General features: G+C 41.3%; 1 protein-coding gene across 1 annotated transcript; it reads right to left on the minus strand.

Annotated features, from left to right (window-relative positions):
* Positions 1-13047: 13047 nt before the first annotated feature.
* LOC147627228 (uncharacterized) lies at positions 13048-22928 on the minus strand. The gene is made up of 2 exons (XM_086815897.1): positions 22569-22928; positions 13048-13622 (listed from the first exon to the last, which is right to left on the minus strand). Exon 2 carries the CDS (start codon positions 13567-13569, stop codon positions 13195-13197), a length of 375 nt encoding a protein of 124 aa, XP_086672023.1. The 5' UTR covers positions 13570-13622; positions 22569-22928; the 3' UTR covers positions 13048-13194.
* Positions 22929-72089: the final 49161 nt, after the last annotated feature.

Genomic DNA, 72089 nt, shown 5'->3' on the forward strand with positions numbered 1-72089 from the left:
GGCGAGCGAATTTTGGAATTAGGAAAGAAGATTCCAAAAAGATTCTCTTAGAGAGAACATTCTTGTTAGAGAGAGTGTCCCGTTAACTTACTCCCTCTCTCTACCTCTCCTTCTTTTCCAAACTCCTCTCTCTTCACTCTCTTATCTTTGCCTTTGTCCTATGCCTTCTATCTCTCCCCTTTCTCCCACTCCCACTCCCTCTCCTTTTCCTAACCCCCCCCCTCTCTCTCTCTCTCTCTCTCTCTCTCTCTCTCTCTCTCTCTCTCTCTCTCTCTCTCTCTCTCTCTCTCTCTCTCAAAAAGTTGCGACCATTCAACTCTACTTCCAACGTGTGCATCGAGCTCATGGGGCCATGACTCTCTCTCACATCTTTCTTATTATAGAGAGAGCTGAATCCTCACATTTCCCCTAGTAGAGTACCTATACAACGTCAATTTTACCCTCGCTTCCTAGCCATGTCTCTACTTGTGTGAATGGTGTCAAAAAGCGAGCCAAATTACTCAATTTTCCACCCAAACTTTGCAGGTTTGGCTGGGTAGGTAGACAAAACATTAGAATTTTATTTGTCTTGCTAGGATAATTGGAAACATCCTGCAATTTGAGTTTCTATAAATGGTTTGAAACCATAATTAGTATGGTTGAGTTTCCTTTTAAAAGTGTTGGGGAAGGGAGTTGTGCATGAAAGAATTACTACCATGTGCAAGTGTGAAAGCCCATCGCACAGAGAGAGAGAGAGAGAGAGAGAGAGAGAGAGAGAGAGAGAGAGAGAGAGAGAGAGAGAGAGAGAGAGAGAGAGAGAGAGAGAGAGAGAGAGAGAGAGGAAAGGCGGGGTGACTACCTATAGAGTGCCATGTGTATGTGTGAAAGCCCATTTTTTGAGACAAAGTGAGGTGGGGGCGACTACCTAGAGAGAGAACTATCTATCGATAGTTTTTTTGGGCACTCAACATCTCTTAAAAAACATTTTGGGGTGTCATTTACATCAAAATTTAAAAAAATAAAAAATTAAATATTTTGGACATTGGAGTCTCACAATTTCTGTTAGGGCATTTTTGGTTTTTAATCTTGTCTCATATTTTAATTCCTTGACTTTTCTTAAAACAATTTTGTGAGTTTTTGAAGGTTTTTACCAAAAATGCAAGCACATTCGAAAAAGAAAAGAAGTGAGGCACTAGGAAAAATAAATCAAAATACATGTTTGAAAATTTGACTCGTGCAGAGGATAGTGTTCAGGTGGTGGGGCGAATTCTCCTTCTCAAAAGTCCTCAAAAGAAATAGCGGTGACATCTACTAGTCCACAACACACCATTTTAGGTGGCATTGAGTACGGGGAACATGAGTTTAATGAAGCTGTCAAAAACGGATTTCCATGCGTGCTAATGTTGATGCCACACGATGTACTTTTACTTTCCCGCGATTTTCGGGATGTACGTCTTCTCCTCACGGTGAATTCTCTTACTTAACTTCTTTTCCCCTTTGCATCTCCTCTGCTCCCATGCTCCTTTGTTGTCCTCTACATCACTTCCTACTCTTTTTTTCTTCCCTTTTAAATCAATCTATGCAAGTCGAAATTTTCTCGTCGTCTCGAAAATTTTCTGTGGTCTATCCTGCACTCCTTCTTAGCTCGACTCGCCTCGAAATCACAAAGCGAACTAAATCATTTTTATGAACTTTCCTTGATTTAGTCGCATTGTAAGCCACTTCTTTATTTACTTCACAAGAGAATAGTCAACTATGGTGCTATTCTCTAGCGTTTCTATGTAGTTAGTTTCCCACAATGCAAATACACATATCAAAATGTTAATCTTTTGTCTTATCATAGTGTATTGCATTAGACCATTGTCACCATGGTGTATGCATTAGATGGCACTTCTTTATTTACCTTAAAAGAGTGTTGTCAACTATGGCGCTGTTGTGTAGTGGTTAGTCGTGTATTTAGTAAAGAATAGTAAAAACGTGTTTCTAAGTAGTAAGTTCCTTTGCAATTGGAAAACTCATATTGTTATACTAAGCTCACTTCTTATCGCATTGTATTGCATTAGCTGTTGTTACGGTGTTCCTTAATAATTAGTTCAACACAACACAAAAATACATATTGTTATGGTCATATTTCGTCTTATCATGGTGTATTGGATTAGACCATTCACCACAACTTGATAGTTCACCATAATGCGAGTACATGTACTTGGTTTTTGGTCTATTGTTATTCGCGTTATATTTAATTTTAGTTTATTTGTTTTGCACTACCTTGTTGTATGCATCATATGGCACACACAAAGAATAAGGCAGAATACACTCAAGTTTGATAGAGGATGGTGCAATAATTAGGTTCAGGAAAAGGGGAAAGTCCACTGCGTTTGTGAAGGAGGGAAGGAAGTCAAGGTTCAAGCAATATGTTTATGCATTGAGGAAAATTAGAAGAGCCTAGAAGTGCATGAGCATGGTAGTGAGAAAGTTCCATTCCAGCATGTTGTCAGAGAGACATGCGAGGAGTTTGAACTTGGCATGAGGTGGTAGCCTTTAGCCTTATTATGCTTGCAGGATGCGATTGGCTTGTTGAATTTTTTGTCCATGCCCACAGAATAACCCTGGGACATTTATTCTTTATGCTATATCATATGCCACTCATATGCCACTCGGAACGATGGCTTGAGCATTTCTGCATAAGAGACACAAATGTGTGGAACATTTTAAAAGTTCCCCTAGCTAGAAAATAAATAAAAAAAGACTCTATTAAGATAGAAGAAGTTACACCTAGAAGAGAGTCTACACCACCACCATAAAAGGGAAAAAATTGAAGATAGTTTAAAACACTAAAAGGCAAGAGGATCAATCCACCACCATAGACAAGAGGAGAGCCCTTATTGATGAAGTAGCCTCAGTGAACAATGAGGCTTTGCAACAATGAGTGAGGCCTTTCATGTCAGGGTGGTTTGGTTGATGGGCCTTAATGGTTTACAGTGCAGAACAATAAAATATATATATTTCAAAATGAACAATAAAATATATATATTTCAAAATTTATGAGAGGACTTTCAAATGGCTATGACCAAATCAGTAGATGCTGCTATTATGTAGAACACAAAGTTTTGGTCACATGACCATATCTATGTGCTCTACAAGATTTGGTCATGTGACCAAAACATATATGGACATATACATGAGCTCTCCTATTAGAGTACACTGAGAAGAAGATTTGGTCATGTGACCTAAAAAAATTTGGACATATACATGAGCTCTCCTAATAGAGAGCACCGAGAAGAAGATTTGGTCATGTGACCTAAACAAATTTGGACATATATATGAGCTCTCCTATTAGAGAGCATCGAGAAGAAGATTTGGTCATGTGACCTAAACAAATTTGGGCATATATATGAGCTCTCCTATTAGAGAGCAATGAGAAGAAGATTTGGTTATGTGACCTAAACAAATTTGGACATATACATGAGCTCTCCTAGATTTGGTCAAATGACCAAATGTTTGAGAGCACTTATAATAAGCCCAAAATTTATGAGAGGACTTTCAAATGGCTATGACCAAATTTGTAGATGATGCTATTATGTAGAACACAAAGTTTTGGTCACATGACCATATCTATGTGCTCTATAAGATTTGGTCATGTGACCTAAACATATACATGGACATATACATAAGCTTTCCTATTAGAGTACATTATTGAGAAAAAGATTTGGTCATGTGACCTACACAAATTTGGACATATACATGAGCTCTCCTAATAGAGAGCACCGAGAAGAAGATTTGGTCATGTGACCTAAACAAATTTGGACATATACATGCACTCTCCTATTAGTAAGCATTGAGAAGAAGATTTGGTCATGTGATCTAAACAAATTTGGACATATACATGAGCCCTCCTAGTTTTGGTCAAATGACCAAATGTTTGATAGCACTTATAATAAGCCAAAAATTTATGAGAGGACTTTCAAATGGCTGTGACCAAATTAGTAGATGATGCTATTATGTAGAACACAAAGTTTTGGTCACATGATCATGTCTATGTGCTCTACAAGATTTGGTCATGTGACCTAAACATATATGGATATTAATATTAGCTCTCCTAGTTTTGGTCTGGTTGTCAAAACAATGAACTCCTAATTTTAGAGCACTTAGAATAGGTTTTAGTACAGACCCTCATAGCCTCCATAGCTATTTAATTTCAATAAGATTTTGTCACATGACCAAAATATGGAGAGCATTTTGTCCTTATAAATCCTATTTGATCACAAGACTGATTATTATTAGATATCACTCCAAATTGTTATCACATGATAGCACGACCATATGTTGAAGAGAACTGATAAGAAGAGTGTGTCACATGACCAGAAGATGGGAGATCGAGTTGAAATGGTTGTGACCCGATTAGTAAATCAGGCTATTATGCGGAACACCAAGTTTTGGTCACATGACCATATCTATGAGTTTTATAAGATTTGGTCACGTAACCTAAACATATATAGACATATACATAAGCTCTCACAATTTATGTCCGATGAACAAAACAAAAGACTATCCAATAAATATAAAATTTGGTAACATAACCAAATCTTTAGAGAATGCTGTAATGAAGATAATCAAACAAGGGAGATGTAATTAGGGTCACATGACCAAATCTAAAGTTGAGGCCAAAATGAGGATGACCAAGTTTACGTCACATGACCATATCATTGTGCACTCCATCATATTGTCATGTGACCTAAGCATATGCGGTCATATACATAATCTTTCCATGTTTTGGTCTTGTGACCAAAGCATTGTGGTCATATACATAATCTTTCCATGTTTTGGTCTTGTGACCAAAATAATGGGCTCTCTAGAAAATACCTCATTGATATCATGAAATGACTGTTACCAAATATGTAGATGAGGATATTATGTGGAACATCAAGTTTTAGTCACATGATCATATCTATGTGCTCTACAAGATTTGGTTATGAGACCTAGATAAATACATCATCATTCCATGTTTTGGTCTTGTGACCAAAACTAATGGGCTCTCTAGAAAATACCTCATAGAGATCTTGCTGATAAGTTCAATAATATGAGGTCACAAGACAAAAGCTTGGAGAACAGATAGATAGGTCTCATTATCAAACTGATGAGTAACCAAAGCCTTGATAATTCAAATAGAATAGCTCACAAGACAAGATATTGGAGATTGATTAGAATTATTGGTCTTATGAGTATTGAATATAAATATGGATGATGTGCATTGTTTTTAAGTACAATCAATTCATGGTTTTAGACTAAATATCTAAAAAGTAGACTTTAATCCACATTTTTTATTTTTACTTGGTTTGCAAAAATAAAATGTCAAAAAGAAAGAGTTCAAACATCAGAAGGCAGTTCAAGAATTGAGTTCATTGATGGAGTCAATGATGACATGGCTTAGACATGGTATATTGACTACCACAATATGGATGGAAAAAGTACAAAACACCTGTACTCAAGCCCAAAATAGATAAATATAAGAAATTTGGTGTGGTTGAAGGGATGTGGTTGCAGGGATTTCAGAGACTATTGTAGGAGAACAAGGTATCGCTTGTGTGTGCATAGATATGAAGGATTCAACCAAGTCATATCTACTAGATACGCTCTCTTATGAAGAGGCCAAGATAAAAAATGATGGTGATGATATCATGTTTGTTAGAGGCTAGAATATAGATGAAGATGATGAGCCATTAACACAGCAAATCATTAATGCTTTTGGGAAAGCACATGAAAATCTCTCAGGGGTAGCAGGGAAGAAGCCAAAGAAGAAACAGACATGAAGAGAACAAGATCAAGATAATCCAACAATCTCGAATACATTGGTGAAGTCAACATGAGAGACATCAGTTGGCAGCATTTGGTGCGACAACTATCACTGTGGACTATACACAAACAAAAAAGAAATTGATAAAGAAGAGCAGTGAAGGGCGATCTAGTTTGGTGGCATATGAGCATTTCTATCCATTTGGCTTACAGAAAACATTTTTTATACCAGTGAAGAACTGTGTTGCAACTCCAGCAAAATATGTTTACAGAAGACTAAACATTGAACATGTAAAGAAGTTGGCACTTGACTTTGGTCTAAATTCTAGACCACCTGCTGCGTGTGCTGATTTGATGCCATTTGATGAGAAGTCTATGGAGCCATTGCAATTAGTGGACATGGAACAGCTTTGAAGTTACAAGTACTAGATCCTCTCTGGGACAACACTCTATATATGCTGCAAGGATATTCAAAGAGGGTACCACTGATAAATCATTGAATCAACGTAAGAGCTACTATGTGGAAAGAGCTACTAGGATAGTGGTAGATTTCCCTCCACAGGAGAGTGTGGAGATATCGAGGATGGCCAATCTAGGGTCACAGAACATAATGAGACAATCTCCATATCAAGATAATCTTAATCAAGTTCGTGATCAATGGATTACTTTTAATAGACCACCAAAGCCTCACCAAGGTCAAGCGAAGGGGAGTCAAGTACGATCTGAGTGGGATGTAAGTATATTAAATTTCCTTGATGTAATCGGTAGCTAGATATTAAAAATCTATTATGGTGATCATATGTATGCTATAATGCTTTCATATCTTAACCAATAATTGGTTATTATTTGAACTTTTTAATCAAATATATGAAATTATAACAAAACTAAAAGATTTGGTCATGTGACCCAATATAAGGCTTTACAAGATTTAGTGATATGACTGGCATGATGGTAGACATTTGGCTAACAATGATAATATTTTTTTGTAACAGCAATTCATTCAATTGGCAAGAGTGGCCTTTGGTGACGCTATGGCTGCAAAGGATGCACATATGATAATATGTGCTGATGATATGTTTCAAAAATGGATAAAAATCATGGATGGTTACAGTGCAAGCAGTCTACCACATCGTCCAGAATCAAGCACCACTCCCACAAAAGGTGTCCGTCAACCCACGGCTCAAATGTGCAAGTGCTTGCAAGGACTAGATGAGGATAGTGTTAGAATCATTCAAGATGAGATTTTAGAGTCAAAATTTGTATTATCAAAGAGCAAATATGACACACATCAAATGGACATGGCAAGCATGGCCATACAAATGAAAGAAGATAAGGTGTTGCAAGAAGATCTTGTTAAGGTATTCGAAGAGCAATCTATTGACAAATAAAGGACATGGAGAGAATGCCAAGAATACTACAACATCACGATAGAGCTCTATCACAAGATTGCAGGGTGTTGTGTGAAATATGGTTGAAGAACAGAATTGCATGTCGAGATCAAAAGGAGGAATTGCCAAAGTCAGTTAAAGGCTATACCCAATGGATAATAGGTCAAAAGGAAGGAACAAACGTCAACAATGACAAATATCCATGGAGTGTGTATCAAGTTGGGCCAAACATGGAAGGGATATAATTCTTAAGTAATATTAACAAGGAACCAATGGCTATTGGTATAGTGGTAGTGGATGCAGCATATGGGCTAGGCAACAAGCTTTGGAGGATGGACAGGTTTGAAAAAATGGTAATTGGATTGATGTGCAATGCTTGTGAACCAATTCAATTCATCCTTGTGGCATTTGTTAATTTGGATCAATTGTGGGCTCTAAGAAATGCATTGGAGAAGGTGGTAGGGAAATACCACATGGAAATTGGTAGCGTTGACTTCAAACATGCCAATGATGAAATCAGATGTGTCAGGTTCAATGGATTCATTCATGGCACATGTAGTTTTGAAAAAAGAGAAGGAATTCACAGACTATAGACGCTATCAAAGGACCTAGTCTAGGCCTCATATTTTGGATAGTGCAGAGGTTGTGTTGAGTAGCAGTGATGAGGAGGATGCTGATGATAGAAGTGACCAATCTACCAAAGAACGTGTGCTATTCCCACTTTGCTTTTAATGCTTATTGGATTAGTTATTTCGAGTAATCATGAGTCTTTGGGCATTATTTGCAATATCACAAACTTTGTATTACTTTGATAAGTAGGTACAATAATTGTTATTGTTAGTGAAGTACATGTTGTATGAGCTAGAGAGTGATCCAATTGAGTCCACGGACACTTGAGACATCTACATTTGAGTACAATTATGAAGTGGTTATGATAGAAAATATATGTTGAGTATGATTATGTTGCATTAGTATGTTTTATTGTGACTAATTTTGCCTAAATCTAGATGATTTTCACAATTCATTCTAGTATATTTTTGCAAATATAGTCCAAAACTTATCCACTTTTTTAAAAGCGGGAATTGGGATTTTTCCAAATTTCCTAATATGGTGTTATGGGTGTATTTCTAAAGTAGGTGGTTTATCTACGTGTTTAATAATAGTTGTTATTGAACATCTATATTGTATTATAACTTCTTTATTTGGTTGTAGTATGATTGTAGGTGCATATCCTAAAAGATATGCAATGTAGGGTATTTATTCTTGATTCTAACATCTCATAAATCCTCAAAATGACTCAAGAAGCTTCCTTGATATCTTTAATTGGTTTTCAAGGAGAGGTAGAAATGTTAGTCATGTGTGATTTTCAAGCCATGCATGGATGTCTATATGTATAAGAGTTTTTTGAGTGTGAATGCCATGAACCCTTCATAGAGATTGGGTGATATCAAACGAATGCTCTTTGGGTAAAAGGAAGTCATACCACCAATAAAAACATTGTTGTAAGATAAAATTTGAAATTAAATAGGATGTTTTACCTCGCCATGATGTGATATTGACAAATGTCACGATCACGATGTACTTGCACAATCCTTTTTTAAAGCTTTACTTAGTTTCTTACTTTCAAAAGGAGATTGCTCAGTTTTGAGTCGTGCTCGATTTTTTGATTGCTTAGTTTGTAGCCATCCCAAGCTTTTTGAGACTGAAGACACATGCTTCTAAAGCTTTTTGAGACTGAAGACACATGCTTTTTGAGACTGAAGACACATGCTTCTAAAGCCTTTCTTGCTTGATGCTTTTAGTGTTCACTCTAGTAGTATGTATCATATCACTTTATATCTACCTAGGTCCTTGTAAATGATTTCATTGGACTAGCGACGAAAAATAGTGTGCTCTAATGACAATCCATGACTTGTGTCTCATGATCCATCCTTGTGATGGTGTGCTCACAAAAGTATCCATCCCTATGATGACGTGCTTACAAACCGAGACTTGATTTAGTGTTTTTGACATCACCATGGATAATTCTAGATGTCAATGACATCAATAGCAACTAATCTCATTGTCCAACTCTCATCATTCATTTTTTGCAAGAATTCTCTCTAAAGGACAAATTTTATTATGAATGTTTGGGAATTACTTTTACCAAGCATTACATCAATCCTTTTGACCCTAAATCGAAGAGGAATTTGTCATTTTGAACATCCACTTTCTTCACGCTTTAATCTTATCAGAACCAAATCTTGATTTTTTTCTAGGAGGAAAATTTGGCTCTCCCATCAATTTGAGAAGGCTTTGTTAAAAAGATTGAACAAATTCTAGACTAAGTTGAACCTATCTTTTCTTGAACAATGGATCTTGCCCCCATGAAGAGGCATTGGACAAGAAGAGAGTTCAAATCATGGTGGTAGGCAAACTCAAGAATCAAGAGTAACGTGTATAAGCCTCATAAAATATGTGGCTAAGAGCGATGAGGACCACATTTATACAGAATTTCAAATGCTTCATAAAAGCATCTTGCGTAAATTGCAGTGCAAAAGCTCAATTAAAACACATTTGGAATGCCATTGTTTTGTACAAAATGCTCTACGATATTCATCAAAGTGACAAGAATTAATAGTACAAGAACAAAGGGTTATTCAAATTTTCCTCTTAGGCATAAGTGAGATTATCCAGTGTCTAATTAACACGGGTTTAATCAATTAATTAGCGTTCAGTCCATGGTACCAAGAGGGGGTAAATAACGAGAAGACCAAGCAGGTCCCATCCAAAGCATGCAGGCTCGGAAGGGTAGGAAGCTGCAGGATGGGTGTGATTATAACCATGACTGAGGGTAATTGTTGCCGATGATGATGATGATGTCGATGGCGGTGGCGATGATGGGCGGTTATACAAGAAACGTAGAGCAAGAAGGATAGCAATGGGTATGATGATGGGTGCTAGGCCTGCATACTCTGCTATCTCATACACAGTCTCTTCTTTGCTGAACCACCATGGTATCAGCACCAAAGCTCCCACCACAGTGAGGAGGAAGAGCGGGATGAGGGGCGATGGCTGTGCATACAGCTGCTGTGGCACGGATAGGTCCATGATGTCACAAGAAAGGAGAACGGCGACTGAACTTGGACGAGCAAAACATGCAGGTAAATGATCGATGAAGCTGTGCTTAGAGCGTGTTGTTGCTGTTGCAGATACTGGGAAGATAATTGAGGAGGCAAGAAGCAATGTCGGCGCAGTCTGTATGAAGCAAAGAGAATGAGAGAGAGAGAGAGAGAGAGAGAGAGAGAGAGAGAGAGAGAGAGAGAGAGAGAGAGACGATGATGAGGCTCTTTATAACCACAGATTGGGACAAAGGGAAGAGTCCAAGAGAGAGAGCCAACCACTTGGCTTGACACTTGCTTGCTGCTTGGAAGGATCCAATTAGGGAGTAAAGGAGGCGGCAAGAAAAGGACCTAATACTAGCTCATATTGCTGTCCATCGGCTGTAGGTAGATTTCGGGGTGCCAATATACATGGCACTCCCTTTGACCGGGCCCGCAGCCGGTAGTCGACACCCCTGCTCGCAAGTGTATAAATACCAGGCTATAAACATGTGCAGACATGGGTTGGTCACGGTTGTGCCGGTAAGGCACATGCTTGGGATGATGGAGGTCCAGGTTTGAATCCGACCTCCCACATATCTATACGCGTGATGTCTAGACATGTGTCTGTACATATGTTCATAACATTTTGCACGGACCAATGTTTGGACATGGCTTTGGGACTTAGAAAAATTTCTAAGTCCCAAAGCTAGAGGACCAGCTACTGGGGTCAATGGGGTGCCACGTATACTGGTTGGCACCCCGAAATCTACCTAGGGCCCTGTCGATCACGAGCCCCTATAATCGACAAGAAAGAGGAGATGGCGGGCCTACTTATAACACTTAATAATAAAACCCATAAAATGGACATGTGTGATTTTCAAGCCATGCATGGATGCCTAGATGTATAAGTGTTGTTTGAGTGTGAATGCCATGAACCCTTCATAGAGATTGGGTGGTATCAAATGAATGCTCTTTGGGTAAAAGGAAGTCATCCTGTCAATAAAAACAATGTAAGATAAAATTTGAAATTAAATAGGACGTTTTGCATCGCATGATGTGATATTGACAAATGTCACAATCACGTTGCACAATCCTTTTTGAAAGCTTTACTCGGTTTCTTAGATTGGCTTTTTTTTAATGAGGACTTATTCTATTCCTAGTCGCACACGGGAATTTCATCCGGTTTCTTAGATTGGCTTTCAAAAGGAGATTTGCTCAGTTTTGCGTCCTGCTTGATTTTTTGATTGCCTATTTTGTATCCATCCCAAGCTTTTTGAGTGTGAATGCCATGAATCCTTCATAGAGATTGGGTGATATCAAATGAATGCTCTTTGGGTAAAAGGAAGTAATACTACCAATAAAAACAATGTAAGATAAAATTTGAAATTAAATAGGATGTTTTGCATCGCATGATGTGATATTGACAAATGTCACGATCACGATTTACTTGTGCAATCCTTTTTAAAGCTTTACTCAGTTTCTTAGATTGGCTTTCTTTAAATTAAAAAAAGAGGTCTTATTCCATTCCTAGTCGCACACGGGAATTTCACCCGGTTTCTTAGATTGTCTTTCAAAAGAAGATTTGCTCAGTTTTGCTCAGATTTGCTCAGATTGGCTTTCAAAAGGAGATTTGCTCAGTTTTGAGTCCTGCTCGATTTTTTGATTGCCTATTTTGTAGCCATCCCAAGCTTTTTTGAGACCGAAGACACATGCTTTTGTAGCCATCCCAAGCTTTTTGAGACCGAAGACACATGCTTTTAGTGTTTACTAGTAGTATGTATCCTAAGAATGCAAAAGGTGCACCACTTTATATCTACCTAGGTCCTTGTTCATGATTTCATTGCACTGGTGAAAGACTATCAAAAGAGCCTCGTGGTGAAAAATAGTGTGCTATAATGACAATCCATGACTTGTGTCTCATGATCCATCCTTGTGATGGTGTGCTCACAAAAGTATCCATACCTGTGATAGCGTGCTTACAAATTGAGACTTGATTTGGTGTTTTTGACATCACCATGAATAGTTCTAGATGTCAACGACATTAATAGCAGCTAATCTCCAACTCTCATGATTCCTCTTTTGCAATAATTCTCTATAAGGGGCAAAATTTATTATGAAAGTTTGGGAATTACTTTTACCAAGAATTACTTCAATCCTTTTGACCATAAACCGTAGAAGAATTTGTCATGTTGAACATACATTTTCTCTTCACGCTTTAATCTTATCAAAACCAAATCTTGAATTTTTTTTAAAGGGGGAAAGTTTGCCTCCTCTCAATTTGAGAAAGTTTTTTTAAAAAGATAGAACAAGTTCTAAGCTAAGTTGAACCTATCTTTTCTTGAACAATGGATCTTGCCCCTATAAGGAGGCATGATTGGACAAGAAGAGCAAGTTCAAATCATGGTGTTCACCAAACTCAAGAGTGAAGAGTAACATCTATAAGCCTCATAAAATATGTGGCTAAGAATATGGATAAATACAACGAGGACATAGGACCTAATTTCTCAATCTTAAACAAAGACTGAATTTATGAAACAGAATAAAACATAGACAAATACAATTTTTTTTAAAAAAGTGATTTTGTGTCATGCTTGTTAAGGTTTTCTTCGTTTCCCCCCTCAATGAAAAGGAGAAGCTTTAAAAAAAAAAGAATACTCTCCCCTTTAATTTTTCTTTAGAAAGTTGAATGATTTATACAGAATTTCAAAATTCTTGTCACAAGAAGGATTTATACAGAATTTCAAATGCTTCATAAAAGCATCTTGCGTAAATTGCAGTGCGAAAGCTCAATCAAAACACATTTGGAATGCCATTGTTTGGTACAAAATACTCTACTATATTCATTAAAGTGACAAGAATTAACAGTAAAAAAAGGGTTATTCAAATTTTCCTCTGATTAAGGCATAAGTGCGATTATCCAGTGTCTAATTAACACGGGTTTAATCAATTAATTAGCAGTCAGTCCATGGTACCAAGAGGAGGTAAATAACGAGAAGACCAAGGAGGCCCCATCCAAAGCATGCAGGCTCGGAAGGGTAGGAAGCTGCAGGATGCGCGTTATGATAACCATGACTGAATGCCGATGATGATGGCGATGGCGATGGCGGTGGCGATGATGGGCGGTTATACAAGAAGCGTAGAGCAAGAAGGATAGCAATGGGTATGACGATGGGAGCGAGGCCTGCATACTCTGCTATCTCATACACAGCCTCCTCGTTGCTGAACCACCATGGTATCAGCACCAAAGCTCCCACCACAGTGAGGAGAAAGAGCGGGATGATGGGCGATGGCTGTGCATACAGCTGCTTTGGCATGGATAGGTCCATGATGTCACAAGAAAGCAGAACGGCGACTGAACTTGGACGAGCAATACATGCAGGTAAATGATCGATGAAGCTGTGGTGTTGCAGATACTAATTGGCAGTGTGGGATACTGAGAGGTTATTGGGAAGATAACTGAGAGGCCAAGAAGCGATGTCGGCGCAGTCTGTATGAAGCAAAGAGAATGAGAGAGAGAGAGAGAGAGAGAGAGAGAGAGAGACGATGATGAGGTTCGTTATAAGCACAGGTTGGGACAAAGGGAAGAGTCCGAGAGAGAGAGCCAGGCACTCGGCTGCTTGAGATTAGGGTTATGATGAGAAATGCGCAGATTAATTCACTAATACACTCGCTTGTTGCTGGCTGGCTGGCTGCTTGGAAGGATCCAATTAGGGAGTCAAGGAGGAGGCAAGAAAAGGGCCTAATACTCAAGCTCATATGGCTGTCGATCACGAGCCCCCGTAGTCGACAAGAAAGCGGAGATCATGGTTACACTAAAATAATGAGAGGAGGAGAATCTTGGGGTGGCGGCCCAGTAGCGTATATATATATATATATATATATATCCAAATAATAAATTGAATATGGATACAGAAGCTCCCCCCACCCCACCATCACTACAGAACATGAGAGACGGTGGTGTGGGTGGTGTGATGTTTTTTTTTTCCTTTTTTTCAATCTTGCTTGCTCCACAAGCAACGGTACCTTTTCCTTTTTTTCTTTTTTTTCTTTTTTTTCCTTTTAGTTTTTTCTACATCTTTTTCTCCCTTGACTCACCTCCGTCTCTTTCTTTCCATGTAGCTTCCTCTCCTTTTGGTATCTCCTTGTAAAGAACACCTTTCCCTGCTGCTACCCACCCCTAGGCCCCTTCCTCGGTACTCCTAGATACCACCTTTATTGCTCACACAAGAAATTCCTTACGACTTTTATTTATTATTTGCAAACTCTCGTGAAAGAGTTTGTGGGAGTTCTCCCCTTCCTCGGTACTCCTAGATACCACCTTTATTGCTCACACAAGAAATTCCTTAAGACTTCTATTTATTATTTGCAAACTCTCGTGAAAGAGTTTATGGGAGTTCTTGGCCATCCACAAATACATGCCCACATTATGGCCATCATATAGTACACACACATTCTCAATCCCCCATTTATAAAGTGCATGCAAATATTTGTAATTAAGGCTAGGTAGATACAATACAACCTTGGTTACACTTTCCCTCCCACACGTAGAGGGTGTCAAAGAATCTAACAATGTTCAAGGACTTGTAAAACACTTACTAGCAATTTTTTTTCAAAAAAAGGGGCACGTATATTAGAGAATAAAGAGAGAATCCAAGAAACAGATGCCATTTGTCCAACATGCAGTGGACAAGTGGCTGGCTACACGTGTCATCACATGCTAGATGACCAACCACTGGCTATCTGTCGCTTCCACTCGAATGAGGCAGCTCCACATGCATGCACTATTTCTCGTTCGCTTCTGCGCTGCCTGGGGGTGGCTTGTTGAGGCTCATCTCTTCGCCCTTTCTGGCGTGCAGCTTCCTCAGATCACAGGGATCTGTCACGAGTTTCCTCCCGGCGCGATCATGGTATGCTTTGAGAGGGTGCTCCTGGTAATGTGTCGGAGGCAAGCTCTCAGGTGATTTTCTGGTTGTTCTGTTTTAATCGTTTTGCTGCCGCTTCGAGGGAAGGGAGGCGTCCAAAGACCGTCTCCTTTGAAAGGCGATCTCCTCGGGCAGTCTGTAGCCTCTGATTCTTCTTCAGCGAGATGCTGGTGGGGTGTTGAGATGTCCGCTGATCTGGAATGCTTTTCCTCCTCCTTCCTAGTGCCGATCGATCTTCTCTTTCTTCTTCCCCTTGCAAAGGAATTGCAGGGTCCTTCTTGCTCACCATTCTGTGCGCCGGATGAGGCTTGTTGGGGAGCATCTTCTTGTTTTGTAATGGCTTCCTCTCCCTTTTAATCTATTTCAATTTCAATCCATGTGCAGGAGCCCTTAAAGGGGTCGAAGGGGGATCGTCCTTGGTATGGCTGTCTTCTTTCCACTTGGCTCGCTTCACGACGAGAGGCGGGCAGGCATCTTCTCTCAGGTATCAGATGAGCAGGTTCAGGGTACCTCTGCTCTGATTCTTTCTTTTTTCCTCTTGCAGGTGCATCAAAGGACTGAGGGGCTTTACCTGGTATACGAGTTCCTCGCTTTTGCAGGCTCTCCCAAGGGGTCGTTGGCGGATTTTCTGATTGAGTATTTCCTTCTTCTTCCTTGATCCACGAGTTCGACTTGCGGAGGAGTAGACCGCCGACTGGAGGAGAAGCACATGACCTGCAGGTCACTTGCCGAGGCTTATCCCTTGTTGTCTCTGCCTCCTTGCAGGGATCTGGTTGACAATTGTATTGAACTTTGATAGCATCCTGACTCAGATGTCTATTGATTTTTGCTGTGTGGGTTCGCATTGATTATTCTGATTAGAGACATGATAGCTGCATGTAGATCGACTTTACAGGCTACAGATTAATTCAATTAGTGCTCTGTCTTTGGTCATGACTAGATTGATTTTTTCTCTGATTGAGTCCAGTTTGGACTTGGTGTAGTCTGAGGCTTTCTTGTTGAGTTTGATTCTAGCTTTTTCTCAGAGTTGATTAAAAAAGGCAATCTTTTAGACCAGTATCTGCTGCATGATGAGTTTAGACTAACTGAAAGCGGAGGTCCTTTGATTTTTGGATTGTTGAACGTTGCTGCTATTCTCAGCATCCATACATGCCATAGATATTCGCTTCTAATGACGTTCCACAGAGTATCTGAACATCCTAAGGCTTCTCCCAGTAAAATCTGTTTCCAACTTAAAGCTTTGCCCCATTTAGATACTATGCTTTGCAGTAGATTGAAAGAATGAGAGATGTGCTGGCACTGAAGGAAAATGTGAATATCATCTTCTGGGAGTCCACACCTTGCACATTGATTAGATGTCACATTGAATTTAGCTGCCTTGGCTTGGGTCCATAGGGCTCTATAAGCAATAAGCCATGCTAGGCATGACTTCTTAGGATCAGTGTGGGGGTTCCAGAGGTTCTTGAGGATATTGTACCATTTTTTCCGGTCCCACTGAGTGTTCCATCTACGGTTGAGGGTTAGGTGGATGGGTGGAGCTTTAGACATCTTAGGGATGGGGAGAAGAGGTTTATTGCCTGTCCATTTGTAAGCACAGATGTTGAAGGCAGAGGGGTTGTTTAGCTTCCAGGTCTCCTGCTGATCCCATTCCGAGGTTCTGCTTTGCACAAGGTCCAACTCAGGGGTCCTGCAGTCGAATCTAGTCACAAGTTCAGCTCTTGAAAGCTAGGTTCCTAGATGTTGATTCCTGAGATCTGCCCAGGTTACAATGCCTCTCTTGTGTAGGTTTAGCGCTATTTGAGCTTCCTCTGGCTGGAGGGGGGGGAAAGGGAGACTGGACCACCAACAGGAGTCCCAGGCCAGAGCGCCTTTTGAAATGCGGGGGTTTGGGGCTGGGTTTAGGTAAGATTTGATGTTATTCCAAGCTTTCCATATTGAGGATACTAGTTGACTGCCTTTGGGAGAGATGGGGAACTTGGAAACAACTATGGTTGAGAGGGGTAGGTTGTTCCATTTATTGAAGCTAGTGATGACAAACCTGGGGGTGTCCTTGAGGAGAAGTTGGGCCCAGTCTTCAGAAGGGTTAGCACATGCTCTTATGATCCACTTGGCTGCCATTCTATTGGCAGTGATCCTGATATCCTGAATACCTAGTCCTCCCTTTGCTTTAGGGGTGGTGTAGATATCCCACTTGACTTTGGGTATGCTCTTGTTCCAAGGGTCGCCGCCCCAAAGAAAGTTCCTGCACAGCTTGGTAAAGTTGTTCAGATCAGAATCTAGTGGCCTCAGCTGATAAAATAGATGGTATAGGGCAGAATGAAGTGGTTGAGGACCATGATCCTCCATGCCAAAGTAAGCTGTCTTCTTTTCCATCTCAGGAGCTTGTTGTCTATTTTTTCCATGACCCACTGCCTTAAAGCCCATAGGTATTCCTAGTAGCCTGAAGATCTCACCGTCCTGAAGGAGATTGCAGCCTGCTTCCTTAAGCCAGTCAGGTGGAGGATCTATGAGTGTTTTGATGCCTGTTTTATAATGGTTGATTGAAGAACCTGAGGCCATGCAATAGATTTGTAAGCATTCCCAGAGAGCCTTTATACTTCCTTCTTCATTGGCTATCAAGCAATTGGTGTCGTCAGCGAACATCTGTGTACACATCTGGTCACCATTAGGGAGCTTAATTCCCTCTATCTCTCCTTTTTTCATCTTGTCCTTGATGAGCCAGTTGAGGCCGTCTGAGGCTATGGCATATAAGAGGGGGGCTAACGGGCAGCCTTGTCTGATGCTCTTCTGAAGCGGGAAGGGGGCAGAGAGCTCTCCGTTGTATATTATCTTGGCTTTGGCATTGCCGAAGAGGGTTTTGACCATGTGGGTGAAATGGGGTCCCAAACCCATATCCCTTAAAGACTGGAGGATGAAATCCCAGTGGATTCTGTCATATGCTTTTTCAAAGTCTATCTTCATGAAGAGAAAATCCTGATTAGTTTTCTCTGCATATTCAAAGCCTTCCCAAAGAGCTATGATGGCGTCTAGGATGTATCTGCCCTTGATGAAAGCTTTCTGTTCCTTATTTATCCAGCTATTCATGTGCTCGGACAGATGGTGGGCAAGGGCTTTGGCGATGATCTTGTACACACTGTTAAGCATGGTTAGAGGTCTCCAGTTTCCTACTTCCTCCTTGGGGCCTTTTTTGTGAATAAGCTTGATAAGGCCTTGATTAGATTGGGTGGGCAATGCTCCGTATTTGATCGCTTCTTGCCACACTTGGAGGATAGGGTCTACTAATACCTCGCTGAAGGTTTGGTAGAATTCAGCAGCCAAGCCATCTTCCCCTAGGCTTTTATTAGGTTTGAGAGATAATATTACCTCTTTTATTTCCTCATGAGAGATGTCCCGCTCCAGAACTTTTGCTAGATTAGGAGGAACAGTGGCTTCCCTAGCATCTTTGATGGTCTGCATGGCCTTTAGCTTGCTTTGAGAGGGGGGTCCTGTTTCAAGGAAGATATCCCTGTAATATTCAGTTAGAAGCTGCTTGTTCTCATCGTGGTTGCTAGCCTTAATTCCATTCTTGAAGCAAAGGAGGGGGAGGTGTTCTTGTCTTTGTTTCACTTTTAGCATCTTGAACATTTCTTTACACCAGTCTCTGGTGAAGAGTTTGGCTTGCTGGAGGGCTATTTCCTCCTCCCTTTTGATTTGAGCTCTGAGCTGGTTAAGGTTTCCAGGGTTGGTCGAAGACTCCTGCATCCGAAGCTGAGATTGAAGTTTTCTGAGCCTGCTGGTCCTGTGGGCTGTAACCTCCTTCCTTACTTGCTTTAGGAGGTTTTGAGTGGACTTGATGGCTAGGTTCCAGGCTTTAGCCGGGGGGAGGTTGTAGGAGAAGAAAGATTTCCAGATATGGACTATCTCTTCCTTGACCAGGGGTATTTTAAAAAGGGCTGGATCAGTGTGGAACCAGCCAGCCTTGTGTCTGGTGTCTTGATTATCCATGGTGGTGATAATGGGATAGTGGTCGGAGATGCAAGTCGAAGTGTCGACCAGACATTCACATTTGTTGTGTTTTGCAACAATTTCATTGCTAGCATAGGCTCTGTCCAGCATGGCTTTCCTGGTGAGCTCCCCTATTGAATAGTTCTGACACGAGAATATTCCTTCCTGGCCTAGGTCTTGAAGATTGAGTTTACGTTTGACTTTCTCCCAAGCAAGCTTTTCTCTTCCAAATAGGGCCTGACCCTTGGCTTGGAACCTGTCTTGGAGGGATTCTACCATGAAGTCTCCCAAGATGAGGGTGGGGGCCTGCAGGTTGAGGAGAGAGTTCCAGGTATCAGTCCTTTGCTTTTGGGGCCCGTGAGCATAGATCCCAGCAAGAGTGAAGTTGTTTAGGTACACTGCTATCCATTGGTTGTTGTGTCCTATGTGGAATCCCTTAAGCTCAGAGCTGAGGTGGTCGAGGTGTATGCCCACAGCCAATCCTCCACTTCCTTGTGAATGCAGGGTGTGAATCCAGAAGTGGTCAGGAGAGATAGTGTTGAGCCTTCTGTTCAACTCTTCTCCTGTAGTCTTAATCTCCACTAAAACAATGATGTCCAAGAGGCCTTTGGTTTTAAGCCACTGTCTGACAAGTTGAACTTTCTTCAAGTCAGTTAGGCCTTTTACATTGAAGCTGGTTATTTTCATTATCTTTTATTGGGGGGTTTGCTTGCACCTCCCTTGGTGGCTGACTGGGGGGTGGCACCAAGTTGCGCTCTCCCTCTCTTGAGCTCTTTACTGATCTCCATGTCATTGGGTACAGCAGGCTGTAGAGATGCTCTGTTCTCCTTTGCTGGGCTGGAAACAGTACCCATTTCTGCATCGTCAAGGTTATCCACCTCCTTCTCAAGTCTCAGCTTGTTTAATGGAGTACTTTCCATGCAGTCCTGTTCCTCTTCAGTAGCCCCTGGTTCTGGTATGGCAGCCAGGATAGAGTACCTGTTAGGTTTTATTATAGGCACAAGGGTTTTGGGTTTGACAGTTGGCTTGCGTCTGTTTGCCTACTGAAGCTTCAGGCTCTTTGGAATTAGAAGGCGGATTGGAAGAGGGGGGGGGGACTGGCCCAATGGCTGAGGGGGGGGGGAGCTTTGTTAGCTATGTGAGGAAGAATGATTTGAGGGTTCTTTATAGGACAGTTTTTGATGAGATGACCATGTTTCCCACAGTGGAAACAGGAGTTTGGTAAGTGCTTGTAGAGAATAGGTTGGGTGAGAGAGAACTCCCCACATCCAATGGAGATCTCTTCCGGGAGGGGGAGAGACAAGTCTAGCTCAACAAGGACTTGGGGGTGCCATCCGGGATTGTAGTCAGTGAAAGCTTTGGTGCCTAAAACTTGACCTATGGGAGCTAGGATGGCTTTGATCCAAGGAGTAAGGTGAATGGGTAAGTTAGGGAGCTCTACCCAAACAGGGTACACTGAAGATTTAGGGCCATCGGGGTTGAAGTCTCTGGTCCACCTCATGAAGCAGAATGGGAGGTGCCTGAACATCCATTGTCCCGAGCTGATGACTTTCATAGCCATGCTGGCCTCTTTGAACATGAATATGTAGTATCCTTTGGCCAAGGCTTGCGTGAGCGTGACTTCAACCCCTATAGGGGACCAACTGTCTCGGATCCAGGCTTTCATTGCTTCCTTAGACGGTCGTGGGCCAAAGAGCAGGCCGACTAGATATCTTTCAGAGTACTCTTCAACTTTGTTCCTAACCTGCTCAATAGGAAGACTTACATGAACTGACAGGGGCTGGGGGTTACCTTTTTCAGCTGAGGTGTTAATTTCTTTCTGTTGGGCGCAATTAGAGTTTTGACTGTCTTCCTTTGGGGGGATGGGGGCTTCTTTGGGTTGATCACTGCTTTTTGTGGATAGGAGCTGCTCTTTAGCTTCCTTGAGTTCTTGCATGAGACGAGAGTTTTCTTCCATTACTGCGTCTATTAAGGAGTCGTCTCCCCAAGGTTTGTCTGGGAGTTGGTTCCACGGATTAGTTCTAGGACCTTGTAGAGATGAAGAGGGAGAAGCACCGGTTAAGTGACTGCTGAGCATTTGAATGGGTTTTGCAGGTGATGGGAGCTGTGGATGAACAAGGGACGGGCTCCTCCTCTCAGTGCCCATGCACTTGGGAGGGCATCCGCCCGCAGAGAAGCCTGAGACGGCGATGCAGCTTGAGGGCGTGAAGCAGGAGGCGGGAAGCAGGAGGCGGGGGGTTCAGTCACCAATCTTGGTTTCTTACTAGCAATTTAGGTCATCCACTTGGGAGTTCCCTTACTCATCACAAATATGTCCTTTGATTTTTCTTCAATTCACCACCACTTTTGCTCCACCATCCTCTCAATCCCTATGCAAAGAGATACCTAACATTATTCATCAAATTCATTGTTTTTACCATTATCTAATCATTCCATTTCCCAACATTATTCATCGAATTGATTGTTTTTACCATTATCTAATCATTCCACTTCTTTCATAAGAGTCTGTCATTTCACCATTCTTAACAATATGTGAGGAGCCACCCCATACTATCCACTAGATCGGATGCTCATTCCATAAATTTAAAGGCTCACATCAGGTTTGAGCCATTCATCCTCTCCCCTTGCTTTTTCAAGAGATGCCTCATCTATGTTCTTCTTGTTTTGCCACCTTTCCTAAATTCTTTAACACGTGAAAATGTTGTTTCAATCAATGGGAAGGAGAAGCTTTTTAAAAAAAGAATACTTTATACAGAATTTCAAATTCTTGTCACAAGAACGATTTATACAGAATTTCAAATGCTTAATAAAAGCATCTTGCGTAAATTGCAGTGCGAAATCTCAATCAAAACACATTTGGAATGCCATTGTTTGGTACAAAATACTCTACTATATTCATTAAAGTGACAAGAATTAACAGTACAAGAAAAAGGGTTATACAAATTTTCCTCTGATTAAGGCATAAGTGCGATTATCCAGTGTCTAATTAACACGGGTTTAATCAATTAATTAGCGGTCAGTCCATGGTACCAAGAGGAGGTAAATAACGAGAAGACCAAGCAGGCCCCATCCAAAGCATGCAGGCTCGGAAGGGTAGGAAGCTGCAGGATGCGCGTTATGATAACCATGACTGAATGCCGATGATGATGGCGATGGCGGTGGCGATGATGGGCGGTTATACAAGAAGCGTAGAGCAAGAAGGATAGCAATGGGTATGATGATGGGAGCGAGGCCTGCATACTCTGCTATCTCATACACAGCCTCCTCGTTGCTGAACCACCATGGTATCAGCACCAAGGCTCCCACCACAGTGAGGAGAAAGAGCGGGATGATGGGCGATGGCTGTGCATACAGCTGCTTTGGCATGGATAGGTCCATGATGTCACAAGAAAGGGAACTTGGACGAGCAATACATGCAGGTAAATGATCGATGAAGCTGTGCTTAGAGCGTGTTGTTGCTGTGACAGATACTAATTGGCAGTGTGGGATACTGAGAGGTTATTGGGAAGATAACTGAGCAGCCAAGAAGCGATGTCGGCGCAGTCTGTATGAAGCAAAGAGAATGAGAAGGGAGAGAGAGAGAGAGAGAGAGAGAGAGAGAGAGAGAGACGATGATGAGGGTCTTTATAACCACAGGTTGGGACAAAGGGAAGAGTCCGAGAGAGAGAGCCAAGCACTCCGCTGCTTGAGACTAGGGTTATGATGAGAAATGCGCAGATTAATTCACTAATACACTCGCTTGTTGCTGGCTGGCTGCTGGAGGCAAGAAAAGGGCCTAATACTCAAGCTCATATATATCGCTGTCGATCACGAGCCCCCGTAGTCTCGACAAGAAAGCGGAGATCATGGTTACACTAAAATAATGAGAGAAGGAGGAGAATCTTGGGGTGGCGGCCCAGTAGCATATATATATATATATATATATATATATAAACAATAAATTGAATATGTATAAAGAAGCTCCCCCCCCACCACCACTACAGAACATGGTGGGGTGGTTAGAAGCACACTCGTCTTTGTGATGTTTTTTTTTTCTCCTTTTTTTCAATCTTGCTTGCTCCACAAGCAACGGTACCTTTTCCTTTTTTTTTTTTTTTGCTTTTAGTTTTTTCTACATCTTTTTCTGCCTTGACTCACCTCCGTCTCTTCCTTTCCATGTAGCTTCCTCTCCTTTTGGTATCTCCTTGTAAAGAACACCTTTCCCTGCTAGATACCACCTTTATTGCTCACACAAGAAATTCCTTAAGACTTTTATTTATTATTTGCAAACTCTCGTGAAAGAGTTTGTGGGAGTTCTGGCCATCCACAAATACATGCCCACATTATGGCCATCATATAGTACACACACATTCTCATCCCCCATTTATAAAGTGCATGCAAATTTTTGTAATTGAGGCTAGGTAGATACAATACAACCTTGGTTACACTTTCCCTCCCACACGTAGAGGGTGTCAAAGAATCTAACAATGTTCAAGGACTTGTAAAACACTTACTAGCAATTTAAGTCATCCACTTGGGAGTTCCCTCGCTCATCACAAATATGTCCTTTTATTTTTCTTCAATTCACCACCACTTTTGCTCCACTATCCTCAACCCCTATGTAAAGAGATACCTACATGACCCAAAAAATATAAAGTGGTTATAAAGATTCCACCTAATAGACTGTGACCCAAAAGAACCCAAAAGGTCTTTGGTCTCCTTAAATATGCTCTCAATCTAAAACCTAGAACAAGCCATAAATATGACCTTACACACGATTTCATATTTCAAAATTTTTTTAAAACATACTTTTTAATGGTCATCATCTAAAGACTTTCCACAAAATGTCCTTAAATATGCTCTCAATCTAAAACCTAGAACAAGCCATAAATATGACCTTACACACGATTTCATATTTCAAAATTTTTTAAAAACATACTTTTTAATGGTCATCATCTAAAGACTTTTCAAAAAAAAAAAACCAAGTTATCATTTTTGTTATGGATGGAAAGGCAATTGATGCTCAAATATGTACACACAATGCATCCCCAAAAGATGGATTTGTTCAATATTGTGAAACCTTTTATCATAAAACACAACAAAAGGAAATTAAAGTTTTCACTTTGAGAGGTTGACATAGAAACAAGCTATACGAGATTGTGATGCTAGATCATGATTGTTTAAAATGTATCAAATGTTTGTAAATGCTAATAGAAAACTTCAATATTGAACAAATCCCCAAAAGATGGATTTGTTCAATATCGTGAAACCTTTTATCATAAAACACAACAAAAGGAAATTAAATTTTTCACTTTGACAGGTTGACATAGAAACAAGCTATATGAGATTGTGATGCTAGATCATGATTGTTTAAAATGTATCAAATGTTTGTAAATGCTAATAGAAAACTTCAATAAATTTATCTTCTTCTTTTTAAACTTCTAGTGTAACTCATTGTATAGTTTAGGGTCATGCCAAAGGAAATTCTCTTTTATTTTTTATACATCATTGAGTTGCACCATCCGTGGTTCCTCTAGCCGTAGCGAGAACTTCTAAATCGACATTGGCCTTTGCCTTTTGGTAAATTGATTAGGCTCAAGAAGGAGCTTGAAGACTTCAAAAGAGGTCTCAACAAGAGAATGCAAGTAATGTAGCACTAAAGGAGAGAGGTTGCATCACTGTGAGGAGAGAGACTAAAGCACTCAATGCTAAAGAACCCAAGGCCATCCCATGGTGCCCAATGGTGTACGGTATGCAACTCTCAAGGTCATCTTCCGTTTGACTAATTTTCCAAGAAATTCTATTCTTTTTGCTCACAAAAGGGTGGCCATGAAGACAATGATGTTATTACCTTGAGGCCCTTCGGCTAATGCAAGAACAACAACTACTCCTCTTAATCCCTTCTTTGAAGACTACATAGGGGCACCAATAATAATGCTACACTTGGATCTCCGATGGATCTCCTATGTGGGAACTACCACAGGCACCCATGCTCTTACAAAACTGCTGACAAGTGGTGCCCTTCAAAGCATTCATTCATGGGGTATATTTGCCACCACCCTGTGAGACTGGCTCTATCGTTCACTCCTCCACATTCCCTTACCCCTCAGCCCCCATCTTAGATGGGGGCTGTGACAACAACATATGTCTATTCTCCCCAACCTGGTGTGACATATGCCCCTCTCCTCCCCAATGCAAGTGTAGCTAGTGTAGTAAATGGTGTGACATATTCCCCACGCCCTCCCCAAATGCAAGTGTAGTTATTAGTGTACCAAGCTAGAACATTCCCAACTTATTAGCCTTATATTTGAGCCATACCACTCCCTCAATTGGCCAAGTTTACCAGAGTTTAGGGAGGGGTGTATATGGCTTCCCCCCTTATAATCCATCATATGGGTCCGGAACACCTCAGAAAAACACCAACTAGCTCCCCCTAAACAATCTCACTATGCCTCTCATTTGCTTTAAATGATTTGGTAGGAGTGGAACTACTAGTAATAGTGCTCAATGCTGTGCAAAGAAGGTTCTCCACCCTCTTGTTTCTTCACCCTGCCTAAAAGAAAAGGATGTTGAAACATGAGGGTGGAGAAAATTCCCTCTTAGTGGGGAGAGAGCAAGGTAGAGAAACAAGAGGGTGGAGAATAATCCCACTAGGCCTGTCATTTTCTTTAGATGATGTGGTGGGAGTGGACCCTCCTATTTCTCCACCATGCTTGAAAGCACGGTGGAGAAACATGAGGGTGGAGAAACACCCCACTAGGCCTCTCATTTTCTTTAGATGGCATGGGAAGAGTGGACACACTACTAGTCATAGGTGCATGTGCTGCTTGAAGGTTTACCTTAAGGTTCTCTCCACTCTTCGGTTTCTCGAACCTGGCTCAAAGTAGGTATCACTACCATGATTTCCCTAAGCCCATCCTTACTACCCCTATGGTCACATAGTGGATGCATTCCCTTACTATGATTTCCCTAATCCCATCCTTACTACCCCTATGCTCACATAGTGGATGCATTCCCTTACTATGAATTGCTCTAAGCCCATCCTTACTACCCCCATGGTCACATAGTGGATGCATTTCCTCGTATGTCAATAAGAGCCTCCCCCTTAGCAATAGCAGAGTCACTCAAGCCCAAGGAGGTTTGAGAACCTTCACACCTCCCTTTGGGGTAGTAGTTCCAAACGCGGTGGAGAGCAGACATTTAAGGAGCGGTGGAGGTGGAGCCACACTCCCCCCATGGCCCTCACTTCCCTCGAGTACCTCTCGATCAATAAGAGTCACTACTCCACCTTAGAGCTCCTCCTCATCCCTGGCATGACTAGGAAGAAGTATTTCATGGTGTGTAGCTGGAGATTTCCCTCTCCTAGCTATGTGGTGTGAGTCCCAAGGCCATGGAGTAGCTTCAAGACTTTTCTTGATAATGTATGGATCCCAAAATAAATTAAAGTGTAAGATCGCCTATGTGCAGAGATCTCGAGAGCAAGCTAGAGTCTATTGCACATTGCCTAGAGTAGCCAATCATCATAGCCCATAGGTGAGTGTCTCTATCCATGTCAGATGAGTCATTGTTCGATGATGGATCATGCATCATCATGCAAAAAGAGAATTGGGTCTTTGCATCATCATCGATCCAACCCCCTTTGCCCATAAGAGTGGCTAACCAAAGATAAGTAATGCCTTTGGGTTTGGTAACATTAGCCCCTGTTGCATTTAAGGGGTTGATGTTCCACATGAATTTTATGGTTTTTTACTTACCCCCAACAAGAGGAGCATACAATCTATTGATAGGTTAGCCATGGTTGAGGATTGCACATGATTGGGGCAAAGACAACTTACATGTTCCTATGATGGATGGCATACTGACCCTATCTCTATAGGAGCAACCTTGCATAATACCATCCCCATAGGGAAATTAGAAAATGTAAGAATGAGGAGCTCTCTATACAAGACAGATAGTCAACACGTGGATCCACCTTGCATAATACCATCCCCATAGGGAAGTTAGGAAATGTAGAGAATGAGGAGATCTTCATACAAGATAGATGGTATGAGGAGATCTTCATACAAGATAGATGGTATGAGTTTTCATTAGGGGAGTGGTAGGAATACCCTTGGATTAAGACTAGGATCACTATGGCTAGAAGGTGAAAGTGCAGCCACCACTATGGGAATTGGTAGTCCTACCAAGGTTTTGAGTGTATGGTGGTGTACATAGTAGAGATAGATCTTGACCCTAATAAGATAGAATAACCTTTTAAATAGTGGTTGGAAGAGTAAGTATTGGTGGAGCTCTTGTTTTTTTATTTCTAGTATTTTGGGTAGAATATCTATAAATGGTGAGCATAGTAGAGATAGATCCTGAACCTAGCAAGGCAAAGCAACCTTTCGAATATTGGTTGGAAGAGGAAGTGTTAGATATCCGTAACGCCGCTATCTACGGGCGTTACCACAAGAGGGGACGGCCTCTGGCTCACCACCCCAGCCATAGAGGAAGAATGAGGATTGCCCCTCATCCCCCATGTTTATAGTGTGTGGCCTGCCGTCCACACTAGCCTGGCCGCCCATGACTCCGCATAGGTGTCCTCTCCCACTGAACCCCGGATATGGCCATCCGGTCTGCCGTCGGTCTCACAGGCGTTACAGCCTACATGACATTACCCCCCCTTAGAGTTTTCGTCCTCGAAAACAAACTGGAGAAACCTTTTGGAAATCGCACTACGGCGTTCCCAGGTAGCTACCTCCTCATCCCTATCTGTCCATTTAACAAGTACCTCCTGGTACACTTTATGTCGGGTTTGTCTGTCACGATACTATAGAATCTTTTCAGGTTCATGTGGTATCTTTGGTGGCTCTATCAAGTCCACCAAAATCTCTGGAGAAATTGCGTTCTCTAACCCGTGAACTGATTTCTTCAGTTTACTGACATGGAAGACAGGATGGACTTGAGAACTCTCTGGTAACTCAAGTTTATATGCTACGACTCCAATCTTCTTAAGGATTTTAAAAGGACCACAATATCTCGGAGAAAGTTTATCACACTTTTCCGTTTTCATGGTTTCTGACTGCGCAGGAACCTTGAGGAATACAAAGTCACCTTCTGCAAAGGTCACCTTTCTACGTCCTTTATCCGCATAAGTTTTAGCACGATCCTGAGCGCTACGAATGCTCTCACGTGCGGCTCTGAGCATATCATTCATATCTTCAAGGAAATCCTTGACAAATTGAATTTTCTCCTTTTCTAGGTCTACAGCCATCGGAGATCTAGGCTGGAATCCATACATTAACATAAATGGTGTAAATCCAGTCACTGAGTGTTTGGAGCTGTAGGCAAACTCTAATAAGGGCAAGTACTCTTCCCAATTAGATTGCTTCTTACTAACATAAGAACGCAACATATCCTCTAGAATTTGGTTAACTCTTTCAGTTTGACTATCAGACTCCGGATGATCTATCGTACTCATACTCAGAGTAGTATCCAACTTTTTGAAGACTTCCCTCCAAAAATGACTGTTGAACTTTCTATCTCTATCCGACGGTTCCAAACTATACCCAGAAGACACGGCTAGTCTCTCCGGACTAACTCTCGCTTCCCTTCCTGTTGCACCTTCGGCCAGTGTCTCCGGACTAGCAATACGTGCCAACGAGGGAGGTGGTCACGTCTGTGAAGAAGTGCATACGCGTACAGCGCGCCAGACCTGTGTAAAAGATGGATCATGCTCACATAAACCACGTAGTGACTCCAAGAAATCATTCTTGAAGATTGTGAAACTAAGTTCATTAATCTGTGGCATGCGACTAAGTGCATCTGCCACCACGTTATACTTACCTTTCTGGTAATGTATCTGAAGGTTAAACTCCTGTAGAATCTCCACACCACCGAGCTTTTCTACCCTTCAGTTCATTTTGACTTGAAAGCCATTTCAGACTTTCATGGTCCGGACCTCAAAAGTAGCACCATATAAATAGTGTCTCCACTTTTTCAGTGCATGAACTATCGCTAGTAACTCTCGCTCGTAAGTCGAGTAGTTACACTGCGCATGATCTAACTTTTTACTCTCAAGGTAGTGAATTTCTGTTTCAAAAAATTTACATTTGCTCTTCTTTGCAACAAATAGTTTGTGCTTTCGCAACAACTCGAACACTAGACGCAAATGCTCTATGTGTTCTTTCTGTGTCAAGAATATCATCTAGGAAAACTACTACGAATTTTCCCAGATATGGACGTAAAATACTGTCCAATCAGCGTCATAAACGTTGCTGGAGCATGGGTTAGCCCAAATGGCATAACCAAAAAAACAAAATGCCCGAAACGGGTCCTAAATGCTGTCTTCGCAACATCTTCTGCTTTTATTCTAACCTGATGATACCCAGATCTCAGGTCTATTTTTGTAAAGTATCTCGATCCATAGAGTTGATCAAACAACTCATCCATGCGTGGCATCGGATACTTGTTCTTAATCGTTATCTGATTAAGAGCCCTATAGTCTATGCACATCCACATAGATCCGTCTTTCTTCTTTACCAGAAGAATAGGCGATGCCCACGGACTTGAACTAGGACGAATGAAGCCTTTGTTCAAATATTCCGTCAATTGTTTTTCCACCTCCTGTGCCTCGGAGTGGCTTAATCTATAAGCAGGTTTGCTTATAGGTTTTGATCCTGGCATAACTTCGATGCCATGGTCTACTTCTCTAGATGGTGGTAAACCATCTGGTAGATCATTAGGAAAAACATCCTGAAATTCCTCTAATAAATAGTTTAAAGTATCTACGTACTTTTTCTTTAATGTCTCATTCACCTTGGATTTTTTTTTGTTTGAATCACATGTATGCCAAACAGGGTTTTCAAACAATGGGTCTTGTCCAAGGTTATTTTGTTTTCCTTGTTTGTCTACGCAAACATCATTTATCGTTTCATCTACGGAAACAGAATTCAAAAGAGGGTAACAAGCATATACCTCTGCTATCTGGTCTCTGCGAACCACTGTTACACAGCTCCATGGAGGAAATAAGTGGTGTGGCAGGGACAGTACGGTCGCCCTGCAGGGTAATGACTCTACCTTTGTGCTCAAAACATAGCGTATTATGTAAGTAATTCCGAGCTAGACTAGGGCCCAAGCCATACTGCCACTCCCTGCCTAGATATATGTCTGCTCTGGCTAAGTGCATGACCTGAAAGTCAAGCGGAGCCTCATAGTCCTGCATAGATAATGGGACCCCCAATACTACGGTATTCCATACCGTTTTGTCATATCCGTTGGCTAGGCCAACAATATATTCATGATCACTCCGGGTCTTAGTCAACCCTAACTTCTTGACTAACGAGTAGTTCAAGAAGTTGTGGCTAGCTCCATCATCAATAAAAACTGTGACTCTACGGCCACCTATGGTGCCATACATGCGCACCATGTCATGCGGACCTACAGTAGGCTGTCACATCGCTGGTGTCACTGAACAAGCGTGATGCTCATCACAATGACACACTGTCACCTCTCTGAACTCCTGAGAGGGAGTCTCTGCACTGTATGCAACTGCCTAGAAGATTTACCATCTTTTTTGGGCTCGTTGCCACTCGTGCTGGCTTTAGGCTTTGGACACTCAACCTTTGTGTGCCCTACTTCATTGCAATTAAAGCAGCGATTTTCCTTTCGCGCTTTAATATACTGCTCTTTCTTTTGAATTTCGTTGTCTCTTTTCTTCTTGGATAGTCGCGGTTTTTTAGACCAATGACCACCCTGTCCTTCCTGGTCCGTCCTATCCCCTTGTTTATCACTGCGGAACCCTTTTCTTTTGAGGCCTGACCTCCTCTTTTCACTACCCTCGGCCCTGCTAGAACCACCACACGCACTACGGTGCTTGATGTCATCAAGTATTTGCGCATACTTAATTGCCTCTGCCAGGTCTTTAGGCTGTAAGGGCTCTACGTACTCAAGGTAATCATCTTTGAGGCCTCTCTTAAAGCCTCGCAATGTCTGGAATGCATCAATTCCCTTTAGTTTGAGTACTATCTCCCTATAGTCTGAGATGTACTGAGTTAGGGTTTTGTTCTCCATCGAGCACTTGTCCCATAACTCCCAGCTTCTCTCTGCCTCATTAACAGGCAAAAATTCTTTTCGAAACATCGTTTCAAACTCTGTCCAAGTGGCAGGGCGAGTTGTCAAACTCATCCACCACTTGTACGCTTTGCCGGTTAATGAGAGGCTAGCCTCTACGGGTTGTATACGGCTAGGCTACTGTCTCAGCGCATGTAAATCTGACCACTTCGCTAGAAACATATTGACCGAGTCCTTGTTTCTCTCCTTTTCCTCACCACCAAAACTAGGCGGCTTTAAGTCTTTTAATAACGACGAAGCTGCCGCTATACGGACGGCCCCGCAGGCGCATCGGCATGTACTCCTGCAAACCACTGGCGAGGCTACGCTCACCCGTGCCGCAGGAGCTCGGCTACCACGAGGAGTCATAGTACTAGCCGAAGCGGCTGTCAGTGCATCTAACCGTGTGGAGATGCTCTATAGCATCATGACTAAAGCAGCCTCGACTTTACCCATATTGTTTAGTTTGGCATTAAGATATTTAAACTATCCACTAGAGAGCTTCGTCTCTATCAGGACGTCAGCAGGGTCCAATAGGTCATAATCATCGTCGTCGTACTCCAAGAGGTCCTCCTCGGTCCCCTCGGTGACGTCGATGTTCATGTCCTCTGGCTCATCGGCCAGAAAGGGGTCATTTGCCAATGCGGCCATTGCGGGCTTGTCGGGTCCTAAGGCGGGGTCAGTAGATGAGGAGGGCGCTGGTAGCGGATCACGCGTGATCGACGAGCGCACTCCGGACCGAACAACAGGCGGGCGTGTACGGCCTGACAATTCGGTCGAGGTCAAACCCGCGACCGAGGACAAGAGACTTGAAAAACCTAGAGAAGTAGAAGGCGGTGGGGACACACTACGCCTAGCAGACATTTTTAATTCTTGCAAAAAACAATGCGAGAACTCGAAAATTACTAAAAAAACGCTAATAAAATGAGCAGTGGTGGAGAGAGAATAGTCACCCCCCTTTACGGTCGCCTGTCGATATGTTTCCTGCGAGCCTCTACAAGCGTCGCTAATCCGGGATGCTCCGATCCACGAGAAAAAATGCCTGCAACTCATAAAAGATTTAATTCACTCGGGAAGTTGTGCCTGAAAAACTCGGATTATCCCTTGTCGGGATTATTCCTCCTCCCCAGTCGAGAGAGAGGATCCGTTTAAATTTTCTCATTTTTAATTTTATTAAAAATGAATAATGAAAATATATAAAAAAATAAATGGTTTTTTTTTCTTCTTCTTCTGGCCGCCTACAGCGCTGGTTGGCTGGCCTGTGGTGGTGGTTGGTCGGCCGGCTGCTCTGGTGGCTACTGCCTGGCTGGCCTGGTGGCTGGCCGCCTAGGCCGCCTGGGCTGGCTGCGCGCCTGGTTGACCTGGCCGTCGGGCTCTTCAGACGGCACAATGGTGCTCAGACAACGCACACGCTGGTTTTCGCCCCCCTCAGATTCAATGACACACAGTGTTTGCTGGCCGCCTTAGACTCTTCGTCTTTCCAAGGTAAGCCCCCCCCTTGCACAACAGCGCTACATGAGGAAGGGGACTGCTGTTCGCCCCCCACACACAGTAGACAGTAGACGGAGCTTTAACGGAGCTTTAACGGAGCTCGTGGGCTAGCCATTGCTGTGGGGCTGGCCCCACGCTGAGTCAGTATTAGCAACGGGCCTGGGCTAGCCTTCGCCCTCCCCCACACACAAGCTTCAACGAATCTCTTTGCTTCAGACAACTTCAACGAATTCTTTCGCATACAATTTCAACGCAGAGAAAAAAAAACGAATCTCTTTGCTTCAGACAACTTCAGACAACTTCAGACAACTTCAGAAAAAAAAACGAATCTCTTTGCTTCAGACAACTTCAATGAATTCTTTCGCATACAATTTCAACGCAGAGAAAAAAAAACGAAAATTGCTTACCTGCGTTTCGCTTGTTGTGTGTGACGGAGAGAGAGAGAGAGAGAGAGAGAGAGAGAGAGAGAGAGAGAGAGAGAGAGAGAGAGAGAGAGAGAGAGAGAGAGAGTTCTTCCCTTCAAAATGTCTTGGTCGCCTCCCTCCACACACTCCATTGTGGAGATAAGGGTGAGAAGATGAATGGTTGAAAACCATCGAGTGGGCTCCGGTCCCCCGGTCACGTGCGGACTCTGACGATCCCATCGAACCACGCTCTGATACCAGTGTTAGATATCCGTTAACGCCGCTACGGGCGTTACCACAAGAGGGGACGGCCTCTGGGCCCACCACCCAGCCATAGAGGAAGAATGAGGATTGCCCCTCATCCCCCACCAGGCTATATAGTGTGTGGCCTGCCGTCCACACTAGCCTGGCTGCCCATGACTCTGCATGGGCGTCCTCTCCCACTGAACCCCGGATATGGCCATCCGGTCTGCCGTCACACAGGCGTTACAGCCTACGTGACAGGAAGTATTGAAGGAGCTCTCTCTTTTGTGTTTCTAGTGGATTGGGTAGAGTCTCTATAAATGTTGCCTTCCACTCGTGACTCTCTCCCATAACTAATCTAGGAGTAATAAGTAAAAGTGATAAGCATGGGTGAGCCAAATTTTGACCAGTGCCATAGAAAAGTCATCCATCCCCTCCATAGGAGCCAAGGGGAGACAAAAACCACTTCCCCTCACCATATGTGAAAAGGAGAAGTGTTCTTAACATTAGCAGAAGAACCAAGAGGAAGCCTCTTGCTATTACCATCAAGGAACATGTTAGAGATATTTTCCCTAGCCTAACCCATCATTAATAAAAGACTCGAGAGGAAGCCTTGCCCAGTAACTCCGAGGAGAATGTTTGAGATATTCCCTTAGATACTAGCCCATCCCATCATTGCAAGAGTCTAGAGGAAGCCTTACCGATTACCATCAAGGAACGTGTTGGAGATATTCCCTTGGATACCATGCATGTCCTTTGAGAGTGGCGATCCCCAACAAGAGCTGCATGTCCTTTGAGAGTGGCCATCCCCAACAAGAGCTGCATCTATGTAACTTCATATTAATGCACAATAAGGTAGACTTCCCCCTTCTCTTCTTTCTTCCCTTCATCAAAAGATTCCTTAAAGATGTAGCCAAATTTTGCTTTACTCATTCTTGGATGGCTTCAGTAGCTACAACTATAGGTAGTGATCCAACGAGCTAGATAGGCTCAAAATGGCACTCAAATGGAATCGACGCTTATTACCATCGTATGTATTTGTGCATATACCAATATCTATACTGATAAACAAGAGCTGGGAGCAAAACAATTCTATCTTTCTTGAAGAAAACCATCGGTAAAGGGCTAAGTGCTTGTTGTGAAGGTCTCAGATGACATCCGTTCGACATCACAAATGCTTGTGTGGTAACTTTATAGGCTTACGACAATAATGTGGCATTTATTAAACATAATATTCAAATGGTATAACAAACATGATCAAGTAACCATGCATCACACATGCGTCATGAAACCATCACAAACTTCGATGAGACAATCTCGGTCCCCCATTGAATCTCCAAATACACTTTCCCAAACTGATAAATCCTTACCTTTGGATTAGAATCCCGATCCATTCTTTCCATAAGCTATAGGTACTAGGGGTCATTTCTATCTAGAGCATTATTCAACCTTTAATTGCTTTCGATAAGTCTCTTCAATGCATTCTCAGGTGTTATAAATCCTTTATTCTTGGTGCTAGAACTAAACCCTATGTATTATTTAAAAGGTCATAATTCTTAGCTTTATCCTAAGGACTTCACTCAAGGTCATGAATGCTAAAACTTCTTGATTCGTAGATAAGATTTGGAAAAATCTTAATGTTCACTTAGGAGAACCTTTTTTAAAAATCCCCTATGCGCTACACTTTAGGTTATGATTTAAGTGTTCCTATTTGATCCTTCTAACTCTAAGGGTTAAATTATCTAAATTTCCATTGATGAACCTTCTCTTATTCTTTATCTTCTTAAGGTTCTTCACTCTCTTTAACTATCTTTCTTTCTCTATGAAATCTCTCTCTCTCTCTCTCTCTCTCTCTCTCTCTCTCTCTCTCTCTCTCTCTCTCTCTCTCTCTCTCTAAGATAAGTAGCCATTTTTTGTCTCTTTAGCCATTTCTATATAACGTATTCATTCAAGGACAGACTTTCTTTCTCCTAAGTCATAAAAGGGGTAATCCAATGTCAAGGACTTCCTATTAAGCCGCTTCTTTCACTTTTACCTATTCTTATGCGATGATTTAGAAAAATAGCACTTTTTCTCTCTAGGATTTTCACTAAGGTTTTAAACCATTCTTTCCTTTTTCCCCTAACTTTTCCTAAAATCTACCTATGTTAATAGGAATTATTCACAACACCTAAATTTTTCATATTAGGTTTTGTCCCATAAATTTTAGGCCATAAAAATTAGATTTTCTCTGTCTAAAAGAAGAAACGCTTAGGGTCAAAAGTCTAGAATTTCTTCATCATAGTTTAGTATGCATTTTATAGGAAACACATCATAAAACTCCAAAATTCATCCATCATAATACACCACTGAGCGTGAGCACTACAAGACCACTATTTCATCCCACAAGTTTCGCATCCGAGATCATGTAATCATGCAATTGCCAGTGGGAGTTGCTTTTGATAGCCATACCACACTTTAGCTAACCCAATGCACATTCCATCCAAGCCCCCTACTAATAGGAGCCGCTTCTCATTCACCATCACACCAACCATGTCAGGAGCACACCCATGTCCATCGAGATGGGTCAAGATCTCAGATCAGATCATCTTTCGCAACATGATTCACCACTCAAATGACATTTTCTCGGCATCACAAACACCTGTACCTCCAAAACAATACATCATTTATCAATTAGTATTAAAATGATACAGTAAACATGATCATCACACATGCATCGTGAAATGGGGTAAGCCATCGCAAACTCCAATGAGACAATCATGATCCTCTATTGAATCTCCAATGTGTTTTCTCAAATTGACAAATCCTTGCTTGAGTCTTTGATCGTTTGGATTAGAATCCCAGTTTATTCTTTCCTTAAGCTATAGGTATTAGGTCTCTAAGGGGTCATTTTTATCTAGAGCCTTTATTTAACCTTAATTGCATTATATAAGTCTATTCAATGCATTCTTGGGTGTTATAAATCATTTATTCTCGGTGCTTGAAATAAACTCTATGTCTTATTTTTAAAAAGGTCATAATTATTAGCTTTGTCCTAAGGTCTTCACTCAAGGTTGTGAATGATAAAACTTCTTATTTCCCAAATAAGATTCAAAAAATTCTTAATGTTCACCTAGGTGAACCTATTTTTTAAATCCCCTATGTACACTTTAGATTATGATTAAGTGTTTTTATTTGATCCTCTTAACTCTAAGGGTTAATTTGTCTAATTTTTTGATGATGAACCTTCTCTTATTCTTTATCTTCCTAATATTTTTCTCTCTCTTTAACCGTGTTTCTTTCTCAAAGAAATCTCTCTCTTTCTTCAAGGACAAGTAGCCATTTTATGTCTCTACCATAGCCATTTCCCTATAACTTATTTATCTAAGGATAGACTTTCCCTCTCCTAAGTCATAAAAGGGGTAATCCAATGTCAAGGACTTCCTATCATTCTAGGCCTGTTCCGTGGCCACTGTCAAACAAGACAATGACTCTATGGCCACCTATGTAGCCAAAGGTCTCCTTTTCCTATGCAATGATTTAGAAAAGTAGCCCTTCCTCTTTCTAGAATTCTCACTAGGATTTTAAACCATGCTTTCCTTTTTCTCCTAATTTTTACTAAGATCTACTTATTTCAATAGGAATTGTTCAGAACTCCTATCTTTCTTTTGCTAGGCTTTATCCCCCTCTGCTAGCCCCACTGAGCCACTCCCTCCCTCCCCCCCCCCCTCTCTCTCTCTCTCTCTCTCTCTCTCTCTCTCTCTCTCTCTCTCTCTCTCTCTCTCTCTCTCTCTCTCTCTCTCTCTCTCTCTCTCTCTCTCTCTCTCTCTCTCTCTCGCCTTACCACCATACATCCTTAGTCTCTCTCTCTCTCTCTATCTCTATCTCTCTGAAACCCTCTTTCTCCTTTAACACACACACACACACACACACACACACACACACACACACGCTCATACCTTATCTTTTTTATTGTGTATTTCATGTTGTGGTTCTTTATCCATGGGCGCACTTGCAATCTTCAAACCACACACAACACTCCATTACTTCTACTTACTTCTACTTACCTGCTACTTGTATGTTGGAGGTTTGTTTGCAATTACAATGTGCATATTAAACACTCACCAAACCAGGGTTAGGTGTGTGAGCTCTGGATTGAGAAGAAGGAGGCCTGCATGATTTGTTGTTTTTACGGAGCAGTGAATCCTCATTATCGTGCATGTACCAATCTACTTTTCCTCCGGGCTTCTCATTCCTCTTCCCTGTGAAATAAAACCAATGGTTATATATTTTTATATAGAGTGGGTCTAACATCATTCATCCTTTTTTAAAACATGCTTACTTACTTTGGTAGCTTGGTCGACTATCCTTTTCTTTTCTTGCAGTGGAAATGTTTCTTGCTCTTCTATAGGATACTTTCCACGAGGGAAGTCCAACCACCAAGGACAAGTAAGAAATACATCCTCCTCCCAAAAATTATTGGCCTGCAAATTTGTGTACATTATGTCATTGGAGAACCTATCCATCCAAGACTTAACGATTGGGGGCATCACCTTGATTTCTCGAGCTAAAGTGAATTCTCTAAGACACTTGCGTACAACACAAAGGGTTTACAAAATGTAGGCTATACAGTCTATAACAAGATGTCAGAAACTTGGTCAACAAAAGAAAGTACCTGAATACACCTCTTTAATGCTTGCTTCAATTCGGACTACTTGTCAATTGTGAAGGAAGACTTTACTCTCTGGATTATCTCGTCAAACGCGCTATTGAAGTACTTCCTTTTTGTTTCGAGTAGTACGGTGACAAAGAATGTGTCTGGGCCACGACACCTGTCTTTTCAAGAACCTCTTGAAGTCCTACGTGTCTGTGCATAATGGAAAAGTTAGTACCATTCCTAGGTTGGCATGAATTCTAAGATCGTCAGCACCACTTTGGTGATTGCACTTACCACGGGCACATGATGCACGACCCTTGTGTCCTTATCTAGATCCTTCACTAATTACAATATATGACACTTATCTGTCGGCCCTAGTATCAAGCATGTAATAGAGTACACCTTGTCTTCTATCAAGCCTTTTAGCCTCTCATCCCAATTCACTTGCACTAGTACATGTTGCGTGCTGCTTTTTGTGGTCATAAAAGCTTAGTAAATAAACAAGGAGAAGATACGAACCTAAAGAAATCTTTACCAATAATTGGATCTGTCATTGTGGCAAGTCTCCTAGTTGCTTTCTGACACCTTGTATCAACTTTGTAAAAATGCCTCTCTCCACTTACTTTGAAAGGTGTCAAGATCCAAAAAATCCTTATGTTGGAGAGTTTTATGTAGCCCAAGATGGTAGTTATCCTATAAGTATGATATTCCATGGCATTATGTTTATATCTCGGTTATAATTGACTCAAAACCTGTTGATACTAGAAGACATCGGTCACCTAGAAAATAATTTGTGAGAGAACCAATAAGGGATAATTGTACCACGGGATTCGATCACGGGATAATTGTACCACGGGATTCGATCACCACCATGAGACTCATTCTCTATATGTTTCTCCATCCACTTCCTATTCTTTGGTGAAGCTCGATGAAGTAATGTCTCTTTGTTTGCACATCCCAGTACACGGATCATGCATATCTTATCTGTTGCCATGGAACGTGCATATCTATTAGCATTAATGCTACAAGTTTCAATGCTCTATTTTAGTAATGAAGCTACATACATTTTATTCTATCGAGATTGATATAGCTTAGAAAACTCACTTGTTAAGTCGAGCGATCACCAACAACACCTCTCCTTCATCATGTGTGGAAAAATCCAATAGGGTAGCCTCGACAAATGGATGTCTTGAACTATCGTGTGTGAATGCTGCATTGAAATTGTTTCAATGTGCAAAGCTATACTTTATGCACGATATAAGATACATAAAGCAACTCTATACCTCTTTTGATTTCTTCCATCCAAGCAGGTAAGAGAAACTCTTTTGATTTCTTCCATCCAAGCAGGTAAGAGAAACTCTTGGTGGTTTTATCTCATCCCACAGACCTTTGTCGCTTTCCATCATTTCACATGTCGAAAGCGAAGGAGTTGCGATAGAGCATATGAATGTTTCTTTTGTTCACATGTAACCATGGTTGACAAACTCAACACATAGCTTCGTGTATCATGTATTGACCCGATGGATGGATGGATTCGACACCAAACAACAAAGTGGAATTAATGGAGTAGCTTTTGAGAGCATGCCATACTATCATTCTATCCAAGACCTCTTGTAGCATGTAGACATGCAGTTCGCTACCATAGTTGATAACAAAAGCATCTCGCTACTCATCTTTGTCATGCTCATCCTCACTCACCACTATTTGAGTGGTACTCTTGCTGGCTTTTGATTTTCTTTTTAATTTCCCTTGTACATCTTCTGCCTCTACTTGTGCTACTTTCGCTTTTGGCTTCTTGTGGACCTTCTCTGTGTAGTCACTATCATTGCCATCTTTCCTTTGCCTACCTTACTTTCTAGATGTCGTTGGCACATTCATTGTGTAATCCTCATCACTATCTTGTTGTTTCTTTCTTCTCTCTCTGTTGTTGGTTGTCTTGATTGCAAGGGCCTTTTGTGATTGTTGAGTGAGGACTTCCGGATGTGTTGTGTAAGTGTCTACTCAAGACGCATGTATTGTACTCACATCTCCTTTAACTTGTTTGCTTCCAATTACTAGTAAAAAAAAACTACACAAATCATGAAAGTGACTTAAAAAGTATAGTTACCAAGTTAACCTTTTCCCATATCACAAATGAGTTCATAGAATCATGTAACATATACACATCACCCTGCTCAATTAGATACGGTAAAGGAATGTCTTGCTCCAAACAATTCTTGACCATAACTCCTACATTACCTTTTGGAATAGGTCGAGAATGCACAGTTTGGCTTGTGGATGTGTGTGTGACACGTCCACATCCAACCTTCCTTCTTATAAACATAATGGACACTTCATTATTATGCACAAATTTCTATCAAGTAAAACAAACCACTTAGTCATTATGAATAAGTTCCTAAAAATAAGTACAATAAATATATATTTAATAATAGTTCTTGAAATACATTATTGTAAAATCAAATAATACTATTGTTACCTTGACTTTTTCCAGATCATCTCGTCATCTAACCTTGGGGAGGAGGGGAGAGAACCTAGCAGGCAGGCGAGGGGAGTCTAAAATAGTGAGCCCCCCTTTATAAAGGGGATCACCTATTTTGGGAGGAAGTGGGTCTCATGTGCCTACCCCCCCAATAGTTGAGGGTTGTGGCAAGTGCACCAAAACCCACCCAAGGGTTGTGGTGGCAAGCTTGCTACAACCCACAACATTTGGGTGGGTTGTGGCCACCCCCCCTAGCAAGCTCACCACAACCCCTTTGCCAACCTCCCCCCCCCACCTCCCTCTCCTCTCCTCCAAAGAACCCCTTGACCGCCTCCCACCTTCCTCTCCTCTCCCCCACCTCCCACCTCCCTCTCCTCTCCTCCAAAAGAACCCTTCCCTCTCCTCCAAAAGAACCCCTCCCTCTCTTCCAAAAAATCAAAGCCTTTCCTCTCTTCCAAAGAACTCCTCCCTCTCTCTAGTTAATAACTGAGGAATAACTAGTTAATGCATCCTAGATAGTGTTAGTCATCATTGTTTTTGATGCAAATTCTTTCATATCTCTTTTAAAAGTTTAATGTAGTTCTACTTACATCCAAAACTATTTGTGATTTTTTTAAAGGTTTTATCAAATTTTGTCTATTTAAGCACCACTTTAAGCTTCTCTAACTCTATCTCTCTCACATTTTTGTTCAATATTCTGCACTAAGTTATTTGAGCTTTTGTGTTTACAATGGATTTCTCTGCTATATCAGTATTCTTTGGTGCCTTGAAAAATGACCACATGGTATCTTTTCCCTGTGTAGGCAATATTTGGCATTGAAAGCCTAGGAATTACAATCTCCTCTCTTTAGAAATCCAAAGGCTTCTCTTAGTGTCTTCACCATCTGTGAGTCAGAAGGCAACCCAAATCACGTAATGCAACTGTATCTAAGTAAGACCACCTCTCTCTCTACCCTGTATGTTTTTGACAAGGGCTTGTTAAATAGATATCTAGTGATTCCTTCAAACATCAAAAATGATTTCGTAGATGAAGATTCTCCATCATGGTCTATAGAGGTGGTAGATCTCACAACTAAAGAACCTTTAACAACCCTTAGTGTGGTTCCAAAGGGTGAATAGACTCCTTCAAACATCAAAAATGATTTCGTAGATGAAGATGCTCCATCATGGTCTATAGAGGTGGTAGATCTCACGACTAAAGAACCTTTAACGACCCTTAGTGTGGTTCCAAAGGGTGATGAGTTGAACAACATTGTCAATGTCATAATGAATAGTAACTCTCATGGTGGTATATTAAAGAAAATGTTGATGGGATGTTTGTGTATAGAGAGAAAGTTTGTGAAGTTTATGAAATATATAACGGTAACATTCCTTTTGATCTCCCTTGAATAGGTGATTCTTTTCTTTCTCCCATGCATGGAATGGAACAAATGTATGATGGCCATTACTGGACTAAATCGATGAAGACACATGTAAAGTTCTTGGGTGGGCGTTATGAGAAAGAGCTATTGTGGAGGGGTTTTTGAATGCACAAATAGTCTATGTGGAATATTTAGAATCGATTGCAAGAAGGTAAACAAATTGTCATGGAGTGGTGAGTGTGCAGATATGAGCGATAGAATCGAAAGCGAAATCAAATTGGGTCGACAAAGTAGCTTATCAAATCGTACATACATGCACTTAAGATCTAGAAAACTCATCGGAGACGATCTTACACTTGACGATAGTGCATCGAATCACCCAGGATCTTCCTATCAAAGAAGTGTGGGATCAGGACATTCTGCAACAAGCACACACCACTTGAGTGTCTTAAGAAACCTGACCACCATTGAAACTAGTAGCAAAGAGTCCATGAAAGAAGGACTAAGATACGCTGGGTTTGGGGAAGAGGAGAAACCACCCTCCCCAATCAGGTCCAGTGGTATCATTGATATCGCCTGGGGATTTTTTGGTCTCCAAACCAGTCATGATGATGAAGAAGCGCAATCTGAGGGCATGGGTCCGTCAACCAACGCTGGACTTGGACCATGACAAGAAGTGCCCATTTAAATGTCAAATTCTAGGTTGTCGAATACCAGCACCCCCCCAAATGAGACGGGACATGGAAAGTGCGGCCAAGACGGGTCAAATATTCTTCCCCACCTTCGAGGAAGAGTTGAATCTCAGAAGGAGCAGGGTGGAACGACAACTACGAGAGATGAGCATAAGGAAACAAGAGCTCGATACTCGAAGGGGCGAGAGCTGAGCAAAAGGAAACGGGAAGTTTAAATCCACTCCAATCATGAGGTAAGGAACCAGAATTGGTTATGGAAAGAAGTGGGGGAGAAATTCCAAACTTGAAACCTATAAATGAGGAATCCAGAGCAAAGAAAGGTTTTACAACCATAGAAGAGGAGGATAACCTAGCAAGAGTGGCGGCCGAAGTAGAGGACCGTCTGTACACCAAAAAGGATATTGAGCAGATGATCAATCACCCTATGTTCCTAAAAGACATGGAACTTCTAATTCTACAAAGACGTACAGAGGCGACTAATGATGAGCCACTCTAAGGTATAGCGCAAGACCATCCCATAGACCATAAATATCTAGAAGAGCCAATACAGGAAGGGGACGAGGTCTAGGAAGGGGGGGAGCAATTCCTCAAAGGCCAAGGATGGATCCAACCATGGACCTTAATATAGCCACAAGGATAAGACCTGCTAAATATGGCGACAGAGATGGGCCGAGGAATGGTCAGAGAACTAGGCACTACTCTAGAATCATGACCCTCCCAGATGAAACTACATATCATTTCCAAACTCGTCCAAAAATTCTCTGGGGAGATGGAGATCCTATCCAACATGTAGAGATTTTGAATCCACATGTGAAACCTATGGGTCTGTCATCAGTGATATGCGACAATGATTCATGCCTTCTCACTGACCTTGGAAGGAAAAGCTCATCAGTGGTTCTGAACCCTCAAGCCTGAAGATAAGGTTAACTTCACGAGACTCGAGAACATTTTTGTGCCTAGTTTTTCCCAAAGTGGTGACAGATGGAGCCCTGTGGCACGGTTACATAATATCAAACAAAGTTGAGTGGATGAGAGACTATGTATCTCGTCTTAAGCACTTAAATTCAAGGTGCAAACTACGAGAGAGGTTAACTGATGATCAGTTATTGCCTTGCTTCTCCGAAGAGGGGTTAGAGACCGCAAAATTCATGATTACCTGGTACTAGCCCGACCCGCTACCCTTGATGCATGTTTCAAACTAGCAATTGAATATGAAGATAATATGCTAGAATTTTTGCACAACAACCAGAAGATGTCAAAACATCTTCAGCATCTATGACTTTGTGTGTCTCGAGTCACTAAGAAATTAGAAATCGAAGTAAGAAAGTCGAAAACATGATGGTAGATAAGCTCAGTGCCATATTAGATAAATTGAAAGTAAAGGAGGGAAGAGAAACATTTGGGCATGGGCATAATCATCTTTACCCCCACAGGGAATTGGTGTGGTTCTCTATGAGCAGATTGAATCACACTACCACCGAGTATCCAGAATTAAGAGCAAGGCCATTACTCTATTGTGCCCACTGTGTAGAATTAAAAAATCATGACACTTCAATGTGCAAATTTCCAAGATTTCAAAATGTTACACAGCTACTAGCACTTAGAGCCCCATTGGCTTTACCTGCTCCACTTGTACAGATCACCGCTATACTGTTGGACAACCCAACTCTTCCTACTTACCTAGGGGGATGTTTCGGGTACAAAAGATGCTTCACCTTTGCCACCACCAGTTCTACCACCACAGCCACCATAGGCTAAAATCAATCAAGTATTGATTGAAGAGCTATCAGAAGATGTTGATATGGTGCGTGAAGTAGAATTTAGTGGAGAGTACTACAAGGAAACGGTGGAGTTCACGCTGGAATATCACGTCCTACATAATAACACGCTAGTACCTGTGTTTCAAACCACGGTACAATGGAAGGGCAAGGACATGGACTCAAACCTGAGAAGAGAACCACTATAATGTTTTGGCTGCAGAGGGCCGCATCGAGTCACCGAGTGCCCAAAACAAGAACATGGTTCATACGCACTAACACCAACAAGTGGCTGCTATGCCCAATGACATGCCAGTACTCACATGTACTAAATGTGGGATTGATCATTTGATCAAAGATTGTCCATACTACGCAAGTGGTTCGACTTCTACTACCAATCAGGCAACCATCTGGACAATTAGTGTACAACCTAAAAATATCACACCACTCAACATCCTAAACAAGAGCTCAAGCTCAATTAGGAGACAAGGGAAAGAATCGAGCGGATACGACTGTTTCCAGAGCTAGCCACAAGAGAAGAGTGAAAAAAGTGGGTAAGGGTGACACGATCCAAAGAAGATACAATCGACACCGGCTCCACCCAATTAAGGAAGAGGGGGATCAAAGGATCAATCACACAAGGGGCCGGACCAAGAAGAGCAAAGGGAGAAACCAACTCCTAAAGGGGTCCGTGAATACCTCAATACCAACGAGGAAATAAGAAAGCTCAAAGACGCCAGGGTCTTAGTCAAAGAGTGCCAAACGGCTTCATGAAGCCAAGCTAAGGGACCGGGTCAGGGATACAGTTTATCCATGAAACAAGCCAACTAGGGAAAGGAAATTGGACATGCCTACCCCAATTCTGGAAGAAACAGAAGAGGGGTCCCAAGCAAACACACTGTCCAAAATGTTTGAGGAAAATGTGTTGGGGGAGTCCATCCATTCCTTCCCTATGGAGGAATACGAGGCACATATATGGGGAGAACCCTCTATCTCCAAAGAACCCAGAGACATAGGAAGGATCGCGAGACGGCTGTGCTATCCACATCTGTACAAATGCCATTAGGGGAACTGTTACGCAATTCACCAACCCTATGCACAGACATAAAAGAATGGGTAGAAGGCGGACTAAAGCCATCCGATACTATAGATGAGGCTCTGCCACCTCTGGCAGAAAGAACCTTAAGACACACAAGGAAAACCTGAGTCGTTAAGATACTAGTTAATCAACTAGGACGTTACTACGAAAGTGATGACGCACAAATGCTACAATCTTGATTCATCATAATGGGTACCAGGCAACTGGCTATCCTGGATGGGTGGGTGGGGGTTAGCATCATCACAAAACGTTGCTAGGAAAACTAGGGGAAACCTAATCTAAAAAAAGTAGATCTAATCGGTTTAAATGGCTGATGGAACATCTTTTCGAGGTCCATTGGACTTCTGGAGAATACGCAATTCAAACTCTTTACGTTTCACTACCATCATACATTTGTGGTCATGGACTTCCTACCCCAGCCTGATTCATATGACACAATATTAGGGAGACCCTTCATGAGGAAATCCAAATTGGTGCATGATTAGGCCTTAGATCATGTGTATGTACATAGGAATTCACAAATCTTAAAGATTGATCTAAGAACATATGGAAAGCACACCCCATGGAAGGGCAATTGTTCAGTAAGGATTCGGTCACAACAAACGGAACGGACCACCTCTATACAAATATGCCAGCACTCGGTGGGAGATCCCAAGGAAGAAGAGGAAATGGAAATGTATGCATCACGTCCTCCTCTGGACTTCAGTGAAAAATGGATGCATGTGTTGGTGGCCACCATAGATGTGATGCAACCCAAGGGGAACCAGTATGTGGAATCTAGAACCTTCCCCACGACCTCTATCTATATGGTTAATTGGAATACCATTGATGAAGCATCAGAAGAGGAAACATCGAGTACAGAGAAGGGACCATAGCACAAGGCCGTACCAATGCTCAACACCTCATATGGTGGTGAAAACAGAAACAATATATAGATCGACGAAATGCCCTATTATGAAGAAAACCCATGGCAGTGGGCTGAGATACCTTGAGGCCACTAAGACACACGATGAGTTCTCCAAGGATTGGGGTGAGGAGTTGAGTAAGATATCGCTGGAGGGAAGGCACAAGGAGAAAGTTGCCCTTCAAGAGCTAGAAACATCCAAGCTTACAAAAATTGGGCGCTGAAAATGCAATAAAGCCTTGGCAGAAGCAGAACGTGAGGCTAGAAAGATCATGGCTAAAACCAAAAATGAAAATGAGGACAAACCAGAATTGCTCTTAGTACCCTACCACTTCAAAACCTAGATTGTTGGCGAATGGAAAGTGGTCCGACTGATAGCAACAAGGGTTAAGGAGGATGGGCTGTCCACATCATACGATGGCCCGACACCACAGAAGTCAAGGGAGTGGATATTGTGGGACCAGGGGAGGAAGCTCGACCCATGTACATTTCTAAGGACTTGACTTCAGTTGAAGAAGATGAGCTCGTCGCTCTCCTTAAGGAATCTAAGGACTGTTTTGCCTAGAATTACAAAGAGATGAAGGGGGTACCACGTGAGGTAGTACAACATATGATTCCAATCATGGAAGGGTCGAGACCAACCAAGCAGAAACCATACTAGATGAATCATGGAAGGGTCGAGACCAACCAGGCAGAAACCATACTAGATGAATCATGGAAGGGTCGAGACCAACCAAGCAGAAACCATACTAGATGAATCCTAAGTATGGGGCAATTGTAAAGGAGGAAATAGACAAGCTCATTGCTGCAGATTTTATCTATGAAATCGAACATACGGATTGGTTGTCACCAATTGTGATAGCGCCAAAAAAGAATGGAAAACTTAGGGTATGTGTTAATCTTAAAAAGGTCAATGCAGCCACTAGGAAGAAAGATCATTATCCACTGCCCTATAACGGAACATGTTTTGGAAGGCTGGGAGAAGAAGCTTACAGCTTCTTGGATGGATTCTTTGGTTATAATCAGGTGTCCATAACACCAGAGGACCAGCACAAGACATCTTTCAATACAATATGGAGAACATTTGCATACAAGGTTATGCCCTTTGGCCTCACCAATGCCCTAGCAACATTTCAATGTGGTTGATGTGCACAGCCTTCAAGGACTACTTACAAAAGTGGTTGGAGGTATTCATTGACGATCTGTGTGCACACTCTCGATGGGCAGACCATCTAGCCTGCTTGAGGAAAGTGTTCAAGTAATGTCGATTATATCGCATATCCCTGAACCCTTTAAAGTGTCAGTTTTGGGTCAAACATGGTGTGATATTGGGACACATTGTCTCAAAGAATGCTATATCCATGGATGATAGCAAGGTCAAGCTGATATTGGAGCTGCTAACCGCCCACCCCAATTACAATGGTGTGCAAAGATTTATGGGCCATGTGGGGTATTATCGCCACTTCATAATTTTCTATGCTGAACAGACCATTGTACAAGCTCCTCATTGTCTTTGAATGGACTGAGGAATGCCAGGAAGCATATGATCGATTAAAGCAAGAATTGGCTAGTGCACCAATTTTACGACCTCCCAATTGGGAGCTCATATTTCACGTGCATATTGATGCATCAAATTTTGCTATTGGTTGCATACTAGCCTAGCCTGGTGAGTTCAAATTGGACTATCCAGTCTGCTTCGCTAGTCATCAGCTAAATGATGCGGAGGTGAACTACACCACCACAGAGAGGGAAGGATTGGCCATCGTTTACGCCGTCAAGAAATATCCACATTACCTCCCTCTTGGCCAACAAATTACCTCTTGGCCAACAAATTCATATTCTTTGTGGACCATCAAGCCTTATTATACCTAGTTGAATAAGCCTTGCACCACGGGGAGAATCACACGATGGTTGCTATTATTGTTGGAATTCGACTTTACAGTCACGGTAAGAAAAGGAACACATCATGTGTTAGCCGATCATATGTCAAGAATTCCAAATGGGGAACCAACAAATTGGTGTTGATGATGATCTCCCTGATGCTTGTTTGTTCAAGTTGGACATGGTACCAAATAGAGTGAGAAAATCTCAAATTATGTAGCTTATGGTTTTTCACAGAGGAAATACCTTTGAACAACGATAAAATGTGACGGCTTATCAAGCTTGATGCACCTTATCAAAACTGATTGCGGGAGAACTATATAAGCTAGGAAAAGATAATGTGATAAGAAGATGTGTTAGAGAAGATGAGTTCGTCACCATATTGGATAAAGCTCATTCAAGGATAGCAGCAGGCGGACATTTTGCTGGAGAGATCATAGCTCGAAAAGTGCTTTAAGTAGGACTATGGTGGCCTACGTTATTCGAAGATGCCACAGAATTTGTCAAAAGATGCGAAGAATGTAAACGTTTCACTATCCCACAACAAAAGGATAAGATGCCGCTCACCTTGTAAGACAACCATTCGAGAAATGGGGAGTAGATTTTGTTGGACCTATTAGTCTAGCGGCACATCCATCCCAAGCCTGATACGTGATCGTGGGCGCCATGGACTATTTCACAAAATGGGTAGAAGCCATAGCCTCAAAGAGAGCTGATGCATGAACAACATCAAAATTTTTATACGAACAAATTATCTCGAGGTTCGGCTGCTCATTAGAATTAGTTAGTGATTGCAGCTCACATTTTATTAATGAGGTGATTGATCATTTACTTGCGGGATTCTTAGTGGTCCATCGAAAATCATCACCTTATTATCCACCACAGGCCAATGGTCAAGCAAGAGAGTACAAACAAAATTTTGTGTACTATCTTGACAAAAACCTTGGAAGCAAGTCGAATAGACTGGGAACAGAAGCTGACAGTAGGGCAACACCTCATAAAATAGAACAAGCATCAGTCCCACAAAGCTTGCACACACAATACCCAACACTAAGGGTACACAAAAGTGGGTGCCCAAGATTCAACTTAAGTGGGTGCCCAAGATTCAACTTAAAAATCAACATGACAAAAAGGACATCATGAATGATATGGGGACCATAAGAAGAATCTGTAAAAAATTCAGAAGTCAGACCTTGCTGACATAAATAGACTGGCAGGACTCCAAGCATCCCAATAGACCTCAAAGGTTCCATGTTACCATATTATAGTAGTGATGTGTGTGAACACACTTAGGACCGCCGGGGCACTTTTTCCCTCACTAGGAGGTTTTTTCCCCCGTGCATTGTATATACGCCCATTATCTTCTAGGGCTTGTAATCTTTCATTTTTGGCACTCATAATACACTACTGTGTTGTGCTCAAGCTTCCTCATCTTCTTGAAGTTGTGTGTGCATTCCTGCAACCCTAATTCCAACAATTGGTATCAGAGCAGGCTTCCTCCTCCCGGGCAGCATCACCGGCACCTGCCGCTTCATCTCCTCCGATTGCGACGAGGTTTTGATCTAAAGTCATTTCGCCCTCCGTTTTTGCATTCCAAGTACTGCGCAGGCAAAATCGTCCTACTGTGCAGATTTTCTGTCAAGATTAAAATCTGCAGGACAGGTGCCCATTCGTCTGTTTTGGGCTGTGCTACATAGCACAGGTCGATTTTATACAGGTTTACCTCTTACAGACAGCATTTACATCTAGTAGTACAGTCATTGGCCATGGCTGACAACAATGATGTATTCCGCATGTTGGCTGCTGAGGATAAGTTGGATGGCACCAACTATCCATTGTGGGCATATATGATGCGACATGTATTGGTAGCAAAGGGGTTATGGAACATTGTGCAGGGTATTGATGCACGTCCTGTTGTGGCTGGGAATGCTGCAAACACATCAGAAACAGGTACTGTTGATGATGGTGCAGGCACAAGTGCTGTAGCAGCTGTTCGAGAACCACCACTTTCAGCAGAGCAGATTCGTTGGGATGGTAGAGATGCGCAGGCTCATGCCTTGATTGCGCTGTCTGTCAAACGTACCATTATCCCACATATTCGCTCCTGCAGGACTTCTAAGGATGCTTGGGATGTACTTGCCACATTGTATCAGGCAAGAAATGAGGCTCGTGTTGCTTACCTCCGAAAATAGTTGGAGAGTGAGCATATGAACGAAGGTGATTCTATGGATAGCTTTTTGACAAAGATCAAGGATTTCAAAGAGCAGCTCATTTCTGCAGATGAAATCCTGTCAGACAGTTCACTTGTGCAGACTGTTTTGAATGGTCTACCAGATTCTTATCAGGGTTTTGCTTCCACTCTTCGCTTGATGATGAAAGGCAATCCCAATGCCTTATCATTTGAGGAGTTAGTTTCTGTTTTGCTGCAAGAAGACCAGTCAAGGCAAAACAGGAATATTATGCGTGTCGCAGATCAAGCTTTCGTTGCTAGTCAGAGAAGCGGGAAAGGTAAAGCTGACTTTTCTTCTAGTAAGCAGAAATCTGCAAATGCTGCGCAACCAAAGAAGGAAGACAAAGATGAGAAGAAGGGTGACAAACAGAAGACATTTTGCAAGTACTGTAAGGGAAATGATCATGTCATCAAAGCGTGTCCTAAGCTGGCTGCGAAAGAGGCTAAGAAGAAAGAGGCTGGTATGGCTGTTGCAGATGCCTCTCCTTCTAAAAATGAATCTGCTAATGTTGTGCTAGATACAGAATGGGCATTCAATGCGCAGTGCAGTTATGACCCATCTTTGCATGACACATGTATGTCTGCAGTAGATTCAGATGTATGGTACTTTGACAGTGGTGCCACTAAGCATATCACCTCGCAGCGCAGTTTATTCACTTTCCTTGAGTCTGCTCCCACAGGGAATACTGTCACTTGTGCCAATAACTCCTCTTATCCCGTTGAAGGAGTTGGACAGATTGTGCTGAATGTTGCAAATGGCAACACCTTTACACTTTTTGATGCATTGTATGTGCCAGGGATCAAAAAGAATCTGCTGTCAGTCTCCGCATTTGCCAAAACAGGTTTGGTTGTAAAATTTGTGGATGACAGATGTACTGTTCATGATCTCTCTTGTGGTGACATCATTGTAGCATCTGGTTCACTATGTCGAGGGCTGTATAAGCTCAATATGGATGGCAAATGTGTAGAGGATTCAGCATGTGCTATTATGGATACGCAGGCTATTTCAAATGCAAAACTGTGGCATGCACGTTTTGGTCATCTGAATTTTGCAAGTTTGCTGCGCCTGCAGAAATCTGAAATGGTGTCATCTTTGCCTAAGCTTGAGGCACCTGTCAAGCATGTTTGTGAGGGCTGCATATTGGGTAAAATGCAGCGTGCTTCCTTTCCCAAAGATGGATCAGTGAGAGCTGAACGCAGATTGCAGCTTGTTCACAGTGATGTTTGTGGTCCCATGCAAACTCCATCATTTGGAAACTACCTTTACTTCGTGACTTTCATTGATGATTTTACCAGGCATGCATGGGTATATCCTTTGAAGGCAAAGTCCGAAGTGTTTTTGTGCTTCAAACAGTTTTTGGTTATGGCTGAAAATGTGTCAGAAAGTAAGATGGGCACCCTCCGTTCAGATCGAGGGGGGGAGTATATGTCTTCAGAATTTAATGCATTTCTGGCTGAGCGTGGGATAAAACACCAATGTACAGTGCCGTATACACCACAGCAAAATGGTGTGGCTGAGAGAAAAAACAGGTCTCTCATGGAAATGGCAAGATGTATGGTTAAGAGTCAAAGTCTACCACATGGTTTTTGGCTTGAGGCTGTCATGTGTGCCACTTATGTACTAAACAGGTGTCCCACCAAAGCATTACAGGTTGTCACTCCATATGAGGCTTGGCATAGCCGCAAGCCATCTGTTGGCCATTTACGTGTTTTTGGTTGCCTGGCATATGCATTAGTGCCTGTGCAACATCGCAGAAAATTGGATGACAAAGCTGTCAAATGTATTTTTGTTGGATATAGTGCTGAGAGCAAAGGCTATCGTTTGTATCATCCACAGACAAAGCGCATTTTGGTTAGCCGTGATGTTGTATTTGTGGAAGATGCAGTTCAGCCCTTGGTTTCATGTACTAAGGAGACAGATATCAGCTCACGTGATGTCTATGATACATTGTTGCCTCTTTTCAGTGGTGCACAGTCAAGTGCAATACCTCATGAGGCAGTTTTTCAGCCTATGCAGGTTTTAAATGATGGCACAGATCAGCCTATATCTGATGCAGATGTGCATGATGCACTTGACAAGGGATTGAGGGCTCTAGAAACATGCCTAGATGGCTGGTGCAGACTTTGCGTGACAGCAAGTTGGATGCCCCTTTGTCTAGTCGCACTCGTTCTGGCTCTCATGGTGCCTCTTATGCGTCAGATTGTTATGCATTGGCTGTTTCTAGTATGTGCGATGAAAGTGAGCCTGTTTCATTTGATGAGGCACAAAGTTCAGAAAATTGGATGGCTGCTATGCAAGCAGAATACGATGCTATTATGAAGAATGGTACATGGTCTTTATGTGACTTGCCCCCTGGCAAGAAGGCCATTGGCACTAAGTGGGTATACAAATTGAAGCGTAAGCCTGATGGCACAGTGGATCGCCATAAGGCTAGGCTTGTTGCAAAAGGTTATGCTCAAGAGAAGGGCATTGATTTTGATGAGACTTTTGCTCCCACATGTCGTATGACCACTGTTCGTAGCATCTGTGCATTAGCAGCTCATAATGGTTGGAATGTACATCAGCTGGACATAAAGACTGCGTTCTTAAATGGAGATTTGCATGAGGAGGTGTATGTATCGCAGCCTCGTGGTTTTGTTCAAAGAGGGCAGGAAAACAAAGTGTGCAGGTTAAAAAAGGCTTTATATGGTTTAAAGCAAGCTCCACGAGCTTGGTATGAAAAAATACATGCATATTTGACTGCACATGGGTTTCAGAATAGTCCAACAGAAAGCACTTTGTATGTTAAACGTGTGGATGGTGTACATCTAATCATTGCTCTCTATGTCGATGACATGCTGCTCACAGGACCAAATGAGAGTCATATTGCTGATTTTAAGGCTGATTTGAATGCCTCTTTTGAGATGTCAGATTTGGGGCATTTGCATCATTATTTGGGGATACAATTTAAGCAGTGTGATGGAGGTATTGCTTTGTGTCAGACAAAGTATATTGAAACATTGTTGCGGAGATTTGGCCTTGAAGACTGCAAGCCTATTGCTACTCCAATGGAGACAGGTTTGAAGTTGAGTCTTCATGATGCTGGAGATCACTTTGATGTCACACTCTATCAGACAGCTGTTGGTTGCCTCATTTATGTATGCATTACGAGGCCAGACATTCAGTTTGCAGTCTCACAGGTGAGCAGATTTATGCATAGCCCAGGCATTAAGCATTGGCAGGCAGTGAAGCGTATCTTTCGCTATTTGAGTGGTACTCGGCATCTTGGGTTGTTTTATCCCAAGGGGGGATCATTGCCGCCAGATTTACATGTTTTTTCAGATTCTGACTGGGCTGGTTGTTATGACACACGCGTGTCCACGAGTGTCCACGAGTGGTTTTTGCTTCATGCTTGGAAGCTCATGCATATCATGGTTGAGCAAGAAGCAGCCTACTGTGGCCACTTCTAGTTGTGAAGCTGAGTACAGGGCAGCTTTCACAGCTACGGTTGAGTGTGTGTGGCTCAGACGCCTTATGGCTGATTTGGGTGTTGGGCAGCCATCTGCCACCACCATCTTCACTGACAGTCAGAGCGCATTGGCAGTTGCGCGGAACCCAGTGTTCCATGCTCGTACGAAGCACATTGAGGTGCACTACCATTATGTCAGGGAGAGACTCTCTGCAGGAGAGATCAGTTTGGCTTATGTGCCAACACAGGATAACCTTGCAGACCTTTTCACAAAGGCTCTGCCTCGTGAGAAGTTCGAAGCTTTTCGCAAAGCTTTGGGCTTACTCCCTTTTGTGGATTCGTCCACATAGCTAGACACTTCCCTATACATGAGTGCTAGCTCTTGTTCACCGCATCACTCCAGGGGGGATTTGTTACCATATTATAGTAGTGATGTGTGTGAACACACTTAGGACCGCCGGGGCACTTTTTCCCTCACTAGGAGGTTTTTTCCCCCGTGCATTGTATATACGCCCATTATCTTCTAGGGCTTGTAATCTTTCATTTTTGGCACTCATAATACACTACTGTGTTGTGCTCAAGCTTCCTTATCTTCTTGAAGTTGTGTGTGCATTCCTGCAACCCTAATTCCAACATTCCATATGCAATGGGTCTGAAAGGACTTATTGTGCAAGCACAATGATACTACCAAGGCAATACGGCAATATGGGTACCCAAACCCCACTCAGTTGACCAACACCACAATGATACTACCAAGGCAATACGGCAATATGGGTACCCAAACCCCACTCAGTTGACCAACACCACAAGCACTTCAAGCTATAAAAAAGAGAGTAGTAAGAGCATACAACATCAACTCCCAACTCAAGCAAGAACCTCACCGCCAACCCTTGTGTGGAGGAAAAAGACAACTCAGCCAAATGGGTTGGGAATTGCCAAAGCAATGAAAGTACCCACTCCGGTTACATAACTAAACAAGGAACCTAAAGGTAGAAACAAAGAAGTTCAGCAAAGAGACACAGATAGAAGCCCTCCACCACAAGGCACAGTGACAACATTGTTCAATTGGGTGGAAGGAACAATTAAAAACTCCCACATAGAGCTAAAACGATTGCATCAACAAATGCCCAAAAGTGCCCAGGTGACCCCTTGGTTCTCGTGTGGCAATAAAACAAAAGGGTGTCCAATGGTTGCATAATGGGTACGAGGTAAGCAAGGTATCATTCACTCATTATGTGCATGTTTGACTGCTTAATCTCATGAAGAAAAAAATGAGAAGGTAACGATCTTATGCATTCAAAATTCAAAAATGTTCATGTCGTGAACAAATTCACAAAGGTTCACGCCGTGAAAAAAATAAAGGTACACGCCATGAAAAATTTCACAAAGGTTCACGCTGCAAAAAAATTCAAAAAAACATTCATGCCGTGAAATGGTAATTTCTGACGGGCCAATCAAGCAACACCACATGGTTTTCTTCATTAAGGTAGCCGCCCTATCTGATGGCTACATTATAAAATTGAAATTCTTTCCTCTTTCATCATTTTGCATCGTGTGCCTTTAACCTTCAATTGTGCGTCGCTTCCGTCTGCATCTCCCATTCTAGATTTCAGACTTATTCGACTATCTCCTTTTGAGATGGGAGCTTGATCCTTTTTCTTTTCGTTTTCTTTTTCTTCTTGTATTTTTGTTGATCTTCACGGATTGATCAAAATCTTGTCCTCACTAAGTGTATATACATTGTAATTAGTCTAAACAATTTCTTCATGGTATCCTCACATGCATCTCTACAATAAAATAAAAACTAAAAACCCTCATAACAAACAACCTTAACAAACGATTCCCAATAATAACACCCTGCGGTTTCACGGAAACTCAGGTTCAGAACCTGTAGTTTCACGAAACCTACAGCTTCACGGAACCTAAAAGGTTCACGGAACTTGCAGTTTCACAGAAACTCAATTTTTTCACGGAACCTGCAGTTTCACAAGAAACTCATTTTTTCACACGGAACCTCACCTTTTCACGCCTAACCTTTTCTCACACAAACTCATTTTTTCACGGAACATCACCTTTTCATGCCTAAACTTTTCACGGAACCTGACTTCACGGCATGTAGATTCACGAACCCACTCTAACCATACACCTTCACGCCACAGCCTTCACCTATCCATTTACACACCCCATGATTACTCCTACACTAACAAACTCCTCAATTCAACTAACCAATTACCCACCATCAAAAAAAGAAAAAGAAAAAGAAAAAGAAAAGATGATATCAACCCCACCAGTCGGTAGACTGATGCAATGTTCATGTTGTATAGATGTTGGCCTCAGAGTCAGAAGCTCTCGAGACCCGAGCGACTCAAGTCAGCACCATTGGATCCCCAGCAAGTCAGAGAAAGAGGCCAACACGGGGCCCAAAATTAAACTTTTTGGGCCCTTATGCCCAAGCATTCCATGGGGCCATCATCAGCAAAGAAGCTCTCACATCCCATGGAAAGGTAGCCCTACATTCCATGGGGCCATCATCAGCAAAGAAGCTCTCACATCCCATGGAAAGGTAGCCCTACATTACCATAGCCCATAATGCCTCCAAATTCTGGAGGAGGCCGAAGTCAAAGCAAAGGACAAGGTTGGTTTGGGGAAAATGGCACAGATACTCCCATGAAGTATTGACACAGAACTTTGCACCCACCACTGAATACCTTAAGACCTACGACAAGGGCACCAAAAGGGGAACCATCACCAAAGTTGACGACACTTCCGAGCAACTCCTCATCACAGATCTCCTCATCACAGAAGATCACCAAAGTTGACGACACTTCCGAGCAACTCCTCATCACAGAAGATCTCATACGGGATGCTCTGAAACTTCTGCCCCGCAGTCAAGGTCCACGCACACGCCATCAACAAAATGCCTCTGGATGCAAAAGGGGAACCATCACCAAAGTTGACGACACTTCCGAGCAACTCCTCATCACAGAAGATCTCATACGGGATGCTCTGAAACTTCTGCCCCGCAGTCAAGGTCCACGCACACGCCATCAACAAAATGCCTCTGGATGCAATGCTCAAGAAAAGTTCTTACAACTCAAATGGGGCCGAATACAAAAACATCCAGGATGAGGCTATGGAAAAAGCTTGCAGGGCCATGTCCTTGATGCTGTAGGTGAAGCCTGTGGACAGATATAACAAGGTCACCTTCTTGAACAGGATTGTAAAAGCACGTAAGGAGAAAGAAGAAGACTGGGCCTACTATGTCCATAAAGAGATGGAGAATTACTTAAAGTCTCACCAATCCAAAATTTGTAACCCATACCTACTCACACAAGTTCTACCTCCAACTCCTCCTTGAGCACGTCTCTGAGTTGGGTCAGCTGGCCAGTAACTCCTCGGCCCTCCTCAATCTCTTACCTTGTTTTTGTCTACAATAACACTCTCTCTACTTCAATATGACATAAATCTATGTGAAGATATAGGCCTAGGAGAACTAACCCTAATTAAACAAAATATTGAAAGAGATGTTGACCCTACCATAATAATGGGAGTTTTATGGGGAGACTTAGTATTAACTAATCCACAAGACATCTTCTTCTACCCTTTACATCCTATAGTGCTAAACCTTTGTAGTTGGTGTCGTGTTCTCCAAAATTCTAAAATTCTGGACAACAGTGTCAAAAAATTAGACATGTTTGTCCCAAATGACATTCCTGAGATGCCCGCAACCATGAGGTAGTAGCACATGGTGGCTAGAAGTATATAACACTCACCAACATCTAAATTTATGTGAGTCCACTTTATATCATCCTTTTGGCATTCTAAAACTCTACTCTAATATTTACAAGCACTTAGAAGCCATGCTAACAAATGGACAATACAATTTTGATACTACCCACGTTGAATATCCCACCATCAATTCCAAAGAGATTCCGGACTTACAAGAAATTTTTAAGTCTCATAAGCCTAGCCACCCACCCCCTAGCATAGGTTAGGGTCAAGAAGAATCCTCTTCATTTTTAAAATCAACTTACCCTGTCTATTCTAATGTCACTATAGTAAGCTACTTAACCCCTATCCTAACACGCCACCTACTAACACATCTCAAGCTGACTACATTTTCTCAACCTTCAATCCTCCAGAGATAGATTTTCCCACTAACCCTCTCGCCCGTGATGAGGAGATACTGGCACCTCACCCATCTCCACAATGGCACTCTCAAGAGGTATGAAATCCTATCCTGCAAGATAATATTGAGGCATTTACTGATGACACCATCAAGGGTTTCATTCGTGCTGGCAACCCTCTTTTGAAGCCAAAGTTAATGTTTAAAGTCCTCATGCAGATAATTACATTTGAGCCAACTAGACAAATAATGCCAGAAGCTTACTCAAAAATCACCCCAACAAAATAGCACAATGTGCCATACCCTCTCTGAGCTCCAGGCCTTGAATTAGAAGAATTAATTCCATTGGCTAGAGAGGGCACATTATGGGCGAATGTGGCAAGGCACACAAAGTTGACAAACCCCCAGTTAGCTGATCTGTTGGAAATACGGATCGTTGCATTCATGATCAGCTACTACTACCGCTTTCGAAGGTGGAGGAAAGCAGACCCTGTGCACACAAGAGGCGGCTACGCCACCATAGTCAGCAATGAAGGGCAACTCAGATTGAAAGACTTTGGCATACAACCAAATTGGCGCGGAAGGAGTACTTGGCAATTCTAGAATACAACCAAGTCTATATGGGTGCGCCACCAACACTATGGGTGGATCCTTTATACATGCCAATTAAAAGAAGATGAACACCACTGGAATTTCAGGAAGCCAAAAGGTGCGACTCACATGTTTGCTACAACTTCCCAATTTTCATACCAGCAACATTTGCAAACATACAGGAGCAAAGACAACAAATGCTTACATGGATACGGGCATGGCACAGAATTCTAGACCCCACAATTGTGGCTAGGGTCACATTTTTAAAATTGGTGGTGGTGCTGATAGACCAACCTAAGGAGCCCAATGATGGGTATGAAGCAGCAGAACACCTGAAGTTTGGCATCATGCTTTACTACCACTGACTACGGTGTCTTCCAAGCTACATGCATATAACATTCGAAGACATGGTGGATACAGGATTCTAGAGACCCCACTTAGCATTCCGACACACACTGAGAAAGCTCCAATCTAGAAGAAATTTCTATATCGACATGAGTTTGGTAACCAGGTCTTTAGACCTCGATAACTTGTTCTGTAGACAGAACTACATTAGGAAGGGGGGGATGTTAATCTAGTTTTGGGTTATAACATCCTGTTTTGGGTTAATAAACATGATACTCCAATTGAAGGCATTAATAAGTGTCATTAAATAGCACTATAAAAGTTGTACATTATGAGATATTGGCCACCCAAGGCCTAGTAAGTAAGTTTTGGGTGTCCAAGTGTGAATAAGGGCCAAATGTATATAAGGCCATTATGAGATATCTCATAAGTTGTACATTATGAGATATTGGCCACCCAAGGCCTAGTAAGTAAGTTTTGGGTGTCTGAATAAGGGCCAAATGTATATAAGGCATTTTCTTATAAATAAAAAGACACAATCCCCTTTGTGCTATAGAGAGCTCTTTCTTGTGTCTTGAGAGAGATTAAGAGAGAGAGAGAGAGCATTCTAGTATTGTTCCTCTTCTATGCTTGTGTGATTCATACTTGTGTGGAAAAGTGAGAGAGAGAGTAATTGCCTTACGCGACGGTGGCAAGCGACTCTACGATGACAGTGTGGAGGTGGAGCTTAACAAGAGAGCTTGGAGGCCTCAAGGGACTCAAATTCAAAGCATTGGTAAGTGACCTATGACAATTGTGATCTATTTCGCATCCTTTAGGTGAATGTGTTGAGTTTCCTCTTGGAGGTGTGGTAAATCCATGACAAGTGGAGAAAAAAGGGTGCTTTATGGCAGACGAGGATATAGCGAATTGGAGGGTTATGAGAGGTCTATTTATAATGGCAAGCCAGATAAGTGATGGGAGGGTAGAGAAAGCGAAGAGGATGCCTTAGCTAAGTACATATATATAAGAGAATGGTGGGGTAATGGCAAAGTGGCGGATGGAAATATTCCTGCTATAGATTGTTGGTTGAGCTGGTGGAATGTACGATACCGTCATTTTAGAAAACAACTTCTTGGGGTGAGAGAATCATGTTGGTTTGCGGTAGTTATGTTTCTATTTGAAATTGTTTTTTACTTTTGTCTCATTTCATAGGTTGTGGATGACACAACAACCTAGCACATTCTATGGAAAAACTTGGCAAAGTCCAAGCACACAAGTTGGCTTGCTGTAAGGGGTTCAAGGGGACCATCTCTCTTTACGATGTAGCAGTTTGCAGACCTAGCCCAATGCACTACTTCAAAGTGCAAAAAGGCATGCATTTCAACAAGGGAAGTGCTTAAGATATGTTCCAAGAATCAAAAAGTTATTAGAGAGGTATGCTAACTGAAGTGGATTATCATAGAGCCCAACTTCAACAAGTAGGAATCAATTGTTCTTCCAAATAAACATCATTTGCATTACCTTCGAAAGGAAGGGGTGATATCGATGTTCCAATGGGATTATACATAGCCTTCTCAGGGGTATCATCAATTAATAATGTATTTGTGGGATTATACAAGTGTTGGATATCCACATAGCACTTCATAAGTAAGGGCACCCCAGGTTTGTTGGGATGAAAAACACCTGGGTCAATGTAACAGTGCCTTTGGTCATATACAAAATACAATTCTGTTTCCTCAATCTTAGATTCTCTCAAAACTAGCATGACAAGAGGCATTAAATTATGCGTCATCATTGAGGACGAGATGGCCAATCTAAAGTGCTTAGTTACAAAGTTGATAAATTGATACAGTTTGGGCCTTAGCATGACATGCATTTCCCCAACTTTATAATTTCCTCTAACACTTGGTCCAAAGCTCTTGGGATGTCTTTTGAGCAGCAATCCATTAACATCTAAAATGATAAGCATCCTCAGCATCATCTAGAACCATTATTGACATGATTCTAATCAATCTGAATATGATTGAAACTTGTAATCATTGTTAAGGGACAAAAACAACTAATAGAAACAATTCTTAAAATTGAGTTGGTTACATTACATCAGGTAAATTAGGCTTGGGATCTTCATCAAGCTTGGGATCCTCACTAGCCTTGGGATCCTCATCAGACTTAGGTTCTTCATTGTTCGCCTCCCTACTACGGCCTCTGCAGTCTACTTCACGTCTATCTTCTCTTCAAGCTTTGGCTCTACCTCTTCAACTTGCTCTACCTCATCAGCCTTGGGATGTTCAATGTTAACCTCCACATTGGACCTTGGCTCTGCCTCTATGTGCTCAGAGGGCTTTGGATTGCCCCTACAGCCTGAAGGAGCACCTCGATGTCTGCAGCAAGATCGGGGAATTTTGGCTGGTTCTCCTCAAACATCTCTATGCTATTCTTTAGTATTAATCGTATCATGGTCACTTTGTATTGCTCCACATAGTTCCTATCATAATTTTGTAATGTGTTCTGAAAAAACAAAATTCACAATTTCAATCCGCAAATCTAGCTAAATCAATTTCCACTCGATGATTCTTCCACTTACCTTTGGACATGAAGAGATTCATGGTGGAGAAGAGACTCTAGAAAATATATTATGCATGTATCATCGATCTCCATCCACAGGAGTGTGAGTCTCCTTTCTTGGGCACTTGAACATGCTTGACCTCTGATTTGTACAGTTCATAATCTCCATATAGGAAACCAAGAACATGAAGAATCCTTTTTATACACCTGCGTAATAAATAAGCTTTCACAATAAGATACATTGCCAACTTCAAGGAGCCATAGATACTAGAGAAAGGTGCTTTGAATGTTTACTTATAGGCCTAACTCAGGATGTGATCTTGGTACTGAATTAAGAGTCCACATGATTCTCTTATCCAATTCTATAACGGCGGCAAGGCTCCAATGGTTCCTGCAAAGCAAAAATATCTAAAACTAAGGCATCCCCTATCTAGATGCATATAACTAACAAGATAGAGGAGTAACATACCCTGATTTGTATGGAAAAATTAATACGGTAACCTCCAGCTTGTTCAAATAGGTGAACCACTTTTGAATCTTGTAGGTAGTGGAGGTTGAGGAGATGGCATGTGAGGGATAGTACAGATACTATTAAATTACAAGTTGCAGGTAGTGGAGGTTGAGGTGATGACATGTGAGGGATACTACGATACCTATTAGATTGGTGTTAGGATAGCATATCCAGGATATTGAACTTTCCCTTATACTCTATGGAGAATAGTCATGTAAGGCTATGTCATACTATATGGGATGTGGGCTCTTCTTAGCGTTGGTCCTATCTCTGAGCCTCTTGCTCCTTGTTGTAAGGTTCATATTGTATTGTAACTAGCATGTGTGTTGTTTCTTTAGCTCTAGTGGGCTGGGTTATTGTTGTAGCCCTCCTAGTAACAAAATTGAACCTGGAACACCTTGCACTAATTGTATTGGAGTCTAATGCTACAAATATTAAAGATAGGGCAGCAGGTCTCCAAGTGGTTCTAAACATTCCAAGGTTAGTTTTTTGAGAGCTAGCTGAGCCAAAAGCTCTACTAATGTAACCATTGTCTCTATGGATGTACCACCAATTGTGGTTCTAGGAAGGATTAGTACATCCCCTACATTGTTGGTGTTTCTCGCATGAACTAGGTTGGCTAGGGTCCATATATCGAGAATGGATGGCTCTATGATGGGTCCTTCCTAACCAATGGTCTCTTAATTGTTAGGCTATGATTCTCTACCTCCTCCCATTCGTCAATTGGACCTCCTTAATGTCTCTAATCACGTCTACAAAACTCCTATGATGAGTGATAGTAGGGGAGTCGGGTTGGTGTTTCTCATTCCTGAACTAGACTATTTAGAGTTCATACCAAGAACAAATGGCTCTATGATGGGTCTTTCTAGCTGGTGATCTCTTACTTGCTGGTTGTGACTCCCACTCATCAGTTGGACCTCTTGTGATAATGTCTCTAATCACATCTATAAAAATCCTCTGAGTGGTAGTAGGGGAGTCACGTACTCTGACTTCTTGGTCCATATGAGGTTCTATAGTGCTATTGCTCAAATATTAAGTCACTAGGGTTTCTTGGCTTCTATGTTGTCCTAGGGACTATGAAGCGTGCAGTGATTCCTCTTGAGATTCTATGTCGTTTGAGGCACTCTCTCCTAGTGGGGTATTGAGTCCCAAAATCCTACATGATCTTGTGTACATACAAGGGTGTACCAGATCATAGTACACCCTTCTCAGTCACAAGTCACATGGTGGCCCTGTAAATTGTGGATTTAGCTAGATTTTTTATTTTTTTAGTCTATCCTTGAGTTGTGAACTTGTGAACATACATTCATATGTTGAGAACATGTGTTCCTATTTTGGTACATGCATGGCTAGGTGAGGTAGGAACATGCATGGCCAAGTCCCTGTTGGTTTATAAGGGAATATTTTTTGACCTTTACTTAATGATATTATTTTACAAATTTTCCCTATCAAACATAGGAATGTATGTTCCTACTCGCAAACATGTATTTGCAGGTTCTGTTGAGCATGTAGGCAGGCAAACTAGAGAGTAATTTTTATAGTTTTGGCAAAAAAAAAAATCCAAATTTTGTGGTGCATGTTTTTGGTTTTTTAATTTAATAGGATGCTTTAGCTTTTATCTAATGATATACTCAATGAAACCTAGTGGTATTCTATAAGTATTCATGCCCAAAATGAATGAAACCTCAAAAATTTAGCAAATGTAAGAAAAAAGAAGCTTGAATCAAAGAAAATGAAAAAGAACACTTAAAATCATGCAACTTGAGTTTGAAAGGTTTCTCCATGCTTTGTTGCACCAACATAATCAACCAGACCAAAAATAATAACAGAACATGAGTTAAACAATTCCAATTGATGGATTTGCACTCCAAACAGGCTATGCCAATGCTCCAAACAAGCTATGCCAATACTCCAAACAGGATATGCCAATACTCTAAATAAATAGTATAGCAAGGGAATCCTAAGCTAGGGTGCTTCCCCGGGCAGTGGCACCAAAGATATTCACTAAATTACCAATTTGAGAACACTTGGGCCTTGGAAGATAGAGAAAAGAAGAGAAATAATGCAAGGTTCTTACTCTCTTACACCTCTAGCCAGTCTTAGTAGAGCAACCCTCTCTTGTGTGGAGAGCTAGGGTCCTTAACCTTGTCTTCCTTGTTTTGTCACTACAAGGAAGAATGGGTGGGGAGCAAGGAGAGAGACATATATGGAAAGATCAACCTTTACTTCAATGCTTGGGTGAGTGAGAGAGAGAGAGAGAGAGAGAGAGAGAGAGAGAGAGAGAGAGAGAGAGAGAGAGAGAGAGAGAGAGAGAACTAGCATCAACACACCATCACTCACCTCAAGCAAGCATGCAACAAAGAAAAGAGAGCATACAAGCAAGCATCAATCACAAGATCAAGAGACTTAAACTCAATCATAAGAATGGGATTATATCTTTTCTCATTAGTCAAAGTTTCTTATATACAAGACTTATATTTACGATGCCTAGCCACCCAAGTAACGTCCAAGAGCCCAAAAGCAAGTATAGGCTAATTTCCTAGTCTCAGTATACACTACCGACATTGGTCATAAGCTTGGTTTCGAGTATCTTTTGGCATCACACAAGTCATGAGCTCGAAGATTTCCCATAATAATTTACATGAAGCTCTTTTCATGATGGTATAAAAATTATGGCTCGAAAATGTTGTCGCACGTTCAAAGTAATGTTAGCCAATGTGGTTAATAAGTTTAATGTGTGCTACATTCAAAGACTACTTGTAAAAGTGGTTGGAAATCTTTATAGATGATCTCTATACACATTCATGATGGAAGGAGCATTTGGATTACCTAAGAAATATACTTCAAAGTTGTTGATTGTATCCCATTTCCTTGAATCCTTTGAAGTGTCAATTCTAGGTAAAACATGGTGTGATATTGGGTCACATAGTGTCAAAAATGGGATTTCCATTGATGATAGTAAAGTAAAGCTAATTATGGAATTATCATCACCCATCAATTTCAAAAGGATTACAGTGATTCATGGGTCATGTAGGTTATTATCATAGAGATTTATCATAGAGATTTATCATATTTATCATATTTTATGCTAAGATAGCACTATATAGGTTACTCGTAACCTTTGAATGGATGAGGGAGTATTAGTAGGCATGCGATGAATTGAAAAAAGGGCATTGGCAAGTGCACCTATTTTGAGACCACCTGATTGGGACTTGATCTTTCATATCCATATATGTCTACAACTTTGCACAGTTGGTTATGTGTTGGTACAATTGGGTGAATCAAACTAGACTCCCAGTGTGCTTTGCGAGTAGACAATTAAACGAGGTAGAAATGAACTACACCACTATGAAACATGAAGGATTGGTGATGGTTTATGCGGTTAAGAAGAATAAGCATTACCTGTTTGCCAATAAATTTATGTTCTTTGTAGATCACCAAGCCTTGTTATACCTTGTCAACAAACCATATACAACAAGAAGGATTGTTAATGGTTTATGTGGTTAACATTATTTGCTTGCCACCCACTAAATTTATGTTCTCTATAGATCACCAAGCCTTGTTATACCTTGTCAACAAACCATACACCACTTGGCAAATTACAAGAAGGTTACTCTTATAGATGGAATTTGATTTTACTATAGTCAGGCAGGCAGGGAAAACAACATGTTTTATGGACCATATGTCAAGGATCACCAACGGAGAGCTTGCCATAGAATTCAAGAAGGGAAAACAACATGTTTTGGTAGACCATATATCAAGGATCCCCAACAGAGAGCTTGCCATAGGAGATAATGATGAATTGCATTACTTAACTTGGTGCCCGAATGGAGTGTAGAAATTTATGAGTACCTCTTACTTATGGATTCCCAACCAATAAAGCCTTAAACAAGGATAGAATGTAACATTAAATCAATTGATAGCTGGATAACTATATAAACTAAGAAAAGATCATGTGCTAAGATGTTGTGTAAGGAAAGATGAGTTCCTCTCTATTCTAGAGAAAGCATATTATGGAATTATGAGGGGACATTTTGCCAATAAAGTGACAACTCACAAGATCTTACAAGCCAGTTTATGGTAGCCACCGCTAGCTATGTTTAAAGATCCTACAAGATGGTTTATGGTAGCCACAAACTATGTTTGGATATTCTATGTAATTTGTGAAGAGGTGCACAAATGTAAACACTTTAATGTGCATCAAGAGAAGAACAAAATGCCTCCAACCCCTACCAACAACCATTTGAAAAGTGCAGAATAGATTTTGTTGGGCCCATCAACCCGGTCGCTCGGTAGAGTCAAGCTTGTGTTATGTCATCATCACCAAAACTAATTATTTCACTAAATGGGCAAAGTACAAAAGGCTGATGCTCATACAGTAGCTAATTTTATATGAGAGCATGTGATGTCAAGATTTAGATGCCCATTAGATCAGGTCAGCGAGAGTGTAAGATTCCTCCCTTCAACTTTTGAGGTGTAAAGGTATAAGAACCTCGCCTTCTATTCTTGAAATTATTCCCCTCTCTGAAATAGAAGAAAGATCTTGTTTTACCCTGTTTTGGCCTAGAGAGAGAAAATGTATAGACAGAGATAATTCAAATTTGAGATATCTTTGGATATAAAAATCCTCCTAGTGTCTAAAATGGATTCCCCTAAAATAGAAGTTCAAAATGAACTTTCCAATGTGCATTTGGAATTAATTGAAAATGTGTATAAGGGACATTTGCCTAAGGGTCTACATTTTCAGAAATTTTTGGATTATGGTCCAATTAAGGTTCCAATGGGCCAATTGGATTAATCCAAGTGTTGGGATGAGATAAATCCAAAATAATAAAAGAAAATACCCAAAAATGAGTAAATGCTCACATAAGATGAAGAGTTGACTGAGTACAAGGTTTATTAGTTAAAAATTATGAGATATTACTAAAAAATGAGATATTTTGGAATAATGATGCATTTTTGACACCTTGGTAAGGAAAAGGGGACTCTTGAGGTAGGCGCCTCTTTCACATGTGTGGAAGGGTTTTTAATTCAAAAAATTATGATATTTTTATCTCTCCTCTCTCTTGGATCAAACCAAATCAAAAAGGAAGCCAAACTGGTCCAAATCTTGTCCAAATTGAGTCAAACTGAACCTGAAAAATTCTAGAACCCAATTGGACTTGGTTAGTGGCCTCCCTCACCTATAAATAGCCCCTTAGTCTTTTGTAATGGGATATTGGAGCTATACTATGCCAGTATTATATTAAAATAATCATATTTTATATTATCCTTTAAATTTTTCTCTCTCTTGGGAGCTTGGAGCTCTCTCTCTCTCTCTACAACAACTCTTGGAGTTGCTCTTCTCCTATTGGTGGACCAATTGAATGGTCAGGGGCTTCACTGCTAATAGAGAATCAAGCCAAACTTGGAGGTAAAATCAAATTTTATGGTTTTTTTTTCAATTTATCTCAATGACTTTCTTCTTCTCAACCCCTCTCAAGCTTGAGAAGCTTCCTAAATAATTGTTTTAATTCAAATCAAGCTTTCTCTTAAAGTCTTAATGCTTAATTAAGAGAAAGTTAATCTTTATTCCTATTTGTAATGCTTTCTTTAAGTAAATCTCTCTCTCTAAAAGAATAGCCATCTTTATGGCTAAATCCCTTGAAAAAAGGATGCTTCTCAATGATAGTCTCTTAATTCAAAGCTAAACTCTAGGCTTGATAAGCTAGAGATTAAGAAAATGGTATTTTTATGATTTTGTGTTAACAAAATAATGGTTATTTCTTTTAGATTATTTATAAGTAGTTAAAAAACTAATTTGATTGATTCTAAATGAGAAATAGATTATCCTATCAATTTGGAAAAAGAGAAATAATGGAATTAGCTTAATCTAGTGGGATAATCATAATTTAGTTTATGATTATGGTTAAAATTATGATTTAAATTCATAGTTTGATTTTAAGGATAAAAGAGGAACTACTATCATATTGTCATTACAAGCTTTTATTCTTTAGAAAAAAATTGAGAATTAATAGCAGTGAAGCTATGGGCGAAATTTTTAGAAAATAATACATATCTTATTTTTATACATAATGCTAAAAGAGGACTTCCTACCATATTCTAGGATTGGAAATCCTATGCAAAAAGAATGATTTTCATCATCATGTTCATGAGAAATAAATTTTTTGTAATTATGCATAATTAATTGATTATGAGAAAAGAGTAAATTTTGGTAAATTTATCTTTATGTAAAAAGAAGAATTTTTGGTAAATTTATTTTATGCAAAAAGAGGAATTCCCATGATAATTGAGATCCAAGAAATTAAATGGTAAGAGGAATTTTTGGCATAATCCAAATTATGAGTATTTATCAAAAGTGGAATTTTGAGTATTATTATTTTTATTGGAAAATATGGGTAGAATTGATTTTTGTAAATCCCATGAATCTTTTACTCGAAAAGAAGAATATTGAATATATTTTAATTGAGAAATTTGAGAAAGAATATGAAAATATCCATCAAGAAAACTTGGATAATTCTTATTCAGAAAAGGGAATCTAGAATCCATGGGAGGATCGAGGATCCAATGATTAAACGAAAGTTTAGAATTAGTTCTCATTAATGAAGCTTAAGGAATGTAAATGAATGTGATGAGATATGAATGGATGCGATGAGATGTGAATGGATGTGAATGTGATGAGATATGAATGGATGCGATGAGATGTGAATGGATGTGAATGTGATGTGATGATATCTAAATGAATGTGATGAGATGTGGATGTGATGTGATGATATCTAAATGAATGTGGTGAGATGTGGATGAGATGTAATGTGATGTAAATGGATGTGGATGTGGATGTGATGTGAGGAGATGTGAGTGGATGTGATGAGATGTGGATGAGATGTGATGCGATGTAAATGGATGTGGATGTGAATGTGATGAGATGTGAATGAGATGTGATGATATGTGAATGGGTGTGATGTGATGTAAATGGATGAGAATGAGATGTGAATGGGTGTGATGTGATGTAAATGGATGAGAATGAGATGTGAAGTGATAGATGTGCATGTGAATGAATGGATGGATGTGGATAGATATGAATGTGAATGAATGGATGGATGTGGATGAATGTGATGAGATGTGGATGAATGTGATGAGATGTGGATGGATGTGGATGAGATGTGATGCGATGTAAATGGATGTGGATGTGAATGGATGTGGATGAATGTGATGAGATGTGGATGCGATGTGAATGGATGTGGATGTGAATGTGATGAGATGTGAATGAGATGTGATGATATGTGAATGGGTGTGATGTGATGTAAATGGATAAGAATGAGATGTGAAGTGATAGATGTGGATGTGAATGAATGGATGGATGTGGATAGATGTGCATGTGAATGAATGGATGGATGTGGATAGATATGAATGTGAATGAATGGATGGATGTGGATGAATGTGATGAGATGTGGATGAATGTGATGAGATGTGAATGGATGTGGATGAGATGTGATGCGATGTAAATGGATGTGGATGTGAATGGATGTGGATGTGAATGTGATGAGATGTGAATGGGTGTGATGTGATGTAAATGGATGAGAATGAGATGTGAAGTGATAGATGTGTATGTGAATGAATGGATGGATGTGGATGAATGTGATGAGATGTGGATGAATGTGATGAGATGTGGATGGATGTGGATGAGATGTGATGCGATGTAAATGGATGTGGATGTGAATGGATGTGGATGTGAATGTGATGAGTGTGAATGAGATGTGATGATATGTGAATGGGTGTAATGTGATGTAAATGGATGAGAATGAGATGTGAAGTGATAGATGTGCATGTGAATGAATGGATGGATGTGGATAGATGTGCATGTGAATGAATAGATGGATGTGGATGAATGTAATGAGATGTGAATGGATGTGATGCGATATGGATAGATGTGGATGTGATGTAATGTGGATGGAATGAATGAGATGTGATGTGGATAGATGTGGACGTGATGTAATGTGGATGAAATGAATGTGATGTGATAAGGATGGAATGTATGTGATGTGATATGGATGCAATGAATGTGATGGATGTGAATGGGTGTGATGGATGTCAATGGGTGTGATGAGATATGAATGGATGTGATGAGATGTGAATGGATGCAATGAGATGTGAATGTGATGTGATGAGATATGAATGGATGCAATGAGATGTGAATGGATGTGAATGTGATGTGATGATATCTAAATGGATGTGATGTGATGTGATGATATCTGAATGGATGTGATGTGATGTGAATATGATATGATGAGATGTAAATGGATGTGAATATGATGTGATGAGACGTGAATGGATGAAATGTGATGTGGATGGATGTGGATCTGAATGAATATAAATGAATGTGATGTAATGTGAATGGATGGATGAGATGTAAGGTGGATGAATGTGATGTGATGTGGATCTAGGTAGATGTGAATGGATGAAATGTGATGTGAATTGATGTGAATATGATGTGATGAGACGTGAATGGATGTGATGTGATGAGATGTGGATGTGATGTGATGTGATGAGATGTGGATCTGAATGAATATAAATGAATGTGATGTAACGTGAATGGATGGATGAGATGTCAGGTGGATGAATGTGATGTGATGTGGATCTAGGTAGATGTGAATGGATGTGATGTGAATGGATGAGATGTGATGTGAATGGATGTGATGTGATGTGATGTGGATTGGGGTACATGTGAATGGATGAGATGTGATGTGATGTGATGTGATGTGATGTGATGTGGATATAGGTAGATGTGAATGGATGAGATGTGATGAGGATAGATGTGATGAGATGTAATATGATGTGGATAGATGAGGATAGATGTGATGAGGATAGATATGATGAGATGTAATATGATGTGATTGGATGAGAATAGATATGATGAGATGTAATATGATGTGGATAGATGTGATGAGATGTAATATGATGTGATTGGATGAGAATGGATGTGATGAGGATAGATGTGATGAGATGTAATATGATGTGGATAGATGTGGATAGATGTGATGAGATGTAATATGATGTGATTGGATGAGAATGGATGAAGACGATGGGAATACATATGACTGGATGTGGAATAAGCAATGTAAATTGATGTAGAAGAATGTGGAATAACGAGAAATGATGTGAAACAATGTGGAAAGATGAGAGTTCGTTAGAAACTGTATTTATGAAACCTGTTTTTAAATGACTGTTTTATGTCAAGAATGCTGGGAAAGCATTTTGACCATCTTGTGAATGAGGTTGTGGTGGAGACCTAAGTGATAAAGTTGCAATAGCTGATGCAGAGTCAATGGAGGATGTCTCGCGTAACAAGGTCGGCTGAGGTCTTGACCAGCCTCCTCGGTTCGACTTAAATGGTGAGCTTCCGGTACGGTGGATGAGGGACCAAGGAAGCGGCCTATGAGTGAAGCGCTAGGTGACCTGTGAAGGAGCCTAGAGGGTGCTGACCATACGGTGCTCGGGCTCTGGGTTGCCGAAGATACCCACGCATGCGTCGGGGAAGAAAAATGGAACAATGTGTTAGAGTTGTTTTCTGAACTCGAGCATGGCTTTGGTTGATTGTCGTTTGCTGGTCCTCAATGGATGAGTCCATGGCTCTTTTATATGGATCTATTGGTTGATCTTGCTGATCTTCAACGGAGAGTCCATCTGGATTTTCTTAAGTGAATATATTTCAGGGTACTATGAGCTAGGAACTATTGAAAAGGCCCCTGAGTGAACATGTGGTGAGCGTTCTGGTTGCCAATGATGTCATAGGTACACTGATGAAGGAATGATTGGAAATTAGAATTCAAACTGGATATTTTGGAGGATTATGATCAATGATACTATGGTTTCATTAAAAGATTATTTTAAAGATAGCTGAATCTGTGAAACAAGCAATTTCATATTGGGTGTGTAAGTGGTATGACTATCTTGAAGTTTGCTTGAAGCGCCAGCGCGAGGGGACCTGGGAACTCTTTTCCTTGGTACCTGGGGCAAAACATAACCAAATTTCTAAATGGATCCCATCACTACAATGGTTGGGCGGTTGGCTAACCCATGGGATTGGATAGGGTTAGGCCAGACTAATGGATCCCTAAAATGAGA

The sequence above is a fragment of the Cibotium barometz genome, chromosome 21 (genome assembly GCF_041138505.1).
Source record: "Cibotium barometz isolate CiBa-2024 chromosome 21, ASM4113850v1, whole genome shotgun sequence".
Lineage (NCBI taxonomy): Eukaryota > Viridiplantae > Streptophyta > Polypodiopsida > Cyatheales > Cibotiaceae > Cibotium > Cibotium barometz.

Coding starts and splice junctions, on each gene's coding strand:
- LOC147627228 (XM_086815897.1), bottom strand. CDS start 13,569: ATGGACCTATCCATGCCAAAGCAGCTGTATGCACAGCCATCGCCCATC.